The sequence below is a fragment of the Triticum urartu genome, chromosome 2A (assembly GCF_056163025.1).
Source record: "Triticum urartu cultivar PI428250 chromosome 2A, HENAU_Tu73, whole genome shotgun sequence".
In the NCBI taxonomy this organism is placed as follows: Eukaryota; Viridiplantae; Streptophyta; class Magnoliopsida; order Poales; family Poaceae; genus Triticum; species Triticum urartu.
The window spans coordinates 6,012,910-6,084,000 of NC_141874.1; the positions used below are offsets into that span (position 1 = coordinate 6,012,910).

The window sequence follows — 71,091 nt, forward strand, 5'->3', positions numbered from 1 at the left end:
AGCTGCAATTTAGACACCCGAAAGTAAGTACTATAGTAGCATGTTCCGCGCATCTACTAGTCATTCAAGCACTAGTTTCATCAATACCATTTGGCATTCTTGCTTATCAGTTTGATTGACCTCTATGTCTTGTAAACTGGTTGTAGCAGGAATAAGGGAATGATTTCTGTGGATACTACGTTTGCGAGTCCATCCGCCACACGACCTGTGAGCGGGGCTACACTGACGAACAATATGAAGTACGTAAATAACAACATTCACAATTTTATTTTATTACCATCATTTGTGTTGAGTTTCATTCATTCATATATATATGTATTGACCCCCTTTTTTAAATTAGATGTTTCGGAAGCGGGATGAACTCCTAGCACCAGCTCGCATGCGAGCAATTCAAGAGGAATTGGCGGCATTCTTTCTTGACCACGTGATCCCTGAAGACGGAGAATTCTATGTGGACCCTGAGTCCGTATGATTATATTTGTAAGAGATAATTATTGTATATATGTAGCCGGTAGTGTCGGATAGATATACGAGAACTTGTTGTTCGACCAATCTCTCGGAGAAGGAGAGGTGGTCGATATCACTTCTCTCTGTATGCATATATGTTCATGACGATCTTCTGTTTCCTTCGTTTGCTTACTAGCTAGCTAGCGTGTCTAGTCCTCTCTATACGTATGTATAGTACGTAGCGTCGACCAAGCACGGACATAAGAGAGGACACTTCTCTCTATTAATTATAGCTAGCTAACACAATATATGAAATATCTAAATTAACCCCCCAAAACCCCCAACCCCCCCCCCCCTTTCAAAAAAAAACAAAAACCCCAGCCACAGAAATGCTGACGCGTGGATGCCTATTGGTCCCGGTTGGTGCCACCAACCGGGACCAAAGGGTCTCCTGCCTGGGCTCCGCGCACTGCCCACGTGGAGGCCCATCTGTCCCGGTTCTGGATTGAACCGGGACTAAAGGGACAGGGCATTAGTACCGACCCTTTAGTCCCGCTTCCAGAACCGGAACAAAAGGCCCTTACGAACCGGGACTACATGCCCTTTTTCTACCAGTGATATCACGAGCTAAGCGAGCTGGGCAACTCGTTAACACCACCCCCCCCCCCCCCCCCAATCGTCACTGAGTTGTTCATGGCTGAACTTATTTTAGGGCCAATTGCATTTGTATCCCTAACTTGAACCCGACCACTACTCACATTTACCCCTAATATTTTGTTGTGCTCAAATTGACCCCTAAAAGCATTTTAGGTCACCTGGATGCCCTTTCGTCTGGTCAAAGTCGTTTGACAGTTAATTTGAAAATTTATAACAAATTCATATGAACTCGGAGACATACAATTAAGATATCAAAATGTTCAGAAAACATCACCTGGACGTGCATGCCATTTACAATCACCACCTATATGTGCATTCATTTGCATTCACCCTAAATAGATCATTAATCTTATTAACTGTAAAAAAAGTTTAGACAAGACTTTTGTCATGAATGCGAATGACACGCACATATACAAGATGTTTTACTGAACATTTTAATATCTTATTTACATTTTTCTGAGTGCATACGAATTTGTTATGAATCTTCAGAGTAATGATCAAACGTCTTTGACCAGACGAAAGGGTATTCGGGTGACCTAAAATGCTTTTTAGGGGCAAATTTGAGCAGAACAAAAAATTAGGTGCAAATATCAGTAGTGTGTTCGAGTCAGGGGTAAAAATGTAAATGTTCCGTTATTTTATTGAAGTTCAAGACTTATCTGTGCTGCTACAGAAAAGATGAAGTACCTGGCAGGTGTCAAGCATGCATGAGAAAATGCCTAAATTTCACTTTAAAAGGGCACATGTTGGGGTAGAAAATGGGGATTGACATGAATTTTCGAAATGCCCGGTTCGTCTGGTACGAGGCGAGACCTAGCTCGGCTTTCCTTGGTTCTTCCAGCTTGAGGCTAGTTTCAGGCAGTTTCCAGGTTGTCATAGTCTATGGCCACATTTGGGTTGTTTTGCCACACCGAACTACTCTGAACCTCTCATGTGTACACCAACCGGGCAATGTACTGTGGGGTCAGAATATTTATGCACACACAAAACGCAAGCTTCTACTCCCTCCGTCCCATAATAGTGTCAAAAACGCTTTTATATTATGGGGTGGAGAGAGTAGGTATTAATATGTCCTTCAGGCAGTTTCCAGGTTGTCATTGCTAGCTTGCCAATCACCTGACGGCAGCGCACCAGATTTTGTGATGTCTAAGTGCACTTAGTCATAATTGACCAATTTTATCATTTCAGTTCTTATGTGTTGGCCTTGGTCGACCGCTTTATATCCACATAATTAACTTTGTAATAATCTCACCGCTATGGGCAATGTTATGATGCCGTGGCCAGACGACACGTACTTTATGGTCACTTGTAGATCAACTCTCGTTTATATCTAAAAGGATATAAAAGGAAGCAAACAAACTGGACTCAAGGTGCTTGGTTGAGCCCCCGCAAAAAAAAAAAAAGTGCTTGGTTGAGGATTTTCCCTGGAAATTTCACCGAGGGCCCTATGGTTGTCTAGGTGCGCAATCTGCTTTGCTTCCCTTTCTCAGTCTGGGGCTACCTATGTGCTGCTCCTCCACGCGGAATCGACTGACGCGAGCAGAATTCTTGGGCAACTGAGAAATAGCAAGTCCAGAGGAGTAAAGAAATTTCGGGGAGCTTTCTGGCTTGCAATGCCTGATGCATGTGACCCCACCTGTTGCAACTACCAGCATGCATGCATGCATCCAGATCCAGGTTGGTCAAAGCACGACTTGAGGCATCGCTGACACATGATGTTAGGTTAAGTTGTGTACTGCTTAGCTTAGCTAGCAGCAGTAGTACTACTTAGAAGAGGGTGACGCGGCACACGGCACGACTTGGACTGCGCACACAATCTTCTTGCTGTTTCCGTGTTTCCTGAGAACTATATATGGGTAATTTGTTACTGCAAGGAAGAAGGAATTTTAGTCTGCATGACCAACTATTGTGAATGCTTCAGTTGTTGGTTTTCTTTCAAATGGAAACATATGCTATGCAACGTAGCATGATGGACGCTCTTGGTCGTCAGTTTCCCTGCAAATAAAAACATATTTGAAGTTGAAATTTAAAGGGTAACGGAGAAGTCTCTGTGGGGAGGGAAAATCAAACGCCCCCGCGTCGAGCGACCCGGGTGGCAATCTAGGTCGCGGCGTCAAGCGCTCCCTCTTCCGTGCTTCCCCCTCACCACCGTTGAGCAAAGTTTGTGTTGTTGCGGCGAACTCCCTCGAACGGTAGGCATGCCCTGCAGGTTGACGACATGCGTCGATGTTCATGGCGGCTTTTCGCGCACTCCTTGGCGGGAGGTGTGGCGGCAGGAGCGCTACCACGTAGATCCAGCTTGGCAGGTGGCGCACAATGGCATACCGGGAGTTCGACGGCTGTGCGTTTGTGATGGTGTGTCGCGTTCCCGGCTTGTGTGATGTTTATGGTCGATTAGTTCGGATTGGAGCAGGGTGGATGGCACGAGCATGGCCACAAATTAGTCGTAGGTGTTTATTTCATCCTGGCATGCTCCCGCCATTGTTTTCCAACTCGTTTACTCTACTTATTGGTGATTTTGGCCCCCTTTTGCCTTGCATTAACTATAATAATATTGTTTTGATTCCTTGGCAAAAAAGTGAAATCACCATACTTCATGGATAATCAAATACCCTTTTGATCCCTTCTAGGGGGAGGGGGGTGAGGGACGGTAAATTGGAGCCCATAACAGAAGTTGAAATATAGCGGCACCACAAAGGGAGATTGTGCACCGTTTATTTTCTGTTTATTTAGACATGCATTAGTGTGTGTTTTCTTACAAAGTATTCTACAAATTCAAAAGATAAGTATTCGATGACCATATAAAGTAGAATATATATTATTATTTTAGTATCATTCTGTGAGATAAAAAATAGTTAGTTGCACAAGAAAGATATATCATTTTAGTATCATTTTCTAAGATACATAAAATTAGTTAGTTGCACAACAAATATATGCATCACTCCTATTTCTTGAACTGGCTATTTGAGATGGAAATAACATCAAAGTATTTTTCTTCTAGAAAATTGTGATGTGTCATGAATGCAACTGATAAATTTTTCATTATTGGTAAATACTCACTACAACATGGCACTTGGTTAGGGGCAGAAAATCTGTCAGAAAAGTTGCTCATTGGGGCAATTTTGCGGTTTGAAGCCATATCATAATGCTTAGGAGACATAGTGCCTAGCTGTGGTTCTCGCCACATTTCTTTTACCATAAAATATAATTAATATGTTAGCTGGCAGACAAATTTCCCATTTTATATATATTTCCCACTTGATGTGTTAACATGCAAATTTTTTCCTAGCATTTACAGTATTCCTGATAGAAAGAATTACCCCTATAATCATATTTCGATAATAGTTAAATGCTCCTAGTTTTGTGTTGTTTTGAAGTAACTATTCAACGTCCGTAGGAACACAAAAGATGCTGGCTGAGAAGGTGACCCCCGCATTTGCAGGGCTAGATTTCAATTTTATGATGCAAACAATCTGTTTTTATTTTTACTTTTAAATCTCATCAATTATAATTATGATCCGCCATATAATTAGTTGTGCAGATTATTCAGTCTGCGTCGAAGAAAGTGGTGCCTCGTTTGGCTCTTGTTTTAGTAATCCTACATAACTAAGTAGGTGACCCGATCCCCACTAAGCTGTTTATCTCAACAGGCACACATGTCACATCAATATGCAAACATGCATGGCAAAAAGCCTGCCTAAACGTGCAAACATGCATGAAAAAATGTCACCTCAATAAGTAAATAGTAAAGCATATGTATTTTCAATTTTAGTTCACATATTATTGATCAAAATATCTATAATCCATCCAATCAAATATAATTGGAATATATTGCGACGAAATCCTGAAGGGTAGCATCTAGTTTAATATAGTAGATAGTGCCTTGCCTTGTCAGTCAAGCATGGTGTTGCTCTAACCTAGCTGCTCCCTCCAATCAACTTTAATTGTACTAAACCATCGACAAGTACTATGGATTGGGGGAGTATTAAAGTTCAAATGAACCAAGCTTATTCTCCAATTTAATTATCAAGCTAGGGCAACTAGTTGCTACATAAATATTAAGAGTGATTGTTATGTTCTGTATACAAAAAAAAAAATCATGCTTCCAAAAGTTAGAACATGACTTTTTTTATCAGATGCGTGATTAAGCTAACTAATCAAGCTGGCCCCACAGTGAAAAATCCTAGAAATTAGAGCACATCACGCAACGCACGTGGTTCAATACTATTTTGGAGCTTCTAGGCCCTTTGATTTTTCAGCTGCCCCCACACGCACTGCAGGGCGCCTATATTTTCTAGCTTTATTCCTTTTCACGAGTTGGTGGAATACATTTCAACACACAATGACCTGAGCTTGACGACCAATCTGCAACGCTAGCTCTTAATAATTCCTACACACGCACATAATAAACAAAAAAAAAGGAAGGTTCGTCTCTGGTCCGGCGCTTGAACCATATCACGGGAATGGTCAAATCGAGGATGGCACTCGTGCGCATTCGCTATCGAGCCCACCATGCAAACAGTCTTTTTACCGTTCCGGCCTTGTCCATCTGCGTGTTGTCTACGACAACCCCCAGCTCCAGGAATCCTCTCTCTCTCTCTCTCTCTCTCTCTCTCTCTCTCTCTCTCTCTCTCTCTCTCTCTCTCTCTCTCTCTCTCTCTCTCTCTCTCTCTCTCTCTCTCTATGACGCATGCATGTGATCCGTGGTATATGTAAGGCGGAGGAAGCCGCCTTCAGCAGACTACGGGTCAAAGTGAGGCACGATTATCCTACCCTAGTATATAATCCTGGGTGTAACTTGTAAAACTCTTTTCAGCTACTTCCCCCCCCCCCCCCCCCCCTCTCTCTCTCTCTCTCTCCCTCTAGCTCGAGCTCAACGTAACGCAGCCATGGAGAATTATCCCATTCTGTTTGGGACGCAGCCCTCTTCTTCCACGTCCAATTCATACCACTTCATGGCAGGAGCGAGCAGCCATGACCATCTACATCACCATGGTCAAGCAGCTGGCAATAACACCGGCGGCGGCGGCGGCTTGGGCCAAGGCCTCTTCTCGGGGTCCAAGCAGGAGGATCCCTCCGAATCAAAGGATGGTGGCGATGATCGTGCAGGAAGTAGCTCACAGGGCGGTGGCGAGGCGGACGTGGTCGTCGGGAAGAAGAAAGGCGAGAAGAGGGAGCGGCGGCCGCGGTTCGCGTTCCAGACGCGCAGCCAGGTCGACATCCTCGACGACGGCTACCGGTGGAGGAAGTACGGGCAGAAGGCCGTCAAGAACAACAACTTCCCCAGGTCTGTAAATCCGTGCCCTAATTTCTCATATGACACCTTGACTTGCTGATCCTGACTGATCGATGATCAAATTGTTTTGATGTTTGGTTTACTTCTAGATGTTGTTTGGGACTTCTAACCATTGATTGTTTCTCCTTTTTGTGTTCTTTTTTTCCATTTGTTTGGCGTGCAATTTCATGTTTTTGATGGGCTCAAAGAAAGTAGGTGAGATGGAGTCCCAGTGAATCTTCCAAGCTCTGGTAGTGGTTGCCTACATGGGATAACGACATGTCTCTCATCCTCATCATCTAGTCTAGGCGAAAAAGCTAGCTAAGTTCCACGTGATTTTGATGGGCATCGCCAATAAATAGAGAGCTGATGGCGATCGAATTTGACTAGGAATAATTTGAGCCACCAGTTAGAGGTGGATTGAACGCTCCACATTATCTACTCCTTGTGTCTATAGATTATCCTAACTAAGTCACCATATTAGCATGCCACCTGGAGCACAAAAGACACTCTCTTCGGGATTACCGACTACAGACGCTGTCTGGCCTTTTCCCCTCTAGGGGCCTGGGTTATGCTTATATTATTACTAGCCAGGCAACTAGCAGACTGGCCTGTGCATTTACGCGGCTAGCTAGATTTCGTACATACTAGCTAGATTTCATACATGAAACTGTAAATGATGGTGATATGGAAAAAAAATTGTGAAGAATAAACTACTGAATAATCTCGGCTCCAATTGCCATGAACTTTGAAAGTGGCTGACAATTCAAGGATTACCAAGCTTGACTCCTTTATACTAGAGTAAAATGGCGTTTCCGTATAATAGAATCCACTAAGGTTTATACATTTAACAAATCCAAGAATGTCGATACATCGGATATGTGCTGCTTGGTGTGTAACTGCTTGATGTTAATCCTCGGTCACTACATACTCCATGGTATTGAATGGAAATCAATTGGTTTGAGTATAATTAGCAGTTGTATTTTTGTGGAAACTTTCCATAACATATTGCTACCCTTTGCTTCGTAGTATGTGACTAATGTTTTTCAACATAATCGAGAAAACTTTACTACATAATTGACTTCCAAACTTTATTGTTGCAGAACAAAAATATTTAGCTTCCAGGTCTAGTACAAGCTTATATCCTATTTAATTCTCAAAATGTACTATTTTATTGTCGGTTACAACTGTCGTGAACTTTGCACATGCAATTCAAGCATATATACCTTAGTTAAATCCATGCATGTTGATCCTTCTAACTAATCCATACATATTGACACATCTAAAACATGATGAGTTTGTTGTTGGTCCTCTGTCACTGCAAACTACATGATACCAAATGTAAATCAAATAGTTTATTCTAGGTTTGTTCTACATTTTTAATTTAGTTTGATTGTACATATAAATCCATTTGTTCATGGTAACAAATTATTGGTTTACCCATTTGTGACCATAATAATGGAGTATGAAAATCAATTGGCTATATTTTATTTCTGACCAAACTAATCCATGCATATTGAGATATCTAAGACATGTTGTATTTCGTGTTGGTCCTCTATCATTGCAAACTATATGATACCAAAAAGAAATCAAATAGTTTTTAAAAAATGGGTTCTCCATTTTCAGTTTTAGATTAATTGTACATATATACCCAATCACTCCGTGTAAACAATTAAATGTGTTAAGCTATATGTCACCATAATAATGGAGTACGAATATCAAATTTGGCTATGTTTTATTTCTGATCAAACTATGTATGTGAAAAGAGTTCTATATCTTTACCTACTGTTTTATATATACTACTCTTCTATCAAGAAGTTCATTCTTAAATTTAGATATTTGTAACCCTAATACTAATAGTCCTATATCTTTACCTATTGCTTTGCATGAACTGGGAGAATAGCACAATAAATATCTATCAATGATTAACCTGTATACTTGCTAAAATAAATTGTAGTATGGTAGAAAAGGTCATAGGATTCGTATGTAAGCCATTGTCCAATTAATGCCTAAGTCATTGTCAATTCAAATTCTTGCAGATGTTAGAGGTGACACTATCCATGTTCTACCGTTGTCATACACAATGTGCTGATTTGTGATTGTTTTGATATAACAACCTTTATATAAGATATGGATATGTATGTTCCATTATTAATTGACTTTAAATCAAAGCCATTACCACATATGATGGAAGGAATAATTTAGCCTATTTGGATGAACATGGTGACTTATTTGTGTATTGCTTTAATTATAACATAATAGATAGATAGATAGATAGATAGATAGATAGATAGATAGATAGATAGATAGATAGATAGATAGATAGTCTCCTCTAACATCGGCGCAAGAAATAGCCGACTTATGTGTATGTTGATGCATGTCTTAATTAATTTTATACACTTGCAAAAATAATATAATACTTAAAGTAGCAAATATTTATGGCAGGCCAAAAATGAGATAAAATGGCAGATACCAAATATTTATTAGACTTCAATCCTTAAGAACAATGATTTACCATTGTGATATAGGCTTTTTCCAGAACAATCAGATCTTAAAAAATAGTGATATGGCACATCACGCCAATCTCATGAACAATTATGAACCATCCTAACATAGAAAGTATATTAATGTCAATTGAATTGCAAGAGACTAAAGCAACAAATGATGAAATCATTTTGTTATTACTAGTTTAAATCATTTACTAGTCATATATCTAAGAACATATACCAATTGATAATGCTTGGATAACTTCCGTGAGCCTCCTTGGATTTTAAAAATGGGTAACATTGGAAGAAAAAGAGAACAAGAGTTTGAGAGGAATACAAGTGTGGAACAGATATTGCAAATATATGCAATTGTAGGAAAAACTGGTAAGATAAAATACAACAAGCACCCATGAAAATGCCTCGATCCTACATAGATACGTATAAGAAATTGGTTGGATTCCTACGTCAATGATGTACGCAAGAGCTTTCCATAGAACACCATTCTTGTGCTCCCTACTCTAAGTCTAGTCTACCCCCCCCCCCCCCCCCACCACCACCACCACCACCTTATTGCTAAAAGGCTTTGTTGTTGTTCTTATGATCCCTGTAGCACAATAGCCTTTAAATAAGTACTAACTTGTTTGTTACATGCAGGAGCTACTACCGATGCACGCACCAAGGATGCAACGTGAAGAAGCAGGTGCAGCGGCTATCGCGGGACGAAGGTGTGGTGGTAACGACATATGAAGGCACCCACACGCACCCAATTGAGAAGTCTAATGACAACTTTGAGCACATACTCACCCAGATGCAGGTCTACTCAGGCATCAACAACGTCTCCCAAACCTTTGGCAACCAACACATGTTTCAATGAACATCACATGCATGGCTAAACAATGCCTATGCGCACTCGCAGAGATTATTTTGATTTGTACATTAACCCTAGACATGTGAAAACGTAAAAGAGTAATAAAGCATGATGCCATAGCTAGATAGATGCAGGTTACTCATGCGAGTTTTTTTGCATTCCTTTGTTGATGTTTTCTTTCAATTGTAGATGGACTATTATGGACTAATCGATCAATACAAACACATAAACTATTAGCACCTCAGGGGTATGTGTGCACTAGTGTTGTACAGCTCCTTGTCATCCATTTCAGATCTAGTAAAAAAATCATCCATATCATATCCACGATGCGTATATGCATGTGTTTGTTTTCAATTTTTCACAATAGTATGACTTGTTTAAGTTGTACTTGTTTTCTTGTATTCCTATTTAGCATTGATCCATATATTCCAATCAAAAATGATGGAGTACATATGTGAAACAATCTCTATCAGAATTAGTCTGTGCACATATGACCACATGAGGACCCCTTTTTGTGACCAAAACATACAAAACTGCATTAATTTTACTTGGTGTATAATGTGAGTATAGAGCAAAGTTGGGCTTAGTATTATCGGAAGGTTTGATATTGATGTTGAACACCTGTAACAGAGGCTTAATATAGCGTGGTAGCGGAAATAGACTATACGAAGTTGGTAGTCAAATACACGGGGTCAAGGGAGGGGTGTCTAGATCTGGTGTGGTGGTTGGCCAGGGATGTTTTCAAAGCTAGCCTCAGCCGTCTTTGTCACCGGATGTATTGTATTGACTAGTACATGGGGAGAAGCAAGTAAGGGTTCCAGGAAATGCAGCACTCGTGGAATTCTATAATCAAACCACGTCTCATTGTCTACTTTTCTACAGTGACCAGATCACTAAATTCCTAGCATAAATCCACATCATATGCTGGGTTGAAGCCATGACTAGGTATCAGCACCTCCACGGGATGGAGATAGTGGACCGAGGAGAGCCTGCGTCGACAAGCAACAGCACATGAAACTAGCAGAGAGTCGATGCGGAAAGTGATGGGAGCGATAAAATGTGTGTTGAGAGCATGGAAACTTGCAAGTGGGTTGAGAGGGGCGGCATGTCTCAAGATGGAATGACGAGCGGCTCGGTGCGGGTGGAAATAGAAAGGGAAAGAAGAGCAAGTGGAGGGATTTTAGTAGAATTATTAATGCGCCGGTTATGGCGATCGAGTGGGCTTTTGTGCCTACTACAAAATTACTTATGGTTATGAGAAAACACAAGGTCATAGGTGATGATGGGTGCATCTATAACTCATGTTGCTCGCCTAGAAAGCAGCGGCACATGGGCCAGGCCGATAGTCATTCACTTCTCATTTTTTTTCTGTTTTACTTTCTTTTAATTTTTTCATTTCTTTTTATCTATTCTTTGAGTCTAAAATACATCAATTCATATTAGAGATAGATGAGTACTTTTTTTAAAGAATTATATACAAAAAATGTGTCAGTTTATTTTATTTTTCGATTTTTTTCTTTTTTTTCTAGCTTCCCACATATTTATAAAAAATATTCATGAAATTTTAAAAAATCTTCATTGTGCATATTATGAGTGTTTAGCATGTATTATACGATATTCAACATGTTAAAAAATAGTTTTATCATGTATTTTAAAATATTCATCGCATATTTTAAAAATATACATTGTGCTGAAAATGGTAATTATGTATTGAAGAGTTTTCTTAGTAAATTTGAATAAAAATCATTCTGAATCGAGAAATACTTCAACTTCTTAAAAAATGTTCATGGTGCATTTCGAAAATGTTAATCACCTTTCTTAAAATGTTTGTCGTGTTTTCAAAAAGAGTGTCTGCCAGGAAAAGCGAGAACTCCAAAAAAACATAGGAAAGAGTGAAAAACACAAGAAAAAGGCAAAAACTAGAAAAGAAAATAAATAGGGGGAAATAAATTTGAAATTAAATAACTAAATATTTTAAATACACTATAATCATCTTTGTAATGCCCAGTAAAAAAAATTGTTTTATGCTTAACATTTTCTAAATATATGATGAACCAGTTTGTAATACATAGCAAAAAAACTAAACAGTGATGAACAATTTTTAATATAGGATGAATATCTTCTAAGTACCACATGACCATTTTTAAATTAAAGGACCTTTTTTAAATACGTTAACATTTTTAATCATGTGAACATTTTTAGAGTAATATACATGAATTTTTTAATTACATAATCATTTAGATAAAAGATACATGTATATTTTTATTTGATATATGAACACATTTTAAAATTATATAAAAATGTATTTTTGAAACACATGCTGAACATTTTTTAAATACACGACGGACAATTTTGAAAAACGCCATGAACATTTTTGCACGAGAACACAAAATGGGAGCTAAAATAAAGGAAAAAGGATGAGAACATAAAGAGTAAAAAGGAAATACGGAAAAGAAACGAACATAAGTAAATAAATCGAAAATTAAAAAATGGTTTTGAAAAGCAGCATACCAGGCCAGTCGCGAGTCTCTGACAAAACGGAACCCAACCTACTGAACTCGAACCAAGCGCACACGCTAAAAATGGAAGGAAAACCGCTATGAAAGGAAAACCGCTTGATAGTCGTGGCCCACGAACTGGCTGCTGTAGGCGAGCGCTAACTCAAACTCGCCATGAGCGAGAAATTGGCTTAGTTATGGCATATCTATACCTCAGGCTTATGATGTGAGGCCTTGAGATAAAACTTATCCATGTGATATATTCTAGCCAAACATAATATGTGCAAGTGTAACTGGAGAAGTGGCAGAAATAACTGTTTTCCGATAACTGTGGAAAAAACATTTGGTGTAAGACTATATTGATGCAGAATTTGACAAGGATGAGTGTTCTTCACAACTGTCTAAAAAGATGCATGTATTCGTGGTACATAGTACATAGATTGATTGAGATGCATCCACGAAACCAGAAGATGATAAGTGACTGATCAACGCGACAAACCACGGAGCACAACTACTGAGCTACCGATGATCGATCGGGTGCATATAAGTAGACGAACGACCTGAACCCTAATGAATGTCCAATCCTCTACCAGATGAAATACAGTCAGGCGCCATTCTGCGGCAGTCTTAAAACTCGCAGTGACTTCTCATCCCAGGAACTGGTGTTCAGAGGTTAATCAGGTCATCTTTCTTCATGTCCTGCTTTTGGGCCCCATCCGCATCCTCCTGGGAGGAGCTGCTGTCCCCTCCCTTCTTGCCGAATATCATCTCGTCGAGGTCATCGAGCATACCGTCGTCTCCATCCGGCTTTGCTCGAGCACCGGCCGGTTTTCTGACCAGGGCCTCTTCGCTGCAGACGGCGGTGGCATCCTCGTGTTCCGCTTCTGCGGCGATCGGTATGGCCAACGGCTCTTGCTCCGCGTGCGCTGGTGCCACGGGTTTCTTCATCTCTTCGTATCTGGATAGCACCTTCTGGATCTCGTCGTTCACGGTCAGGGCCTCGAAGAGCATGGCCTCGTTGTCCCCGGCCGTCTCGACGAATCTCTGGATGGTGTGTTGGGATTGGTAGCATTGTTGCACAAGGGTGTTCGTCAAGTCATCCTGTGCAAGTAACAGAACTAGTCAAAACATAATACTAGCTCTTAGCCAATGTCAATGTATGACCAACAAAAATCTACCTCAAACCAGTAAAATAACATGTAAATGATAGTCTGATTACTGAAGTAAGTAGTCTATGTTGCACTGATATTTTTAAACGCACACCTTGCTTTCAAAAAAAATATATACCTTGCAGTGAATGCAATCGGTAACAGGGAACTATCATATTATGCTCAATTAAGCATTTAGTGCCTTCTCATTTCTGACTTATAGCTAAATGACTGGCAAAACAAGTTTATGTAATGTATGTGAAACTAGGACTTGTGATAGCTCAGAGAATTGGAGTAAAGTTGTCATGGAATTGTAAATGATATTGATTTAGAAACAAAATTTGAATGCTAGAATAACACATGTTCAGGAATAGAGGGGAACTTCATAGTATCTCATAAACAGAGTGCTACGCTCATGCAATAGAATAAAATAACCAGGGCACTGGCATAATAATAATAATAATAATAATAATAATAATAATAATAATAATAATAATAATAATAATAATAATAATAATAATAATAATAACATGTATTTAAAAAAATGTTAACCGGAAAAAATCCACAGAGAACTAGTCCAGCTATTGTGTGAAGTGAATTAGTGTACTTCAGTCAAAAGGTATTTATGCGAACTTGGAGGTTGCTACACAAAGTCCAGTTACCTGCAAAGCATCCTGCTGAGGGGAAGAAGAAAGAACAGTTGAAAGAAGCTCTATGCTGTTACGCGCAACATCAAAAGCTTCCTTTGTTTCTTCGGCAGTATATATATGCATATGCACATCTTCAAAGGTCTGTTGGGTAAAGTTTGCACCAGCTTCAGCTTCAGCAACTGAGCGTGGTGGAGTAAATATGGGGGCCAAGCTCTCATTGTCGCGTCCAGGAAACCGCACTCCTCTTGATTTCAGGCTCTACAGAAAATATATTAGCTAGTTTGTCATTTATAGGCACTGCCTTGGTTACTAAAGCATGATATATTTTTCACTGCAAGATAAATCATATGGATTTACATCAAACTGGCCACTGAAACAACAAATTATTTGACTCAAAAATTTCTTGAGTAGATGTCAATGCTGCTGCCAAAATTTGTTCACTACAATTTCTTCAACCATGAAGCCATGAATTTAAGCGCTGACGGCATAAAAAATATGACCACCACAAATTATCACTCTTCACTTCTAAACACAAAAGTATGAAACATATTAAAGCACAAAAGTGAGAAGCGTAAACTAATAAAGCACTGAGCTTATTGCATACTACTGTATTTTCTTACTTACAGGTATTAAGGGGGTGGTATAGTATAGGGAATGACCAAATGATAATAGTACAATGATTCATGGTGCCAAGATCATCACTCTTCCTTCAGACTGACGGAAGCTTCTTTTTTTATGGTGGAGAATGACGGAAGCTAAACAAATAGTATGTTACTGGAGCTAAATGTGCAATTTTAAATATTCACTGTGATGCACCCGGTTCTATCTTCTGTAATTCAAACAACAATTTCATTCTGAAGTTGTTTCATCTCATGATAACTCGAGATAAAACCGGGTGCTTCCCTCTATCTTCGATCTTTGAAAAGCACCAACCAATTGATGGCATGTGCTTCTACTTAACTGTTGCTTCCACATTATTACTCCCATCAATATTTAAGATTAAGTTCAGTTTTTTCTGAATTTAGTGCCTCCTATTTGTTCCTGCTGACTACAGCATGCCAGTTTCAGAAATGACTACTTCAGTACCCCCTAGGTTACACACCTAGTCACCTATACATTCAGTAATGTTTCTTTGCCAAAACTGACTCCAAATGTCAAACGGCCCCTTCCTTTATAACAGTAGTTATGGACTTAAATTACTTCCATAACATGTTGATGTTTTGGTAGAATATAATTTAGTTATTCTCTATATGGTTTGCGTCTTTTTTCTGAAATAATCACGACATCTATTTTTCAGGTGACAACTACTGCTTCATCTATATGTGAATATAATGCATCAAATTAACCATGCATTCCCTCAACTACTGCTTCATCTATATGTGAATATAAAGGTTAATTTAGTAGGTCAATATACCCATAAAACTGCTCAAATTGTGTGTATTTCTAGCATTATGTTGAGTTCTGAAGGAAAGTACTGAACATTTTTATTTGACTAGCAGCCAGATTTCAGAGATGTACTATGTAATCCCCATTCTACAAATCTACAGTATTTCTTCTAACTGGTAATTTGTATCTGTTCTGTTCATCATCTTGAGCTAAGACTCTTACATATATTGATCTACTTTTCACCCTACGTCTCAACCATAACCTGTCGATATTCTACCAAAAATCACATGCTGGCTACCCATTCATGCAGGTATCTTCAGTTACTTCAACCTTTTGGTCCTAAATTATTGTTTTCTGTACTTACATTGCAAAGCACATCACGCTATTTGGGCCAACTTTTCATTGACCAAGAAATGAAAATATAGACTCTCGACCAAGAAATGAAAATATAGACTCTCACTGCTATGAGACAGAATCAGGCAACTAGAATGTGATACAACAATTCTTCAGGTACCTTGTATGTCTCCTCATAGACCGGCAGGTAGCGGAGCTCCTCGCCGGACTCTCCCCAAGCCTCAATCAGCATAAGTGCCTTGTTCCTGTTATTCACCACGGTCAGTGGATCATCCACCAGCCTGACCATCTCATCAAGAACCCTCTCGGCGGCGACCTCGGAGAACACCTTCTCGCAGTTCTTGGTGACGGTCTCGAGAAGGGACAGGGTGAGGAACTGAACCCTCGCATCCTTGAGCACGAGCCGCTTCTTGACCCCGCGGACCAGATCCACGCTGTTCACCTTCCCGGCGTTGATGAGGTCGCAGATCTCCAGGTTCATGGCCCAGTCGGGCCCCTCCAGGCTCTCGGAGGTGGCGTCCTCGACGACCTTGTCGGCCGGAGTCTGCCCCAGGAAGAGCTCCCTCATCTTGAAGCTCATGGAGCTCATGCCGGCCGTCATCTTCTTGCCGACCTCCGTCCCGGTGATCTTCAGCTGCTCGCTCAGCGCCGTCACCTTCTCCATCAGGTTATGGTCGCCCATCTTCTTCCACCGCTGCTAATTAAACCAACCACCTGAATGTTCATCATCAATCAAAACAAGAAAAGATAATTCAGCAAGGGCCATGGTATATATATAACCAATGTCAAACTTGTGCAAACCCATGGCCTTTGGCCTGTCTGTCAATTATTTACAGACAGCATTGTTCCTACAATTGAATTCAGTGAAAACAATTGCACTACCAGGCACCGTTCAGATAGATTCAGTATCAAATTTGAACAGGCCAGACATCTCCTAGCAGTAGGCAGTAGTAAAATCAAGATATCAATTTCAGGGGCAGTAGTACAATGAGGGTACCAATTTCAAGGGCGGGGCGTAAAGACCAATCCTTTTCATCATCAACACAAGAAAAGAAAATTCAGCAAGGGCCATGGTATATATATATAACCAATGTCAAACTTGTGCAAACCCATGACCTGTGTCTGTCAATTATGTGCTGCAGCTCGGCCGTGTTGCTTTATATATAAAGCGGGGCGGAAGACTTTTGGGGTAATTATGTGCTGCAGCATATATAGCTCCTGCAATTGAATTCAGCGAAAACAATCGCGCTACCAGGCACAGTGCAGCTAGATTCACAGTGTCAAATTTGAACACTCAACACATCTCCTAGCAGTAGTAGAATCAAGACACCAGTTTCAGGGGTGGGCCTGAAGACAAACCGAGGAGGAGTCATAGACTCTGTGGTGCTACAGTACATGTCAAATTTGAATGAAGAAGAGAAAAAGGGCCCAAGACAAGAAGGAACAAATCCAGTCAAATTTGAACAGAGTGCAGCAGCTAGCTAGATTCAGTGTCACTCAAATCTGAAGAGCCGAAACATGTCTCCTCTACCAGGGGCGGGTCGAGTCCATACTCCAGAGGCAAGTGGTCTGCTTCTACTGGCAGCTAGCAAATCTGCATCGAACGCCTACGACTAGGAAGGAGGGCGTTGACTGACGGGGGAAGCTCCAGAACGGCGCGCGCGGGGGGCAGCCGGAGGAAACCAAGACGGAGGTGGGAGGGGGGAGAACTCACCGCGGCCGGGGTCCGGGGAAGGGGGTAGCAGACCAGATCAGATCTGGCGGGCGGCGGCGGCGGCGGAAGAGAAGCAAGTCAGCGGCGGGGCGGCGGCTCGGCTGGCGCTCCTCTTCTCTTCTGCTCCTGGCGAGTTCCCTTCCCACACACGTGCGACCGCAGACTCACTCCAGTGAGCACTCCGTTTTGGACCCGCGTGAACAGTAATACTCCCTCCGGTGTAAGGTAGTAGTATAATTTTGATCACGGTGATCAATACACATAGTTATAGACATGTCAAGACCAAAAGGTAAACGTTTGGCTGCAGCGCACCGGCCAAACGCTCGGCCGGTCGCGAGCCACCACGTCCGTGCCACGCGGTCACAGGGCCCGCACACATTCGTCCTTTTAGAGCAATTTCAACGGGCTGATCTAAACGGACAGTGTTTTTGTCCGTTTGGGTCGGCCGCCCGCCCGCCGTCCGTCCTCTTTTAGTTTTAGGTCGGTAGTGCGCTCAACGGGCCGACCCATTTTTATGACCGCGCGCGTTTAACATCGTGTCGTCGCCCTGATTTTGACGCTCCAGCATGCAGGAAAGGTTCGCGCGCGCTGGTTTTGGTGTTCCAGCGCGCGGGAAAGGTTCGCGCGCGCGCCGCGGCCGACGCTCTCTCCACACTCTGTCGGCCGCCCACTCTCGCCGCCTCTGCACCACCATGTCGATCCGCCGCCTACGCGCTTCGGATTTTCGCGAAGTCCGCGAGCAACGCTCCGGCGCCTTCTCCGCCGAGATCTGGTTTCGCGAGAAACGTCTCGCTGTCGGCACCTTCGACACCGCAGAGGAGGCGGCCCGCGCGCACGACGCGGCGGCATGGCGCCTCCTGAGGCCTCGTCGGGATATGAATTTTCCCAACGTGTCGAGTCAGCGGGCGCAGGATCTGGCGCCTCTCCCGCGGCTTTTCACCGACGAGGATCATCGTGTCCACCGGAGGCGGCAGCGTCGCCTCGCCATCGCAGAGAAGGACGTGGAAGCCTTGGTGCTGTGGCGTGGAGGCTACCCGCAGGACATCGTCGACGAGCGCCAGTTCTACAAGCAATTTAGATCGGAGAGGGACGCGAGGAGGAGGGAGCGAGCCGCCTATCGGGAGGACAAGCGTTCGCGGAAGCAGGCAGCTCAACTGAAATTGAAGCTACGAGAAACGGTGGGTTGGGACTTTGAAGACGAGGCGTATGCTGACGCCTACATTCAGACATCGGAGGAGGACATTACCGAGTCGGATTCAGAAATCGACGAGTAGTGGTCTTTTCTTTTTATCTGTGTACGCTAGAATTATCTATGTATCCCTTTTTATCTGAAAAAATGGCCGGCGGCGTCGGCGACGTAGCAGGCGGGCGAGGGTGTGAATCCAATGTGCCACCGACCAGCGGGCCCGGTGAGGAAAGAGGGCGAGCGCGCGCGTCCGTCTCGTGTCCGCGCCGACGCAAATCCGGCTCAAAAATGGGCCTGGAATGGGTCGCCCGCGGACGAAAAACGGACGCGTGTCCGTTTGGGTCGGCACGTTGGGCCGACACTTTTGTCCGCGCCGACCCAAACGGACGCGGACGGACGAAATGGGTCGCCCCATTGGAGTTTCTCTTATATCTCAACCATCTGTGTCTTATGCTTTCATCCCTTGCTCGCCTTTCTCCTCAGCATCTCTCGCACATATCCATTCCCCACTTGCCTCTCTCCATGAGCCTGCCTCCGGCCAGTGCCGCGGTTTCTCCGGTGAGGCCCCCACCGGCGAGGCATCCCCTGCTCCTCTCTTCACCTCTGCTCGTCGGCCCTCCCCTTCCTACTCCCCGACGCCCCCGTGTGATGGACCATGGGTTGGCGCTTGGCGGAGGGGGAAGCATGCCGTGGATCTGCACCTGGTGGACGGGAACAGCTGCAACCGACCTGGTCGGGAGCTGCAACTGGTCTCGCCGGGAGCTGCGACGGGTGGGTGACCACGACCACGGGCAGGCAACGGGATGGATGACCGTGCCCAGACAAGTGCTACAACCACGGCGATCAGATGTTCGAACCAGCTCCTAATTGTGCTACTACAGGCGTTTTGATTTGATAGAACCATCGTCCAATTTTCAGTTTTTTTGCTATCACCGTAATATGTATTTGCTGGAACTATCAACATTTTTTGCTACCATCGTTTTTTTTGTTTTGCTGGAATCATGCCCAATTTTACTTTTTTTGCTATCATCATAATATTTTTTTGCTGGAACCATCAAGATTTTTTGCTACCATCGTTTTTTAGTTTTGCTGGAATCATGCCCAATTTTACTCTTTTTGCTACCACCATAATATTTTTTTGCTGGAACCATCAACATTTTTTGCTACCATCATTTTTTTGGTTTTGCTGGAAGCATGCCCAATTTTACTTTTTTTGCTACCACCATAATATTTTTTTGCTGGAACCATCAACATTTTTTGCTACCATCGTTTTATTTGGTTTTGTTGGTACAACGCCAAATTTTTGCATTTTTGCTACCACAGGCCTTTTGATTTGCTGGAGCGAGATTCATTTTTTGCTACCACCGGCATCTTTGATTTTTTGCTTCAACAACGTTCATTTTTCCAATTTTTGATACCAGCGTTTTCAAGTTTGTTGGAAGCAGCGCATTTTTTTGCTACAATCATTGTTTTGGATGCGAACCACGGCGTCATCACCATTGTTTCCTGGAGGGGGGTGAGGGAGAGGGGGTGAGGGGATGGGCAGCACCAGCAAGGGGCGAGCGTCGGCGGTGATTGTCGACGGCGGACGCGCGCTGCACGACGTGGAGGGGCTGCTGGGGGGAGGGAGCGACGGTGTCCCATTGGAGCCGGGCGACAACCGGCGACGAGGGAAAGGCGCCTAACTGCGCTGCGGGGGAGGGGTAGCGCGAGGCGCGACCTACTTTGAGGTATACAGCCGGCGGGGCGGGAGACTACTCGCAGAGAGGGATCGCGGTGTTGGAAGACGAAGTCATTGAAGGATGTGGGCCAGCTGGCAAAACAGACGGCTGATGACACGCTAATCGTGCGGCTGCGATGCGACCGGCCCAAACTTGGGCTGGCGCACCGGCGCCTATCAGTGCTCTAAGAAGAAATTACCTTTGGCAAATTTGTTGGTTAGTGGCAAGTAAATCAAGTAGCACGGGAAAGTAAGAAATACATACAATCGATAGGGAGGTATTTTTTCTAGAAGGAAAGACACAGACAGTCAGAAGGGAGGTACTTACCTTTTTATCTTAAGGTCAACAACGAAATTATGAGTTAAAAAAATGCACCTTATATTCTGAAATTTTATCAAAAAACAAATACACCTTACATAAAAGAAAAGAGAAAGTATTTTTTTAACTATTGATAAGTGCATCTCCAACGGCGACCCATAAATTTTTCTCCCACATCCGCCGCAGACAGGGGGACCAGTCCGTTGTGAACACTGCGGCAGGCTCTCACAGATTCTCTCCGGCATCTGCCGCAGACAGGGGGACCAGTCCATCATGAACACCGCGGCGGGCTCCCACAGATTCTCTCCCGCATCCGCCGCAGACAGGGGAACCAGTCCGTCGTGAACACCGCGATGGGCTCCAGGGAAGGGGGTAGCAGAGCAGAGCAAACCAGACCTGGCAGGCGGCGGCGGAGACAAAGATAAGCACGTCAGCGGGCGGTGCTCGACAAATTTTCGTGTTTTGACTCTTTTCTGAAACCTATTTGAGATTTGACCCTAGTTTGAAAAAAATCGAGATCTGACCTTTTTGCTACCGCCAGAGTCCATGGCGGTAGGAAACATGCTACCGCCAACCAGGCTGGCGGTAGCCTGCACACCCCTACCGCCAAGGTGCTTGGCGGTAGGCACGAGCACGCACTGTGTTCAATACTTAGGAGGTTTTTGGCGGTAGGGCATGCAACCCTACCGCCAGGGACCTTGGCGGTAGGGTATAGGCTGTTATACCCTACCGCCATGGTCCCTGACGGTAGTTCAATACTTAAGGATCAGATCTCAAAATTTTATCAAACTAGGGTCAAATCTCGAATAGATTTCAGAAAAAAATCAAAACACGAAATTTAGCCGCGGTGCTCATGTTCTGCTCTTCACAGTTCCCTTTTCACAACATTTGTTGTGCAGCCGGAGACTCACTTAAGAGAAGAGCCGTTCCGGACCCGCGTGAACAACAATGATTATTTTATAAGAACACTATTAACAAATTCAAACAGGGGCCTCTTCGGAGCCCCTCGCTCCCAGAGCTGCAGTTGAAAATTGCGTAGCAAGAAAACAAGTGGTCCACGGATTCTATGATTTTGCAAAGCTGGTGGATTGTCGAACAGCTCCCAAATCTGAAGAAAAAAGATTGATGACAAACATAAACGTGAGTTATTGAGATGACCTTTTCTATTGAGATTGATGAAGTCTCCACGTCTCCCTCACTAAACATATATCACCTAAAGTCATAAAATAAATTCAGGAAAATACAAACCATGAATCCTCTTAAGAGCATCTCCAACAACGGCGTCAAAAGACGCGTGCGGGGTAAACTGGCACCATAGCGCGTGCGGGACGTTTCCACGCGCTCCAGTAAAGGTGGAAAGTAGCGCGCGCGGAAAACGATTGCGCGCGCGGGAGAGAAAGCGGGCGGTCGCACGCTAGATTCGATGCACCACTTCTGGCGCGCCTATAAATTGCGACGCTCGTCACGCGGCCTCCCATCCCTATCCGCACTGCCACGCGCGCTCTCGACGCTTCCTCTGCCGCTTCCCCGCCCCGCCACCACCGCGCCACCATGCCGCCGCGCCGTCGAGGATCTTCGGGCTACCGCGACGTCCACGAGCGCCCCTCCGGCGCCTACTGCGCTGAGATCCGGTCCGGCGACGTCCGGCTCGGCCTCGACACGTTCGATACCACGCACGAGGCCGGCCACGCGTACGACGCGGCGGCGTGGCGCCTAGAGAGGCCTCGCACGCAGATGAACTTCCACGACGTCTACACGCGCGAGTAGGTGCAGGCCGTCGCCCCTCCTCCTCGTCTTATCACGGACCTGGACCACGAGGAGCACCGTCGGCGGCAGCGCCGCCTCCTCATTGCCGAGGAGGGCGAGCGAGCCATGGCGGAGTACCGCCGGTGCCACCCGGTGGACGTCGCCAACGAGCGCGCCTTCTGGACGGAGAGGACGGCAAAGCGCCGCGCGGAGCGGGCGAACAGGCGTCGGCGGAAGGCACTGGCCATATCGCAGTGCGATCTCGTTAACTCCGGTGGGAAGTCGTTCTTCTCGTCGGACAATGATCGTTGGGATGACGTGTGGCTCTCTACCTCGGACAACGCCAGCAAGGGTGATGATGAGGACGACTCGGAGTAGTTCTAGTTGCACCGTAGTTTTTATCTAGTTGCACCGTAATTTTTATTATGTAGTTGCACCGTTGTTCTTTTTATCTATCTATGCTATGAACTATGTAAAATATCTATGTATCGTTTTATCTATGCTATGAACTATGTATCAGTTTTTATCAATGAACAAAATATCTATGCACCGTAGTCTGAAGTGTTTATGCGGAAGCGCACCCGCTACATTTTAGCGCGCCTGCTGGAGCTACGTGCGCGCGCTACATTTTACCGTGGCTGCTGGAGCCAGCGCTTCCCGCCGCGCCAAACCAGACGATCGGCGCGCTGCAAATTGGTTTTTAGCGCGTCGCGCATTAGGCGGTCTAATCTATAGCCGCTGGCGGTGATCAATGGAAAGATAACAGTATCCAGTTTTGGTATACAAAACACCAGCGACCCACGAGACCACGACCATAACAGAAACAGGAAACAAGATGCTCGACTCAAAACACCTACGGGCCAAAAGCCTGATAACACCTTTGTCATCACCCACAGCCAAAAGGGCACCAAGTTCGCAGAATACACCATTAGACAGCAACAAGAGAAAAAACACCCAGCAAAACAAGACCGTCGCACGTGAGAGAGAACTATATATGCTGGATATTCACCACCTCGAATCATCAGGCTCCACTGAAACATCCAGGAACTTCAAGCCGCCAAGCCCAGAGACACGGCCCGATCACATCACACAAGGATCGACGTTCGCTCGCAGCTGATTCGACAGAGATTTACGTTGCTTCACTCAGCACTGCCTTCACAGCAATACCTTCTTCATTCTTCAGCAAACCTGTCCAGTAAGATAAGAACGAGCAAGCGGTAAAGATGCATGGTTTCAATCCGAGTGCGCATCACATGGTTCTCAAAGATGACTTTATTCTGAGTACACCAAATCCCCCAACAAATAGCAGCCACGCATGCAGGGTATGTAAAAACATTCCCCTCCAGGTAAGAAGGCATACAGCCAGCCAAGAAATACTCTGCCATAAACTATTGAGACGTCCCTTACATAGCAAGCAATTCCCAGGGCATCTAGTTTACCACTCACTACTCGTACAAGAAAGGAACAGAATCCATGCATACATTGTCTAAATATAAGAGAAAGGAATAAAGGCCCTAGCTTGCAGCCCCTGCTAGGCATCTCATCTTATCTCCTCTCCTCTCATATATTGCACATATGTATATATGGTGACTTGGAGGAAACCGTTATGGTCTGGATATGATCAGATATGATGATATAGGCACACATAAAACCCCTCCCAAAAAAAAAAGTCCACGAACGCATGCGAGGTACTACTCGGAGTCAGCAGGTATCCCTTGATGTGCCAGTTCCAGTGATTTTTTCGAGCAACCAGTTCCAGTAATTTTCACATACTAGTACATTATATTTTGCTAGGTTTGTGCTGAGCATCAAGTAATTCAAGACCCAAATTGCATCAACAAGGTCATAATCATACGAATAAGAGTGAATTTTGGTTTTTACCCCTATACTTTTAGGCCCTCTTCGATTCAAAGGATTTCTAAAGGAATTTTGGAGGATCCTAATCTTTAGGAATTTTTCCGACATGGGTTGTTTGATTCATAGGATTACAATCCATAGGGATTTTCCCATAGGATTCAACTAGTTTTCATAGGAAAATTTCCATCCACTCCAACCTCATGTGAAGAATCCAATGTTTTTCCGGTGCACAATCAAACACTCATACTAATCCTGTAGGATCGAAGATGACATGCCACTCTATTCCTCTGTTTTTCCTATTCCTGCGTTTTACAAATCCTGCGAATCAAAGAGGCCCAAATTAAGGTGCCACCTTGGATTTAGGGGTAGATAGTCAGTGGAAATATGTGATCCCAATCCAGTTGCTGCATTTAATCCATTCTCAACTGCACATTTGTATGTCCAAACAGCTCCTAAACGGATTGCAAGAATTTTTCGAAAAAAACGATACCTGGTGTATAATTTGACAAAAGTACTTTAGTCGTCATGAATTAATTCTCTGCTATCCAGCGTACGTTATTTTCTTGGTTATAAATAGGCTACCTAAGCTAGCTAGCTGATTGCACCTAATTTGCAGATACCGCTGATGTGCGTGCAGTTGCAAATCTAGATCGAGAGAGCTAGCTAACCAGCATTGGTCCGATCAAGCTAGAGTACTTGTGTCCATGGCAGAAGCTTCAATGCACACTACTGTTATGCAAGTATTCAGCAGTTTGGAAATCCATGCATTGATTCTCTTGAGCTTTGCCCTGCAACTATTCCTCTTCTTCTCGGGCGGCCTTCGGCGCCGCCACTGCCATATGCTGCTTACGACCTCAATATGGCTGTCTTACCTGTCAGCTGATTTCATCGCGGCATATGCGCTGGGCTACCTTTCACGCCAGTTGTCTTGCGGGCACCTTTCCTTCTTATCCACCTCGGAGGGCAGGACACCGTGACAGCCTTTTCATTGGAGGACAATGAGTTGTGGTTGAGGCACCTGCTGAACCTGCTAGGCCAAGCATGCCTGGTCATGTATGTGTTGTGGAAGTCGGTGGCATTGGCACACTACCACTTGTTATCCCGGCTGCATTTCTATTTGTTGCCGGGATCATCAAGTACGGAGAGAGGATTTGGGCACTCAAGTTGGGGAGCCAGAAAGGCCTGAGGACCTCCACTAGCGGAGAAGCAAAGAAGGCATCCCTGGAAGTAGAGGGCAGTGAACAATATGTGCAGACATATCAAGCAATTATCAAGTATGCTGCTCTTCACACCAAGGGAGCCGTGCGGGGTATATTCGCTGGACAGGATCTCTATGACATGGACCTGCAAAGTCGTAGTAAATTTCGAGATTTACATAGGTATGATATGGAGTATGTACAAGACAAGTTCAAGATAGCAGAGATTGAGCTTAGTATAATGTACGACAGCCTCTTCACGAAATCCCGGGTGATTCAAACAACGGCCGGCGCCATCCTTCGGTGTGTCTCCCTCGCCTCCACAGTGGTTGCCTTTGTGCTTTACGTCAAGATGATGATGAGTGGTAGTGTCGATGCTGAGCAAACGGCGGTTGCATACAAGGACGACTACAGAAGAAGTGGAATTGATGCTGCCATCACCCATGCATTATTTGTTGGAACATTTTTCCTCGAAGCTTGCTCGATCTTCATCGTGATGATGTCGCCGTGGGAGTGGCCATTCTTGGAAGCTCGAGCTGGATGGTATAGTCGTGTGCTGCTCAACCGAGTGGCATGGCCAATCTTCATGAAGATCCAACCAGAGACCAAGCCATGGTGGTCAAACTCAATGGGGCAGTACAACTTGTTTAGCTCCAGCAGGAGCATGTCAGCTGAAGGCCACAGGTGGTGGAATAGAACCATCAGAATGGCAAAGAAGATGGCAGGCGTGTTTGGAGCTACTGATGTGTGGAACAAGGTAAACAACACCAAGCACACCCAAGTCACGAGGGAGATCAAGGATCTCATCCACGACTCATTAGGCCTTGTAGACCTTGTGTTTGGGCAACCTCAATCCATCCGTGTTCCAAGGAATTATAAAGTACTACTGTCTCTCTCCTTCGAGCATGCCTTGTTGACGCTACACCTTTGGACAGACGAGGTGCTACAGAAGGCGGCCAAGTCGACAATGGTGATGAATAGCATTCGCACCACCCAAGACCAAGAGGCAGCACGGCAGCAATGTCTTATGGATACCTGCAAGAGGCTATCTGACTACATGGTGTACCTGATGGTGACGCACCCTGCCATGCTAGCTACCCATCAGCACCAACGTGCAGGATCTACTGGCGAAGGCCTCACAGTGGGCCAATGATGCATCCAGCATCGAGGATATTTTATGTAAATTTGGTATAGTATTTTCTTCTAGTTTCTGGCACTCGCAAATGGGGTGCCGGAAAGCCAAAGGGGTATCCACGCGGAGCTTGAGAAACTGGAGCAGTTGTGGGTGAGGATGCTGGTGTACGCAGCCGGAAAATGCCGGCCGGAAGAGCATGCCCGAAGGCTGAGTGCTGGGGGAGAGCTCATCACCTTCGCCTGGATGCTCTTGGCGCATCGGGGAATGGGAGACGTGCAGCACAGAGTCAGTCTTTTCTCAGGACAAACCGTCCCAGGAGCAAATCTTTTGGAATTTGAGACATCTGCAAATTAAGATGGATCGATCAGGAGTTAGCTCACTACTTACTCGGCTCAATTACTTGCCTACTAGCCTCTGTTGTATCGTCGTCTATACATTTATGAGTACTACAGTTAGTGCCGCTGTATTTCCTTAAACAGCTAATACCGTCCCTCTTTATTTGATACCTAGCACTACCGGACTCGCGGTCTATGCCTACGGCCAAGGGCCGTCGGTATAGATCTATGCCTACGGCTGCCGTCGGCATTGACCCGTCAGCGTAGATATCGTCAGCGTAGTCTTGTCAGACCGTCGGCGTAGTATAGCCGTCGGCATAGGGACCTATGCCGACGGCTGGGGTTAGCCGTCGGCATAGTTTAGCCGTCGGCAGTGTTTTTCCGTCTGACGGCAACGGACGGCGCCGTCAAAAGCGCTGACGAGTCATGGGACACCATGTGGCAGAGGTACGCCGACGGCTTGGCCGTCGGCATAGGTAGAAATCTATGCCGACGGCCTAGCCGTCGGCGTACCTCTGCCACGTGGCGTCCCGTGGTGCTCCTGGTGGCAGTGCTTTGCCGTAGGCATAGATGGAATCTATGCCGACGGCTTTGCCGTAGGCATAGTCCTGCCACGTGTCTTTCCCTGGTTTCTCCTGGCGGCAGGGCTATGCCTACGGCAATGCCGTCGGCATAGATTTTCATTTATGCCGACGGCTTTGCCGTAGGCATAGATCTGCCACGTGGCAAGCCCTGGTAACTCCTGGGCTTATATATGCCGACGGCTTTGCCGTAGGCATAGTTTTTTTTATTTTTTTTATTTTCTCTGTTTTCTCTTTTTCAATTCATTTGACAGCATTTTAAAGCAGAATAATATGGAATTATGCAGAAATATGACAGTTCATCATCTAAACATACTCAAGTTCATCATCATCATCTAAACATACTCAAGTTCATCATCATCATCTAAAGATCATCACCGGCGGAAGTTCATGAACATAAAAGTAGTGCAAGACATGGAACATCATAAAAGTAGCAACATGAAAGGCATGGCACGACGGCCACATGCACGGAATCATCATCGACATCAAGCAAGACCACCTCCGCCAAAACCACCACCAAGACCACCTCCGCCAAAACCACCACCACCACCAAGACCACCTCCGCCAAAACCGCCACCGCGACCACCATCACTCTGCCAGATCGGAGTGACTGGGGTCGACGGAGCAGTAGTCGAGCCACCGGTCCCCTACATGTTTCAGAAAAGATTCTAACAGTAAATATGATATGATAGTATTGAATGAACGAGAACTAGTTTGCCAGTAGTTAGGCAAATGTACTAACCGGACCATCACTGCCTAGTGCCACCCATTCATCGAACGTGGGCACGTGTGGGGGTTCTCCCGCAGGTGGTGGTGGGGGTCCCATTTGTGGTGGATCCGTGTGGTTACTCCAAGACGCCAACATAGCCTGGATGTTAGTTAAACAAGCAAACTAGAAGGTCAGAAGGAATGAAAGTGCAAAAATTTAGCTTGGTTTTAAGAGGGCAAAACTAACCGCCATCATCTGACGGTTGTAATCATCATTTACCTTCACTCGTTGCAAGTACTCTCGCACCTCGAGATTCCTATGCTCGACAAAGGCCTTATATGCCTACATAATTTAGGTTGTTTCTAAGTGAGCAATGCTGAAAATGAACTGAGAATGCTAGAGAGAAAAAGATAAAGGGGAAGTACTTACAGCATGCTGGCGGGCTAAGGGAGTTTGTGAACGCCCCGTACTCTCTAACTGGCTCGGGTTGGTAGACCGAAGCCGTGTGTACGAGATCGAAGGAGTTATCAAGCCATCGAAACACGGATACCGGCCATGTGACTTCCCCTGGATGGCCACCACCGCCGTGTCGTCGATCTGAGACTGGGCGACCTCAGGAACAGGAACATCCGGATGCAACTTCTGATAGTGCTGAGTGTAAGACTCCAGGTGCTCCTCGGTCTTGCCGTAGTACTGGCTCTCGCCCTCCTTGGGATGACTCCGCTCGTGGGCCAGCTTCCACGACTCAATGTCTGAGAGCGGCCTCTTCAACTTGTCCTCCTGCAACGTCAAACAGAAGTTAGCCATACATAAGAACATGACGGTAAAGAAGAACAAAAATGCATCATGAATATAGATATACCTTCATGGCCTTGAAGCCCCAGTGGTTCCTGTTTCCTTGGCCATGTGTCCCGTCTTTTCCACGGTTAGCCCGGGCCTTGATGCTCTTGGCAACAAACTCTGCATCGTCGCCGAACCACCTATCCACCAAACTCTCCCATCTGTCATGCCTTCCATAGCACCAACGAGGAACAACCTATGCAAATTTTGGAAGCATGACATGTGAGCACGAAACATATAGTTGAATGCTTGAAACAATGATAAGTTAGTAATAGTTACCATCATGAACTGCTCCCTGTTCAAGGTAAGTCGTTGCCTCTGCGCTTGAGTTTTGGTCATCTTTTGTTGCGGGTAGATGTGGTAGTACTGCGAGACGGCAACCCAGCGCACCTCGTACTGCAACTGATGAGCTTTCTTCTTCGCAGTCGCAAGCAAGACCACGTCGGCTCTGGCCTTGTGCTCGTCAAGAACTCTATAGAGTTGCTGCAATCATGCATAAACCAGAAGCAAACAAGGCATGAGTTGAGTGATTCAATGATAAACTATGAACGAAAATGAAGACAAGTGATTCAGAAGAGAACTTACCCAAAATTTGGTGATCACGGCCTTAGCGGCCGTCCCGTACTCCGCGTTGCTGCAAGCCTCATAGTGGGCCCAGCTCGTGGCCAAAACCCGCAGCTGCGGGTCCCTGTCTGGCCGCGGGCAGAATAGGCCAGGCCAAAACTCCTTCAACAGGACAGTGATAAGGCCATTCGGTTTACGGCCCTTTCCGCGAAGGATCCAGTTTCTGCAGAAGAATCAAATGATTGCCATGTGTACAATAAGAAAATGTTGTCATGTGTTGAAAATATGATTGAGAGGCACTTACTCTGTCCCCACAGGTTCAATGAGCCACTTGTGCTCCTCGATAGAAGGTGGTGTAGGTAGTCCGGCATTACCACGCAGCCACCCCTGCGGAGCACCCGGTGGCAAGTCACCCCACAACTCGGGATCAACATCCCCTCCACCCTCCTCGCCCTCCTCCTCACCCTCCTCCTCGGCCTCCTCCTCCTTGCCCTCCTCCTCCTCACCATCAGGAACATACTCCTCCTCCTCAGACTCAGAAGGTGCCTCTGTATAGGAGGGCATCGAAGAAGACCCTCCTATTTCGGACACGGCCCGGAGTTTTTTGCCCTGGCTGCCTCTCCCCCCACCTCCTCCTCCTCTAGGGGCTCTCCCCCCACCACCTCCTCCTCTAGGGTCTCCTCCCCCGACCCCTCCACCTCCCTGTGAGGTGTCATCCTCGCGTAGTCGGGAGGGAACCTTGTGGGCTCGTCCACTCCGAGTAGTCCTTTGAATTTAGTGAGGAAACTGGCGCCGCTGGACTTGCCCATGATTAGCAAACCTGCATTGAGAAGAGAATAAACAATTAGTAAGGATATCAATTAAACAAGCATACAGGAAAAACATTAATACCAGAAGAGCACATTAAGCATACTATTGTAATGATCATTAAAAGAACTTACATTTTCTAGAACCCATATGAATCATCACTATTGTAATCTATTTGTGGACCGGTCTCATCATCACTATCACGCATATCTTCTTCGTTGTCTGACGGACGTGGAGGCTCTTCCTCATCGTCAGCGTCTTCATTTAACTTTTCAAGCATAATTATGTCTCTTTGATTCACAACTGCCTCACCATCAATCCGTGCATCGTCGTCGTTTGGGTCCAGGTCAACATAACCCAAGTCACCATCCTCGTTGTTTCGGACCACGTCATCATGTTCCTCTTGATAGAACACTCCCTCGTATGTCATGGGGTTTATGTTGTAGTAATCATCATCGTTCGGGTCCGGTAGCTTACCATGCGGCGACACCTTGAACACAACTTCCCAACCCTTTAGGTACTCTTTCTGGCATGGGTAAGGCAGATAATATACTTGTGTGGCCTGGGTAGCGGCGATAAAGAGATCAGCTCCGACATAGACGGTTGATGGTTTAACTTCGACTAAACCAACAGAAGGCGTATGTCTCAGACCCTTTTTGGGGTCGAACCATCGGCATTTGAACACAGTGAGACTTAGGTGTTCGCGGCCACGTTTGAATGTAAGCTCGTATATTTTTCCTACCCTTCCGTAGTAATCTACTTTATTATCTCCTTCAGTGAAGACTCCGGTATTTATGGTTTTGGGATCAGGCCGACTGTTCTGGTGCTCCTCTGTATGGAAGCGATACCCATTCACATCATACTTTTGGCATGTCATGACGACAGGGTCAAAACCCATGGAAACCCATCTCAATTATTCATCCATTGATTCGGTCAGATCATTTCCCTACAAGTTTAATTGAAATTATAGGGTGCATGAGTTTAATTGAAATAGGTAATAGGGAAGTGTGAAAAATTACTTTCTCCATGAACCACGCAACGAAATTTTTCCTTCCATCAGCACCCTTTCGGAGAAGAGCAAGTGCCTCCGCTTCAGTAGGAGGCAGCATTCCCGTCCATTCTTCTTCGATGAATCGACTACAATAAGAAAAGCGGTATAAGAACTAGGCAAAGTGAACATAACGAATTGACTAAAAGAATGGTGCAAAGGTATTACCTCATCCACTCATCCTCAACTTCCTTGATGTTGTGCAAGATATAAAACATGACATCCTCCCACTCATCTCGTGGCATGAGATAAGGTTTCGAGCATCCAGCCCTACCACCTTGCCCGATGAATAGAGGCAACTTGGGTTTATACTTGGGTTCTTCTGTATTGTATCGAGACACCTTATTGTGCAACGTGGGAACATGGTCCGGATAGTAGGCTGTCCTGAGGTCTGCCACCTCCTCTAGGATAACTGCCTCAGCTATGGAAGCTTCAATCTTAGCTTTGTTTCCACATTTCTGTCTCAGATGCTTGTTCTGTCTCTCAGGGCCGTACTGCCAACGATTCTGCACAGGGCCCCCCAACAATACCTCGTTCGGGAGGTGCAAAATGAGATGTCTCGTCGGAGTAAAGAAGCCTGGCGGGAAGATCTTCTCTAGCTTGCATATCAACTCCGGCGCCTTCTTATGCATTTCTTTTATCTTCTCAGGACATACTTCTTTAGCACAAAGCGTGCAGAAGAAATGGCTTAACTCCGCAAGCACACGCCAGACATGCTCGGGAACATAGCCCCGAACCATCACCGGCATAATCCGCTCAATCCATACATGATAGTCATGACTCTTGAGCCCGGTCACTTTGCCCGTTGAAAGATTGACCCCCTTACTTATATTCGACGCATAACCATCAGTGAACTTCACGATGTGTTTCAGCCACTTGAATGCCTCCATCTTATGATCCTTTTTAAGTATGAAGTCAGCATCTGGCTTGAACCAAGATTTTCGACTGCCTGTGGGAGGCTGCATGTGTAGACGTGGTCTATCACAAATATTCTGTTGATCAACTCTAGCATTAACATTATCCTTTGTCTTATCAGGAATGTTGAGGATCATGTGAAAAAGGGACTCTGTGACATTCTTTTCGGTGTGCATCACGTCTATGTTGTATGGAAGTTTGAGGTCCTTAAAATAGGGAAGTTGCATGAAGGGGGTAATGTGAGTCCAGTTGTGTGTCTCACCATATCCTTCAATTTTTTCCCTTTACCTTTTCCTTTGCCCTCGCCCTCGTCTTCACCTGTGGCTTTGCCTTTGCCTTTTCCTTTGCCTTTCCCTTCACCGGCAGGCTTAAGAGCTTTTAGTTGAGCAAGCACATCCGCACCAGAAAACATTGGAATCTCGTTTACTTCATGGACAACTTTGCCTTTTGTGAAGTTCTTCTTGTCTTCCCTATCAGGATGATCTGGAGGGAGGAACTGTCGATGCAGGTCAAATGCAACATACTTGCCATCCTTCTTCAGCCAAATGAAAATCAAGGCCTGCATGCACACTGGGCAAGGCATCTTTCCACTTGTACACCATCCGCAGAACAGGGCATAACCGGGAAAGTCATGCATGCAATATTGTAGCCAAACTTTCATCAAGAAATTTTTCTGCAGATGTTGGTCGTATGTCAACCTCGGAAAGTACCAAGAATGGTGCAAATCATCCACCAACGGCTGCATAAACACACTCAAATTCTTCCCCGGATATTCAGGCCCCGGAATTATAAGCGACAGGAACATGGTCTTGCGTTGCATTATGGCGCCGGGAGGGAGATTGAGCGGAATAACAAATACGGGCCAACAGCTGTATGGATTAGACGACATACCATATGGATTGAACCCATCACCTGTTATAGCAATTCTGACATTCCCAGCCTCGGCTGCTTCCTCCAGGTACTCTATATCGAATGACTTCCATGCTTCACCTCCTGATGGATGTACAATTTCTTTGGATTGTACCTTTTCCCTTCCTTGTGCCACTTCATCATTTTGGCAGACTCCTCGGTGATGAAAAGGCGCTGCAGTCTTTTTATAAAATCAAGATACCGAAGAACCTTCACAGGGATTTTTAGCTGCTGCTTCTGACCATGCTTATCAACCACCTCAATATACCGAGAGGAACCGCACTTCCTACAGTACTTGTCATCCGCATACTCATGCCTAAACAAAAGGCAATTCTTTGGACAAACATGTATTTTCTCATAGTCCATGGAGAGCGCCTTCATGATTTTCTTCGTAGCGTACATGGTTTTCGGCAGTTCATGGCCCTCAGGCAGACTGTTAGCCCATACTCCCAGAAATGCTTCGAAGCAACCTCGGCTACAGCCGTACTCAGCCTTGACTGCCATCAGTTGCGAGATGGCATCCAGCACAGACAGCTTGGCACCCTCATAGAGAGGTTTCTTTGACGAGGCCAAGATTTCCAGGAAGGCCTTTGTGGTTTCCTCCAGCTCCTCCGGTTCATTCGCTGAATGTGACGGAGGTGTCGGCTGTGCAGCAAAGACATCATCTAGCATGTCTCTAACCCCATCGTCCTCATAACCAGCAACGCGTTGTCGTATCACATCCTCTCTACCACGGTCCCGCTGGTCAAAGTTATCGGCATATTAAAGTTGGGCATAAATCCATGCATGCAAAGGTGCTTAGTCATCTCACTCTTATCTCTGCGGATACGTCTCTTACATCTGGCACACGGGCATTCTGGCACCATCCTCATTGGACTACGGAATATCTCTTTCAAAAACACATCAGTTTTCTCGACCCACTCTGTTGTTACTTGATTCCGACGGAAAAACCCACTATACATCCACTGATTATCTGCCATCTCTGCTTTATTGGAAGCCACACAACAAAATTAAGGATTCATTTAAATTACTCACATCAATATTTTATTTTTTACAAGGTTGATGAGAAATGACATTTAATCCACCTACATCTCTAATAGGTAAAGATGGGTCCTAATCCCACCCGAGAATGTGTAGATTGAGTACGTTGTCCATGCTCTACCCCATTCTGAGACAAAATTTCGGTAGCACCTCCCCGCTGTTCTCCAAATACACGTCTCAGCAAAATGCCGAGAGAATGTGCATCCGGAGAACAACAGGGAAGCGCCGCCGAAATCCTGTCTCGGAACGGGGTAGAGCATGAACAACGTACCCAATCTACACATCCTCGGGCTGTCCGTGGAAAGCGCTGGACAATCCAAAAGAGATGCGGTGATAAATATGCAATTGAATGCATATTTATCGATGCAACCCTTTCGGACGGGAGACCTAGGTTACTCGACTTGATGTGAAAATTTAATCTAGTGACATGGAAAAAAAGTGGACGAGGTCATGGATTGCTGCTCACCCTCCGATGTAGAGGATGCAGTCGATCAAAGGAGGGACGATCGTGGACCAACACCTCCAACGCCGACGGTCACTCCATGAAGATGGAACACCACAAATCCTGTTAATTCGACCAAGTGAAAAAAATTAGGTCTTCACCTCACATTAACCATTTGGCACAACATTATGAATCGACATGAAACAACATGTCAAATTGCAAAAAAAAAATCTTTATTAAGTATTTTAGAAACCAAGTGCCTCGATTTGCTTCTTATATATGAATCAACATGACCAAAACACTAACTTGACCAATATTCATCCATCTATCACAAACTTGCCCAACATCTAATTCATCTATATTCACAAACTTAGTAAAAACTATCTAGTATGTATCTAAATACCTAATAAAACTACACAAAACTATCTAGTATGTATCTAAATATCCATCCATCTATCTATTCATCTAGCATCCATCCATCTATCTAGCATCTATCTAAGCCAGCATGAACACGAGCAACGGCAACAACGGTTTGTGGGAGGGGGTGCTCACTGGGGCTGGGGGAGAAAGGCGGCGTCCGGCGGTGGAGGGAGGTGCTCACTGGGGCTCGAGGGCACGGCGGTGGACGAGCAGGGCCGGCTGAAGCCGTGCCCACGCGTGCTCGTCGGGGCGGCCTGCGGGCTCCGAGAGGCCGAGCCAGGGGCGGGGAGCCCTGCGATCGGCGGCGGCGCGAGACGGGGTCGGCGCAAGGCTGGTGGACGACGGCGGTGTGGGGTCGGGTGGGGTTGGGGGAGGCCGGGGCGGGGTCGGCGCGGGACGGGTGGACGGCGGCGGCCCAAGGGGGCGGAGAGGGTTGGGGTGGAGGCAGGGAGAGGCGCGGGCGGCTGCGGCGGGCGGCGGGGAGCGGCGCGGGTGGAGCGGGCGGCGGGGAGCGGCGCGGGTGGAGCAGCGGCGAGTGGCGGTCGGCGGACGATGCGGGTCGAGGCAGCGGGGTGCAGCTAGCGAGAGGAGGCTGCGGGTGTGGGAGAGAATGAGTGGAGGAGGGTGGCCGCAAGTGGATAAGGCACCCTATGCCGATGGCTTAGCCGTTGGCATACATAAAACATGCCACGTGGCATATATGCCGACGGCTAAGCTATAGGCATAGGTATATTTCTTTTTTTATGCAACAACACTATTGTTTTTCTAAAAAAAGTTGTGTTTCCACTATGTTAATTACACACTAGCCTTCCTATACCCTCCGTGAAGGGGGTGTCCGTGACGGCGCCGTCCGTGTGAGGGCCGGGGGTGCCGGAGGGCGCGGGGTCAGGGCGGCACTGAGGCTGAGCAGGAGAGGCCGGAGGGCGCGTGTTCGGGGCAGCGTGGACCGGCCTGGAGAGGTGGCAGGGCGGACGGGGGGTGGTGGTGGGGTGAGTGTATGAATAGGGTGGTGGCGGCGGCGGGGCGCGGGTAGGGGGGAGGGTGGGCAAGATGTGGAATGAGTGTGGAGGAGGCCGGCGGAACGTCTACTACCGTGTCATCGCCGTCCGTGAGGGGGGGGCACGCCCCGGAGACGCGTGCCGCCTCTTCAGACATGCCACCACACCACCCCGCATGTATGAGGGCCCGGTGCGACGCTCCGGTGGCATTGCTACCCCCCAGGGCCCCCGTCCCGCCTAACCCTGTAGCGTTTGACCACGGGATCTAGCCCTTTGACTTTGCATGGACGGGCTTTGACCAGCGGACCTCCCCGGCCGGTTGTGTTAGGTCAGCCCATAGGAACACTTTGGAGCAACAACCGGGCCAAACCCACAGCAAGATCCCCTCCGTGTAGACCCGACGCGTCCGTTTCCCCCCTCCAGGTGTCGTCGGCGGCGCCGTCCATGGGGGGGGCACACCTCGGACACGTGTGCCGGGCGTTTGCAACCGCCACAACACTTCCAGACTTGTGAGAGGCCGCCTACGCAAGATTTGGCGGCATGCTAGCCCACGGAGGCCGCCGGCCACAGCCGTAGACGCGCGAAGGGCAATCCGCGTAGAGGGAATTTTTCGGATACTTCTCCATCACCAAAAATTATGAAAAAATACCATCGTTCCTATAGCACATGTGCCCACGTCATGCAAAAAAACTCATGATTTTATCGCGCTCCGAGTATTTAATAATATTCACGCCGCATCGTTGCCGCAGAACGTCTACTACCGTGTCATCACCGTCCGTGAGGGGGGGCACGCCCCGGAGACGCGTGCCGCCTCTTCGGACATGCCACCACACCACCCCGCATGTATGAGGGCACGGTGCGACGCTCCGGTGGCATTGCTACCCCCCCCCAGGGCCCCCGTCCCGCCTAACCCTGTAGCATTTGACCATGAGATCTAGCCCTTTGACTTTGCACGGACGGGCTTTGACCAGCGGACCTCCCCACCCGGTTGTGTTAGGTTAGTCCATAGGAACACTTTGGAGCAACAACCGGGGCTCGGCGGTGGAGGGAGGTGCTCACTGGGGCTCGAGGGCACGGCAGTGGACGAGCAGGGCCGGCCGAAGCCGCGCCCACGCGTGCTCGTCGGGGCGGCCTGCGGGCTCCGGGAGGCCAAGCTAGGGGCGGGGAGCCCTACGACCGGCGGCGGCGCGAGAAGGGGTCGGCGCAAGGCTGGTGGACGACGGCGGTGTGGGGTCGGGTGGGGTTGGGGGAGGCCGGGGCGGGGTCGGCGCGGGACGGGTGGACGGCGGCGGCCCAAGGGGGCGGAGAGGGTTGGGGTGGAGGCGGGGAGAGGCGCGGGCGGCTGCCGCGGGCGGCGGGGAGCGGCGCGGGTGGAGCGGGCGGCGGGGAGTGGCGCGGGTGGAGCAGCGGCGAGTGGCGGTCGGCGGACGATGCGGGTCGAGGCGGCGGGGTGCAGCTAGCGAGAGGAGGCTGTGGGTGTGGGAGAGAACGAGTGGAGGAGGGTGGCCACAAGTGGATAAGGCACCCTATGCCGATGGCTTAGCCGTCGGCATACATAAAACATGCCATGTGGCATATATGCCGACGGCTAAGCTATAGGCATAGGTATATTTCTTTTTTTATGCAACAACACTATTCTTTTTCTAACAAAAGTTGTGTTTCCACTATGTTAATTACACACTAGCCTTCCTATACCCTCCGTGAAGGGGGTGTCCGTGACGGCGCCGTCCGTGTGAGGGCCGGGGGTGCCGGAGGGCGCGGGGTCAGGGCGGCACTGAGGCCGAGCAGGAGAGGCCGGAGGGCGCGTGTTCGGGGCAGCGTGGACCGGCCTGGAGAGGTGGCAGGGCGGACGGGGGTTGGTGGTGGGGTGAGTGTATGAATAGGGTGGTGGCGGCGGCGGGGCGCGGGTAGGGGGGAGGGTGGGCGAGATGGGGAATGAGTGTGGAGGAGGCCGGCGGAATGTCTACTACCGTGTCATCGCCGTCCGTGAGGGGGGGGCACGCCCCGGAGACGCGTGCCGCCTCTTCGGACATGCCACCACACCACCCCGCATGTATGAGGGCCCGGTGCGACGCTCCGGTGGCATTGCTACCCCCAGGGCCCCCGTCCCGCCTAACCCTGTAGCGTTTGACCACGGGATCTAGCCCTTTGACTTTGCACGGACGGGCTTTGACCAGCGGACCTCCCCGCCCGGTTGTGTTAGGTCAGCCCATAGGAACACTTTGGAGCAACAACCGGGCCAGACCCACAGCAAGATCCCCTCCGTGTAGACCCGACGCGTCCGTTTCCCCCCTCCAGGTGCCGGCGGCGGCGCCGTCCATGGGGGGGGGCACAACTCGGACACGTGTGCCGGGCGTTTGCAACCGCCACAACACTTCCAGACTTGTGAGAGGCCGCCTACGCAAGATTTGGCGGCATGCTAGCCCCCGGAGGCCGCCGGCCACAGCCGTAGACGCGCGAAGGGCAATCCGCGTAGAGGGAATTTTTCGGATACTTCTCCATCACCAAAAATTATGAAAAAATACCATCGTTCCTATAGCACATGTGCCCACGTCGTGCAAAAAAACTCATGATTTTATCGCGCTCCGAGTATTTAATAATATTCACGCCGCATCGTTGCCACAGAACGTCTACTACCGTGTCATCGCCGTCCGTGAGGGGGGGCCACGCCCCGGAGACGCGAGCCGCCTCTTCGGACATGCCACCACACCACCCCGCATGTATGACGGCACGGTTCCCAATTCACAATTGCGGATACCTTCTCGGGATTCACGGAAATGCCCTTGGCAGAGATGATATGACCAAGATAAAGAACCTCATCGAGCCAAAATTCACACTTGGAGAACTTGGCATAGAACTGATGTTCCCTGAGCTTATCAAGCACCAAACGCAAATGCTTGGCATGATCTTCCTTGTTCTTCGAGAAAACCAGAATGTCATCGAGATAGACCAAAACGAAGTCATTGGTGTAGGCGTTGAAGATGAAATTCATCATGCGAGAGAACGTCGGAGGAGCGTTGGCGAGGCCAAAAGACATGACAGTGTATTCATATGAACCAAAGCTTGTTCTGAATGCTGTCTTGGGAATATCTTCTTCACGAATGCGAATCTGGTGATAACCCATACGGAGATCAAGCTTGGAGAATACTTGGGCACCTTTGAGTTGTTCGAACAGCTCATTGATGTTGGGAAGTGGGTATTTGTTCTTGATGGTCTTCTTGTTCACTGGACGGTAATCAACACAAAGTCGGTCCGTTCCATCCTTCTTCTTCACAAAAAGAACACCACAACCCCACGGAGAAGTACTAGGCCGGATGAGACCCAATCTTTCTTGCTCATCGAGTTGCTTCTTCAGCTCCTTCAACTCTTCAGGTCCGAGCTTGTAAGGACGTTTGCACACAGGTTCCGTGCCAGGCTCAAGTTCAATAACGAATTCAACTGGCCGGTGCGGAGGCATTCCTGGGAGCTCTTCTGGAAAGACGTCTTGATAATCGCAAACGACTGGAATTTGAGAGATGGCATCCAATTCACCCTTCTCATTGAGAGAAAACAGACGGATAGTATTATCCCGAGCGGCAAAGACAATTACATCCTCAGACGATTGAGTCAATTGAATCTGCCTGGCAGCACAATCAAGCTGAGCCTTGTGCTTAGAAAGCCAATCCATCCCAAGAATAAGATCAATATCGGAGTTACCGAGAACAATTGGGGAAGAAAGGAACTTGTAGTCACCCAATGTGATAGTAACCTCAGGGACGCAGGTGTTAGCTGTCATCTGCTTGCCCGGTGACACAATTTGCAAGGAACTTTGCAGATACTGATAATCACACTCATACTTTGATGCAAAAGGTTTGGAAATGAAGCAATGCGATGCAACCGTGTCAAAAAGAACTTTTGCAGGAATATCATTAACACATCTGACGAGTCCTCTGCCTGAGCTGCATTCACCATATTGACTTTGGCGAACTTGGGGTTATGCTTGACCACAGCTGTACTTGCCGATCTGACAGGAGGAGGAGGAGGAAGACGCCTCTGGTTGAAACACTTGTTGGCATAGTGACCCTTCTGTTGGCACTTGTTGCACGTGACCTCTGAAAGCGGACGGTGATACGGAGCACTCGATCTTGGAGCTTGAGACGAAATCTTGTTCTGAAAGCCAGGGTTGGGTGGGTGGGAAGAACCACTGCCACCTTTGCTCTTCTGCTGATACGGCTGACGGAACGGAGGAGGAGGAAGCCAAAACTTCTGCTGCTTGGCCACTTGAGTAGAGGAAGAAGGAGTAACATCTCTGACTCGCTTCCTGGAAGCATCACACCACAACTGAGCAGCCTCTTGCTTCAGTGCCATGTTGTAGAACTCATTGTATCTCAAGGGCTCGAAGAGGACAAGAGCGAGCTGAATATCTTCTCTGAGACCACCCCTGAACTGGTATATCATGCTCTTCTCATCAGGCACGTCCTGCTTGGCAAAGCGGGCAAGCTTCTGGAACAATTTGTTGTAGTCATAGACAGACAAAGAACCTTGCTTCAGATTGCGGAATTCCTCACGCTTGCTTTCAACCACGCTCTACGGAATGTGATGAGCTCGGAAATCTCGATGGAAATCATCCCAAGTGATAACACGTCCACCTCTGGAATCCTTGTACTGCTGGAACCATTCTGCAGCTTGATCTTTGAGTTGGAAGGAAGCGAACTTCACAAAGTCCTCAGGCCTGACGTTACTGCACTCGAAATGCTTACACAGATCCACAAGCCAATCGTCAGCATCGGTTGCCTCAACACAATTACTGAAAGTCTTTGGCCCGTTAGCAAGGAACTGGTTGAGTGTAGCAAAGTGACTCTGATTGCTGCCTTGATTCCCTTGACTGCCTTGATTGCGCTCTTGGAGAATTTGCATGATCAGCTGAGTGTTTGCATTGGTTGCGGCCATCACAGCTTGCCATGCCTCTGGAGGAGGTGGAGGCGGTGGCGGATCTTGATTCTGGTTCTGACTGGTGCTTTTAGCGGGAGCCATCCTGAAGAGGTTGACCACCGTTAGCACATAGACAGATAAATATTGAAGCTAAATCCAACGGAATGGAAAATTGCAACATATAGTCTTCACATCCGAACAAAATGAACGAATGCATTCCTCTTCAAATGGTCACATATCCATAAATTAAGAAGCCACGTAGAATTAAGGTAGAGAAATAAATCAACAAGGTACGGATCAAGAACGAATAATCGGTAAGAAATCCCAATCTCAAACCAATATCCGTGGAAGAAGAACTAGAGCTACTAGAATTCCCACCTATGAAACTCCCGAACCTTTCCGGTTATGCAATCAGGTGTTGGGGATACAGGGGAAGCATAATATCTCACCCAAACTAGCAATACCTACATCCAGCTGTATCCATCCTTCAACACATAACCAAGAAAACTTCGGAAACCATCTACCTCAACCTTCGAAAAGCATCCGTTATACAAGTTATGGCGATACTCCCGAACTCCTGCCCCAGTACTGGGTGGCGTCGAGGTTATCTCACCAACGAACTGCATAAAAGAGATTTTCGATGTCGGCGAACATATCTCAAGTATTCCAGAATTGCAACGATAAAATTATGATGACAACACCTCAGAGCTCAACTCCCCGGGACACTTCCACTAAACCCCTGACAGGAGGCACCAAGACAGTATTCTCATCATAAGCCATCGGAACAAATCCAAGATACTCGCGTGATCCTAAAAAAAATTAGTGAAATTTGAGAAGAGAAGAGTCAAAACTCTACGTCAGGATGCCTTACCAGAGCGATGAGGAGACTGGGAAGTAAAAAGAATTCCTAATCTCTCCGATATATAATTCCTAAAGACTCAAAACATTTTTCTAGACAAAACTCGGCTGCTAAAAACGATCAAGCAATGGGGCTCCTAAGGTCGGGGAAGGCTCTGATTACCAACTTGTAATGCCCTCGATGCGGCTATAGCTCCCACGTGTCGAGGCACGACTTAGAGACATAACCGCATTGAAAGCAATGTCGCAAGTCAGGCAATCATTACAACATCCCATGTAATATGTAATAAAAGGGGGAGATACATAGTCGGCTTACACTCGCCACGTCACATCAGAGTACATAAATAACATCCATCAAACAAACACTCATGGCCCGACTACGGCGCCAAAATAGAAAAGAACCCAACATGCGACAAGGCCCTGAATCAAACCCCAACTAGGCACCACTACTGATCATCGGGAAAGGAAACATAATAACGCTGAGAGTCCTCGTCGAACTCCCACTTGAGCTCGTAATCGTCACCTGGAGCATAATCACCTGGACCTGCATCTGGAATTATAGTATCTGTGAGCCACGGGGACTCAGCAATCTCGCACCCTCGCGATCAAGACTATTTAAGCTTATAGGAATGGATAAGGCAAATATATGTGGAGCTGCAGCAAGCGACTAGCATATATGGTGGCTAACTTATACGCAAAAGAGAGCGAGAAGAGGAGGCAAAGCGCGAGCGAGAATCTAGAGGAACAACCTGCGCAAGCATAACTCCAACACCGTGTCCACTTCCCGGACTCCGCCGAGAAGAGGCCATCACGGTAACACACTCGGTTGATTCATTTTAATTAATTAAGGTTCAAGTTATCTACAACCGGACATTAACAAATTCCCATCTGCCCATAACCGCGGGCACGGCTTTCGAAAGTTCAATCCCTGCAGGGGGGTCCCAACTTAGCCCATGACAAGCTCTCACGGTCAACGAAGGAATAGACCTCCACCCGAGACACACCGATCAGACTCGGTAACCCGGTACAACAAGACAATTCGACAGGTTAAAACAAGACCAGCAACACCGCCCGAATGTGCCGACAAATCCCGATAGGAGCTGCACATATCTCTTTCTCAGGGCACACTCAGATGAGCGCTCCATACAACTAAAACCAAACCTCGAGTTTCCCCGAGGGGGCGCTGCACAGGACTCTAGTTTGGACCAACACTCAGAGGAGCACTGGCCCGGGGGGGTAAAATAAGATGACCCTTGAGTCTGCAGAACCCAAGGGAAAGAAAAGGCTAGGTGAAAAATGGTAAAAACCAATGTTGGGCATTGCTGGAAAAGCTTTAATCAAGGCGAACTATCAAGGGGTTCCCATTATAACCCAACCGCGTAAGGAACGCAAAATCCGGGAACATAACACCGATATGACGGAAACTAGGGCGGCAAGAGTGGAACAAAACACCAGGCGAGAGGCCGAGCCTTCCACCCTTTACCAAGTATATAGATGCATTAAGATAACATGGCAATATAATGATATCCCAATAAGTAATAAATGATGTTCCAACAAGGAACGGCCTCCAGTCTTCACCTGCAACTAGCAACGCTATAAGAGGGGCCGAGCAAAGCGGTAACATAGCCAATCAACGGTTTGCTAGGACATGGTGGGTTAGAGGTTGACATGGCAATTGGGAGGCTGACAAGCAAATGGTAGGCATCGTAGCATTGGCATAGCAAGAGCGAGCAAACTAGCATAGCAAAGATAGTAGTGATTTCGAGGGTATGATCATCTTGCCTGCACAGTTGTCAGAGTTGACTGGATCCTCACAAGCAAACTCAACGGGCTCCTCGGTAGCGAACTCGTCTCTCGGCTCTACCCAACAAGACAAACAAGAAACAAGGATACAATCAACCACGTGCAAGACCAAGCAATATGATGAAATGAAGATATGTTATGCGGGATGCGATGCGGGATGCAAAATGCAAGATATGACAGGGAATGCATGAACCTGGCCTCAACTTGGAATTCCAAGGGTGCCAATGGATAGAGGGGATGAAATCGCTTGAAAACGATATAAAGATCATTGGAATCGGAGTTACGGTTTGGAAATGGCAAGCGTTTTAAGATATGACACGGGTCTGCGATTTACAGCAAGTAGGCATCTAAATGCAACGAAATGAACATGCTACAGCCACCAAACATGACAACAAAATACATGGCAGGGATTCACACAAGATGCTTAACAAAAGACTAGCACTGAGCCACGGCCAATTCATCCATTAAGAGGTTCAAACAAGCATGGCAAAAACGCAAATGCAAAACAGATTCCAGACTTAGTGAAATAAACACTAGTCTGAAATTTCAGATCACGATGTTCTCTTCGGAGCAGCAAAACAATATGATACATGATCTGAACATGACAAGTAATAACATGGCATGGAGCTACTCAACAAGCTTAACAAAAGACCCAAAGTGACCTGGGGCCAAAAAGGTTCACAAAATATATTAACGGGCACACGAACATAGCATAAAACACAATCAGTTTTCAGACTTAGTGAAAACTGAGACATGCTGAAATATAACTCACGAAGGCATGTAAACGAGCTCGATGCACTCACCATGGTGCAAGTCACAGCAAGGCAAGCATACATCCATTAATAAGGCACAAAATACAAGCTAGACATGGCAAGAACAATGGCATAGCATGCACGGATCAACTACAATAACAACGGCAAAATCGCAAGCGAGTTGACGATCTGCCTAGATTCACCACGAAGCAAAAGTAGAGCTCGATTGACTCAATCTAGAGTACTCCATAATTGCAGACAAAGACATGGATGGATAGAGCATAACATGATTAACAAAACTCCTTTACTGATCATCCTCAAAATAGGCACGGATCACTAGGAAACAAGCTGAACATATGGCATCATGAACTAAAAGATCCCAGACTTAGTGAAACAACTAAGTCTCTGAAAACAGATTTACCGGGTGCCTCTCTTTGCAAGCTTGCACAAGTCACCACACACATCCTAAAACTGTATGGGTTGCACCTCTGGAAAGAAGACAAAATGCTTAACAAAACATATGAAGGACTCACAGGCATAGCATGCACACAATAATCATGGCAAAAATGACAAAAGTCTAAGATGAACTAGCAGATCTGACAATTAACTCATGAAGCCTCCTTCTAACAGCATTTTGGGCATCAAGATGAGCTCAAATGAAAATGATGCAATGAAATGAAATGATTTAGTCGTCGAGAAGAACATTTTGATATGCTATATGCATGAATCGGAGCTACGGATGCAAAGTTACGGGGCCTCGAACAGGAGCATATGGAGTAAAAATCTAGGGACTTAGTGAAAAAAAAGAACTACCCCAGGATCCAGATCTAGGGTTCGGGGCACGCGGCCTGAGACGGCGGCGGTCCTGTTCACCGGCGACGACGGGGGAGGAGGCGGCGGCTTGCCGGAGTGCGAGGGAGGCCGGAGGACGGGGCGGCGGCGCCGGCCGGTTGAGGGGGGCGGCGGAGCCGGCCGGTGGCGGCGTGACGGCGGCGGCGGCGAGGCCCGGCCGTGGCGGGGCGCGGTGGCGCGGTTGCCGGAGCAGCAAGGTGGCGCGGCTCGCCGGCGGAGGCGGCGGCCGGCGAGAGGAGAGGAGGCGGCGCTCGGGCGGCCCGCGGGAGACGGCAGGCGCGGCCCGGATCGGCGGTGCGGGGGCCGGCTCTGGGCCTTCGGGCCCGGCGGCGGCCGGCTGGTGGCGGCGCCACGTGTTAACGCGTGGGAGGCTGGAGGTGGCGGGGCGGACACGTCCGGCCCGAATCGGACGTGTCCGTCGGCCGGAGGAGCGGCGGATCTGGAGATTAGGGTTTCGGAGAGGGAGAGAGATCCGAATTCGGGGGGGTGTAGTTATAGGCATAAGTGGAGCTAGGAGAGTCCAAATGAGGTGCGGTTTTCGGTCACGCGATCGTGATCGAATGCTCTAGGACATGGAGCAGAGTTTGGTGGGTTTTGGGCCAAATTTGAGGGGTGTTGGGCTGCAACACACACGAGGCCTTTTCGGTCCCTCGGTTAACCGTTGGAGTATCAAACGAAGTCCAAATGATACGAAACTTGACAGGCGGTCTACCGGTAGTAAACCAAGGCCGCATGGCAAGTCTCGGTCCAATCCGGAAATGTTTAATCCCCACACACGAAAGAAAGATAGAAATAACCACCGAAGGAGAACGAAGCGCCGGAATGCAAAACGGACAACGGGGAAAATGCTCGGATGCATGAGATGAACACGTATGCAAATGCAATGCACATGATGACATGATATGAGATGCATGAAGAACGAAAACAACACACACGAGACAAAACCCGAACCCGAGAAATAAATATAACTTAACGCCGGAAACGGCAAGAGTTGGAGTACAAATAGGGAAAGTTACATCTGGGGTGTTACACCTCCCCACCCGGTTGTGTTCGGTTAGTCCATAGGAACACTTTGGAGCAACAACCGGGCCAGACCGACAGCAAGATCCCCTCCGTGTAGACCTGACGCGTCCGTTTCCCCCCTCCAGGTGCCGGCGGCGGCGCCGTCCGTGAGGGGGGGCACATCCCGGACACGCGTGCTGGGCGTTTGCAACCACCACAACACTTCCAGACTTGTGAGAGGCCGCCTACGCAAGATTTGGCGGCATGCTAGCCCCCGGAGGCCGCCGGCCACAGCCGTAGACGCGCGAAGGGCAATCCGCGTAGAGGGAATTTTTCGGATACTTCTACATCACCAAAAATTATGAAAAAATACCATCGTTCCTATAGCACATGTGCCCACGTCGTGCAAAAAAACTCATGATTTTATCGTGCTCCGAGTATTTAATAATATTCACGCCGCATCGTTACCGCAGAACGTCTACTACCATGTCATAGCCGTCCGTGAGGGGGGGGCCACGCCCAGGAGACGCGTGCCACCTCTTCGGACATGCCACCACACCACCCCGCATGTATGAGGGCCCGGTGCGACGCTCCGGTGGCATTGCTACCCTCCCCCCCCCCAGGGCCCCCGTCCCCCCTAACCCTGTAGCGTTTGACCACGGGATCTAGCCCTTTGACTTTGCACGGACGGGCTTTGACCAGCGGACCTCCCCGCCCGGTTGTGTTAGGTCAGCCCATAGGAACACTTTGGAGCAACAACCGGGCCAGACCCACAGCAAGATCCCCTCCGTGTAGTCCGACGCGTCCGTTTCCCCCCTCCAGGTGCCGGCGGCGGCACCGTCCGTGAGGGGGGGCACACCCCGGACACGCGTGCCGGGCGTTTGCAACTGCCACAACACTTCCAGACTTGTGAGAGGCCGCCTACGCAAGATTTAGCGGCATGCTAGCCCCCGGAGGCCGCCGGCCACAGCCGTAGACGCGCGTAGGGCAATCCGCGTAGTGGGAATTTTTCGGATACTTCTCCATCACAAAAAATTATGAAAAAATACCATCGTTCCTATAGCACATGTGCCCACGTCGTGCAAAAAAACTCATGATTTTATCGCGCTCCGAGTATTTAATAATATTCACGCCGCATCGTTACCGCAGAACATCTACTACCGTGTCATCGCCGTCCGTGAGGGGGGCCACACCTCGGAGACGCGTGCTGCCTCTTTGGACATGCCATCAGACCACCCCGCATGTATGAGGGCCCGGTGCGATGCTCCGGTGGCATTGCTACCCCCCCCCAGGGCCCGCGTCCCGCCTAACCCTGTAGCGTTTGACCACGGGATCTAGCCCTTTGACTTTGCACGGACGGGCTTTGACCAGCGGACCTCTCCACCCGGTTGTGTTAGGTCAGCCCATAGGAACATTTTGGAGCAACATCCGGGCCAGACCCACAGCAAGATCCCCTCCGTGTAGACCCGACGCGTCCGTTTCCCCACTCCAGGTGCCGGCGGCGGCGCCGTCCGTGAGGGGGGCCAAACCCCGGACACGCGTGTCGGGCGTTTCCAACCGCCACAACACTTCCAGACTTGTGGGAGGCCGCCTACGCAAGATTTGGCAGCATGCTAGCCCCCGGAGGCCGTCGGCCACAGCCGTAGACGCGCAAAGGGCAATCCGCGTAGAGGGAATTTTTCGGATACTTCTCCATCACCAAAAATTATGAAAAAATACCATCGTTCCTATAGCACATGTGCCCACGTAGTGCAAAAAAACTCATGATTTTATCGCGCTCCGAGTATTTAATAATATTCACGTCGCATAGTTACCGTAGAACGTCTACTACCGTGTCATCGCCATCCGTGAGGGGGGGCCATGCCTCGGAGACGCGTGCTGCATCTTCGGACATGCCACCACACCACCCTGCATGTATGAGGGCCCGGTGCGATGCTCCGGTGGCATTGCTACCCCCCAGGGGCCCCGTCCCGCCTAACCCTGTAGCGTTTGACCACGGGATCTAGCCCTTTGACTTTGCACAGACGGGCTTTGACCAGCGGACCTCCCCACCCGGTTGTGTTAGGTCAGCCCATAGGAACACTTTGGAGCAACAACCGGGCCAGACCCACAGCAAGATCCCCTCCGTGTAGACCCGACGCGTCCGTTTCCCCCCTCCAGGGCCGACGGCGGCACCGTCCGTGAGGGGGGGCACACCCCGGACACGCGTGCCGAGCGTTTGCAACTGCCACAACACTTCCAGACTTGTGAGAGGCTGCCTACGCAAGATTTGGCGGCATGCTAGCCCCCGGAGGCCGCCGGCCACAGCCGTAGACGCGCGAAGGGCAATCCGCGTAGAGGGAATTTTTCGGATACTTCTCCATCACCAAAAATTATGAAAAAATACCATCGTTCCTATAGCACATGTGCCCACATCGTGCAAAAAAACTCATGATTTTATCACGCTCCGAGTATTTAATAATATTCACGCCGCATCGTACCGCAGAACGTCTACTACCGTGTCATCGCCGTCCGTGAGGGGGGCCACACCCCGGAGACGCGTGCCGCCTCTTCGGACATGCCATCAGACCACCCCGCATGTATGAGGGCCCGGTGCGACGCTCCGGTGGCATTGCTACCCCCCCCCCCCCAGGGCCCGCGTCCAGCCTAACCCTGTAGCGTTTGACCACGGGATCTAGCCCTTTGACTTTGCACGGACGGGCTTTCACCAGTGGACCTCTCCACCCGGTTGTGTTAGGTCAGCCCATAGGAACATTTTGGAGCAACATCCGGGCTAGACCCACAGCAAGATCCCCTCCGTGTAGACCCGACACGTCCGTTTCCCCACTCCAGGTGCCGGAAGTGGCGCCGTCCGTGAGGGGGGCTGTCGGTGTCAAAACCGGCGGATCTCGGGTAGGGGGTCCCGAACTGTGCATCAAGGCCGGATGGTAACAGGAGGCAAGGGACAAGATGTTTTTTACCCAGGTTCGGGCCCTCTCGATGGAGGTAATACCCTACTCCTGCTTGATTAATATTGATGATATGGGTAGTACAAGAGTAGATCTACCACGAGATCAAGGAGGCTAAACCCTAGAAGCTAGCCTATGGTATGATTGTTGTGTATGGAGTTGATTGCCTACGGACTACAACCCTCCGGTTTATATAGACACCAGATAGGGTTAGGGTTACATAAAGTCGGTTACAATGGTAGGAGATCTTGAATATCCGCATCGCCAAGCTTGCCTTCCACGCCAAGGAAAGTCCCATCCGGACACGGGACGAAGTCTTCAATCTTGTATCTTCATAGTCCAGGAGTCCGGCTGAAGGTATAGTCCGGCTACCCGAACACCCCCTAATCCAGGACTCCCTCAGTAGCCCCTGAACCAGGCTTCAATGACGACGAGTCCGGTGCGCAAATTGTCTTCGGCATTGCAAGGCGGGTTCCTCCTCCAGGTCCTTCATAGAAGATTGTAAACACCAAGAGTAGTGTCCGGCTCTGCAAAATAAGTTTCCACATATTGCCATAGAGAGAATAATATTGACACAAATCAAATCTGCCGACGTATTCCACAGTGCATCATCACACTACGGCCAAGTCCTTTACTCGAATCGTTTTTACTTTTCCCCCTCAGCATGTTTTGCGAGGCGGTTTCCTTGGCACGTCTTGTCAAAGCAGAGATCGTGTACCCCCTTTACGGGACTCTCATCAATACGGACGTGGGTAACCCAACCGCGCCATTTATCACGGCGCTTGGGAGGCAAGCAAGTTTTACTAGGCTGGTGGGGACGCACAACCGCATCCGCCCATATAAGGGGATAAGGATCCACCCTTTTACCTACGCCTTCTTCCTCTTTTGCCTATCCATCTCTTGCGCACTCAAGCTCCAGCGCCCAAGCCCGCACTTCCCACCTCAATCTTCTCCAGCAATGTCCGGAGCGGGAGGCAAGTGGATGGTCTCCTCCGTCACGGAGGGCCATGTCAAAAAGCTAAGGGAGGCCGAATACTTGTCCAAAGACATCGCGCACCGGCTTCCCGAGGAGGGGCAGCTTCTCCCCACCCCAAGGCCCCATGAGAGGGTAGTATTCCTTCCCCACTTCCTCCGCGGACTGGGTTTTCCACTCCACCCATTTGTCCGGGGGCTCATGTTTTACTATGGCCTGGATTTCCACGATCTGGCCCCGAACTTCGTCCTCAACATCTCGGCGTTCATCGTCGTGTGCGAGGCCTTCCTCCGCATCCGCCCCCATTTCGGCCTCTGGCTCAAGACCTTCAACGTCAAGCCCAAGGTGGTGCGCGGCAGCCAGGCGGAATGCGGAGGCGCCATGGCGGGCAAGATGGCCAACGTCCTATGGCTCGAGGGCTCCTTCGTGGAGACCCTGAAGGGGTGGCAATCGTGGTGGTTTTACATCACCGAGCCGCGCGATCCGAAATGGATCGCAACCCCCGAGTTCCGATCCGGACCCCCCACGTGGCTTATGTCCTGGAAAGAGACGGGCCTGTCGTGGGGCGACGAAAAAGAGGTGACCGGACTGCAGACATGCATCCAGTCCCTGGTGAGCAAGCCGATCAAGCTCATCAATGTAGTCCAGGTTATGCTCGTCCGCCGGATCCTCCCGTGTCAACAATGGGGCTTTAATCTGTGGGATTTCAACCCGGCGCAGCACCAAACCCTTAGCAGGCTCTTCGACACGACGTATGAAGATGTCTGGAAGGTGCTAACCAAAGGCGCCGATTCTCCCACATCCGCTTCCGAGGACCGCGGATACAGCTCACAGCGTCACGCTAGCGAGGTAAGCTATTTTGACTCTATGCGGGATCTAAGCTCCCTTACCTTTGACAGGCTTGGCGGGCGAAGTCCGGATCAATTAACTGTCTGGCTCCCTTGCCCGAAGACTCAGCCCCCGCTCTACTAGCGAAGCTGCTGGTTCTGGCACCTTATGTGGTGCCGGAGAAGAAGGCCAAGAAGAAGAAGGCCACTGGGACTCGAAAGAGTTCCCGGCATATGGTGGTGTCGGACTCGTCGTCCGACGAGTCCGAGACGCACTCCCCCCGTGAAGACGAGGAGGAGGAAGAAGAAACCTCTCCCCCCCAACGGGGGAAGGAGAGAAGAGGAAGGCCGCCCCAACGGGGGAGGCCGAGGGGTCTAGGAAAAGGAAGACCCCTCCGCCGGACTACGCCCCCAACGCCGAAGAGGGCAAAGAGGAGTGGCCAAACAGGGCCAAGCGTCCGGTGAAATCGTAAGTTTGGATATCAGAATAACTCATGATGTTCCTTTGTTGCACAGCTTTCCCTAATGTCGAACATAATTATGCAGCCCGCCCCAGGCCGAACTCAATGAGTCGTCGAGCGGCTCCCTGGATTCATCGGACGTGAACTCAGTTCCGCCCGCTGTCTCCCCCCGCACTGCGGACGACACCGAAGTGGCGTCGCAACGAGCTCCGGGGCAGGAGGAGATGGTCCTGGAGGAGCCGCAGGGCGACCTCCCGGACCCCAGGAGTAAAGGGGACAAGACCCCCCAGGGCTCCAAGTCCGGCTTTGTGCCGGACACCGCGCCGGAATCTTCAACAGTTCCAGACCGCGGTAGGCGAACTCCTTCCAAGAGGAGCAAGCCTTCTGAGCCGGCGGCCTCCGTCCAACTGGAGGTGCTGGACAATCTGCTCGAGGTGCTTGACGGCGCCTCCATCGACGAGGAGCACCGTACTATTATGAGTACGGTGATCCAGAAGGTTCAGTCCGCCAAGAGCGGACTGAGTGAAGCTTGCGCTAGCCTCCTAACGGGCTTCGAGGTAAGTAAAAATATGTAAAAATATAACCGCATAGACAGTAGCCCCTGATGCTCTGTTTGGCGTTCGGAAAGAAAAGCCGAATAGAGGATCTAGTAAATTTCGCAGAAGTCTAACAATAAAGAGTCAATATGTGTGTGCAGGCTTCGCTGCTATCCACCGCCGCACTGACTGCGGAGGTGGGTGTCCTGAAACAGGACCTCAAGCGGACCGAGCAAGAGCTCGGCCTTGCCAAGCGGCAGCTCAAGGAAAAAGAAGGTAGGAAATACCTTACAGAAAAAGTGCCTGTAGAGAGGCGTGATTGCAAAAAATAACAGGATTGCACTGCTTATTATAGGGGTCACGACTGAGGTGGCGACCCTCAAGCAGGCGTTGTCCGAGGCCGAAAAGAAAATGGCCGCGGAGCGCACCGAGCGAGAGAAACTTGGGGCTTAGGTCGGCGAGGTGCAGCAAGAGCTTCAGGCTCTCATGAAAAAACATGTGAGTTTGGAGCTTGAGTCAAAGACCCAAGCGTCCGAGCTCGCGGCGGCCCTTGATGTTGGGGAACGTAGTAATTTCAAAATTTTCCTACACACACGCAAGATCATGGTGATGCATAGCAACGAGAGGGGAGAGTGTGATCTACGTATCCTTGTAGACCGACGGCGGAAGCGTTAGCACAACGCGGTTGATGTAGTCATACGTCTTCACGGCCCGACCGATCAAGCACCGAAACTACAGCACCTCCGAGTTTGAGCACACGTTCAGCTCGATGACGATCCCCGGACTCCGATCCAGCAAAGTGTCGGGGAAGAGTTCCGTCAGCACGACGGCATGGTGACGATCTTGATGTTCTACCGTCGCAGGGCTTCGCCTAAGCACTGCTACAATATTATCGAGGATTATGGTGGAAGGGGGCACCGCACACGGCTAAGAAAACGATCACGTGGATCAACTTGTGTGTCTATGGGGTGCCCCCTGCCCCCGTATATAAAGGAGTGGAGGAGGGGAGGGTCGGCCCTCTCTATGGCGCGTCCTAGGGGAGTCCTACTCCCACCGGGAGTAGGATTCCCCCTTTCCTAGTCCAACTAGGAGTCCTTCCATGTAGTAGGAGTAGGAGACAAGGAAGGGGAAGAGGGAAGAGAAGGAAGGAGGGGGCGCAGCCCCTCCCCCTAGTCCAATTCGGACTAGGCCTTGGGGGGCGCGGCCTGCCTCTCCCTCTCCCCTAAAGCTCAATAAGGCCCATATACTTCTTCTCCCGTATTCCTGTAACTCCCGGGTACTCCAAAAAATACCCGAACCACTCGGAACCTTTCCGATGTCCGAATATAGTCGTCCAATATATTGATCTTTACGTCTCGACCATTTCGAGACTCCTCATCATGTCCCCGATCTCATCCGGGACTCCGAACTCCTTCGGTACATCAAAACTCATAAACTCATAATATAACTGTCATCGAAACCTTAAGCGTGCGGACCCTACGGGTTCGAGAACAATGTAGACATGACCGAGACACGTCTCCGGTCAATAACCAATAGCGGAACCTGGATGCTCATATTGGCTCCCACATATTCTACGAAGATCTTTATCGGTCAGACCGCATAGCAACATACGTTGTTCCCTTTGTCATCGGTATGTTACTTGCCCAAGATTCGATCGTCGGTATCTCAATACCTAGTCCAATCTCCTTACCGGCAAGTCTCTTTACTCGTTTCGTAATACATCATCTCGCAACTAACTCATTAGTTGCAATGCTTGCAAGGCTTATGTGATGTGCATTACCAAGAGGGCCTAGAGATACCTCTCTGACAATCGGAGTGACAAATCCTAATCTCGAAATACGCCAACCCAACATGTACCTTTGGAGACACCTGTAGAGCTCCTTTATAATCACCCAGTTACGTTGTGACGTTTGGTAGCACACAAAGTGTTCCTCCGGTAAACGGGAGTTGCATAATCTCATAGTCATAGGAACATGTATAAGTCATGAAGAAAGCAATAGCAACATACTAAACGATCGAGTGCTAAGCTAACGGAATGGGTCAAGTCAATCACATCATTCTCCTAATGATGTGATCCCGTTAATCAAATAACAACTCTTTGTCTATGGTTAGGAAACATAACCATCTTTGATTAACGAGCTAGTCAAGTAGAGGCATACTAGTGACACTTTGTTTGTCTATGTATTCACACATGTATTATGTTTCCGGTTAATACAATTCTAGCATGAATAATAAACATTTATCATGAAATAAGGAAATAAATAATAACTTTATTATTGCCTCTAGGGCATATTTCCTTCACTTGAGACTGCCAAGTCTGCCAAGGCCGAAGCCCAAAAGGCCCTCCAAGAGTTGGAGGAGATTAAGAAGATAGCAGCGGGTAAGGCATTCTTTATGCAAAGCAGAAATATAAAAGTAAACTACTTGTTACTTACCCGAATCCGGAGTTCTCCAGGGGCATTCGCAGATCTTCCCCGCAGCGTATCCGACGCCGCCGCATTCTACCGAGCTGAAGAGGGCAGCTCGACGGAGAAGGTGTTCTGGTCTCAGTATGCTGAGGCCGGACACCCTGTGCCCTTGAGCGACCAGCTGAAACAGCTGGTCGAGCTCCACAAGGCGGCCGAACAGGCCATGAAGGGCTTCATAGTTCGGCTATGGCCCGGAGAGGCCCTGCCTGGGAGCTACTTCGGGCTGGTGCGGCGGCTGGTGGAGGCCTGTCCAAGGCTCGAGGTCATCAAGCGCTCCGTCTGCATCGAAGGTGCCCGTCGGGCCCTTGCTCGTGCAAAGGTGCACTAGGGTAAGCTGGACGGTGAGAAGCTTGTGAAGGACGGGCCGCCACCGGGGAAGGAGCATCGCAAGCCCGAGAACTATTACAAGGATGTTCTTGCGGGTGCCCGCCTTGTGGCGGATGAATGTACCAAGGATGTAATTTTTGAATAAACTCGCTCGTTTTTATCCTGTGCGCTGAAAACTTGTTCATAGGCGCTTAAGCAATGCTTGTTGAATTTAAAATATTATTTTCTGTGCGGCCGTTTATCAAAAAATTGAGAGATGGCCAGTCGTCGGCTTCTGCCCCCATGCCACTAGTGCTGGGGTGTTCGGGATAAACCTGAGCGCTCTTTTTCCCATAGTTGGGTCCTTCGAGGGAGGCGCTCAGCACAACGAACCAGGCAATCGGACTATAATGCTTGAACACTCTCACTTAGCCATAGAACTTTATAATTTTAAATTTTGGCGAAGCCCCTAGTTCGGAAGACCGAGTTCGGGGCGCTATCCACGCCTTGGCCGGACAAATCTGGCTCCTCGCTCGAAGCGGCATAAGTCTTTAGGGACTCGAAAAAACCTCTCGAACAGCGACCGGTCTCTCGCCTCATCATGACAGTCAGTTTTAGCTTTCTCCACCGAGGTGCTTAACCCAGCTCAACCGGGGCACAATCGCAGTGGTTCTCTTAGTGCTACCTTAGCCGATATAGCGGAACGTAAGGCACCAAAACATAGGAGCCGGGCAAACCCAACTATTGACCCAAATCATGATTCGGAGCCGATGCATATAGTGCTATAAGTTCGGGGTGCCGCACTTGTGAAAGTGTACGGACTTCTCACACCATATTAAAGGGTACTGAAGCCCCTGGCGTACTTGCCGTACCACAGTGTACGGGTGCAACATGTCGTTAATGAACATATATAAAAGAGAGTAATGCAGAAAATAGACAAAAGCTATGCATTGTTTATATAAAGGCTATTTATCAAAACCGAACGATACAAATAGTGCGGTAAGCAAAAGATATTGGACTATTCAGTATGTCCTGACCGGGGGTAGGCCGTGGAATTATATTTAAAACAGGTATACCGCTCGTAACAGAGACCACCTGGGAGTTCCATAGTGCGGCATGGCTTGTCTGCCTCCCTGGATCTTGCATCGTTTGTGTGGCAGTCGAATTGCCGAACAGGTCGTCCGAAGTATGGAGTCCTGAAGGTAAGAAAAAATTAAAAAGAGAATCCGGCAGCCCCTAGTACGTTTTAAGCCGTATTCTGGGCATGCCGTTATTGTGCCCCTTCCCCTATGCCCATGGTATTTCAAGGGCGTAGTTATGTACGCGAGGTACTGGTTTCGCTATGTCGCGATAGCTGGGGTTGGGGTCGCATTGCTACGCTTGCTCAGAGTGTGCCAGGCGGTCCTGCTGTGGGTTACTCCGGGCGCGCTTGGCAGTGTCTGGCTTTTTAATGGCCGGACTGGAGAATTGCCTGAGAAGGCTACTTCGTACCTCCGCTGCGAGAGCCGCCGTATGCTCTTCCGTACGAAGGGAGCATTCGGTGTTTCCGTTGACCGTAATTACTCCTCGAGGGCCTGGCATCTTGAGCTTGAGATATGCGTAGTGCGGCACCGCATTGAACTTTGCAAATGCGGTTCGTCCGAGCAGGGCGTGATAGCCACTACGAAACGGGACTATATCGAAGATTAACTCTTCGCTTCGGAAATTTTCCGGGGATCCGAAGACCACGTCAAGTGTTACTGAGCCTGTACAGTTGGCTTCTACACCTGGTATAACGCCTTTAAAGGTCATTCTTGTGGGCTTAATCCTTGAGGGATCTATGCCCATTTTCCGCACTGTATCCTGATAAAGCAGGTTCAGGCTACTGCCGCCGTCCATGAGGACTCTTGTGAGATGAAATCCGTCGATGATTGGGTCGAGAACCAATGCGGCAAAGCCGCCATGACGGATGCTAGTGGGATGGTCCCTTCGATCAAAAGTGATCGGGCAGGAGGACCATGGGTTGAACTTTGGGGCGACTGGCTCTATCGCGTATACGTCCCGTAGCGCACGCTTCCGCTCCCGCTTGGGAATGTGGGTTGCGTATATCATGTTCACCGTCCGCACTTGTGGGGGAAAGCCCTTCTGTCCATTGTTGTTCGGCGGCTTGGGCTCCTCGTCGTCGCTGTGCAGCCCCTTGTCTCTGTTTTCGGCCCTTAACTTGCCTGCCTGCTTGAACACCCAACAATCCCTGTTAGTGTGATTGGCTGGCCTTTCGGGGGTGCCATGTATCTGGCACAAGCGATCGAGTATTCGGTCCAAACTGGACGGGCCCTGAGTATTCTTTTTGAATGGCTTTTTCCGCTGACCGGATTTATAGCCTTTGAATCCGGCATTGACTGCCGTGTCTTCATTGCTGTCGCTGTTAACGCGGTGTTTTTTCTTATTCCGACGTGTCCTGCCACTTTTGTCCTTGGTATCCGAATTACCAGGGTTCTTTGATAAGTTGTTACTGCGAGCTAGCTAGCTGTCTTCTCCCGCGCAAAAGTGGGTCATGAGTGTCGTGAGGGCTGCCATGGATTTCGGCTTTTCCTGTCCCAGGTGCCGGGCAAGCCACTCGTCGCGGATGTTATGCTTGAAGGCTGCTAGGGCCTCTGCGTCCGGACAGTCGACTATTTGGTTTTTCTTTGTTAGGAACCATGTCCAGAATTGTCTAGCCGATTCCTCTGGCTGCTGAATTATGTGGCTTAAGTCGTCGGCATCCGGCGGTCGCACGTAAGTGCCCTAGAAGTTGTCGAGGAATGTGGCTTCCAGGTCCTCCCAAGAACCGATTGAGTCTACTGGCAAGCTGTTAAGCCAATGCCGGGCCGGTCCTTTAAGTTTGAGCGGGAGGTATTTGATGGCGTGTAGATCATCGCCGCGTGCCATGTGGATGTGAAGGAGATAATCCTCGATCCATACCGTCGGGTCTGTTGTGCCATCGTATGATTCGATGTTTACGGGTTTGAAACCCTCTGGGATTTTATGATCCATTACTTCATTCGTGAAGCATAGCGGGTGTGCAGCGCCTCTGTACTGGGCTATATCACGACGTAGCTCGGAAGCGCTATGTCTGTTGTGTTCGACCCGGCCGGATTTGTTGTATCCGGAGTGAAGATCATTGTCACATGCCGTAGGGCGCCTGCGCGATCCGTAGATCGATCTTGTTTGTCTTGCCTTATCCTCCAGTATGTCTCGCAGGTCGGGAGCATTTTCCCGTGCCTTAGTTGAGTGGCGTCGGGGCATGGCTTGGGTGGAGGGCCGAGGGGCCTCTCTGACGCGGCCGCGAGGTGGCCGGTCTGCCATGTCATGCGCTGGTGATGTAGGTGCTTCCTCCTCTAATCGGGGTAGCGGCCTGCGCTTCGGGTAACTCTTGGAGGGGCGTTCGAGTTCATACTCTTCGTCCGTAAGAACTTCAGTCCATCTGTGAGCTAGCAAATCTTGGGCAGCTTTAAGCTGTTGCTGCTTTTTCTTGAGGCTGCTTGCCATGGCTAAAAGCCTGCGTTTAAAATGCTCTTGTTCGGCGGGGTCTGATGGTATGACGAATTCGTCGTCATCGAGGCTTGCCTCGTCTTCGGAGGGAGGCGTATAGTTATCATCCTCAACCTCTCGGTCTGCCGCTCTCTCAAGAGGGCTGGCTTCTCCATCTTCCTATGCCGAATCTTGCTGAGGTGGGTGTTCTTCGGCGTTATCCGGGGTAGTATTATCTCCCGTGCCGGAATCACCGTTTTTTCTTTGGCGGGATTTAGAGCGGCGCCGTTGACGCCGACGCTTTGGCTGTTTCTTGGGGGCGTCATCCCCCACTGTTCCATCGCCATCTCCATCTTTTGGAGTATCCACCATATATATGTCATATGACGAGGTGGCCTTCCAGCGCCCTACAGGTGCTGGTTCCTGTTCGTCTCCTACATCATCGTCCATGCCGTCGATATCTTCGGAGCTGAAGTCAAGCATGTCGGTTAGATCATCGACAGTGGCTACAAAGTGGGTGGTGGGTGGGCTTTGAATTTCCTTATCATCCGTATCCCACCCTCGCTGACCATAGTCCGGCCAGGGCTCTCCTGATAAAGAGAGAGACTTAAGAGAGTTCAGGATGTCGCCAAAAGGTGAATGCTGAAAGATGTCTACGGCGGTGAACTCCATTATCGGCGCCCAATCGGATTCGATTGGCAGGGGCGCGGGGGGTTCGGAGTCCGGGGAGGAGTCCGGATCCTCGGAGTCATGGGCCATGCGGAGTGCGGGGCTGGAGTTCGGCTCGATCGCCTCTGAGATCGCAGCCCCTGAGGCAGCGTCTAACCGCTGATCCTCGATCGGCGCAGTATACTCCGAATCAATGGTCGAAACCGATGCGTATGCGGCCTCCAAGGCGCTGTTCGGCGGCAGAGCTATATCATGCCCATCGAGACAGTGCGGCGCGCTTGGCTGTGGCTCGAATCCGTCGAAGATCAAGTCCCCGTGGATGTCAGCCGTGTAGTTTAGGCTTCCAAACCTGACCTGATGGCCAGGGGCGTAGCTTTCGATCTGCTCCAGGTGGCCGAGTGAATTAGCCCGCAGAGCGAAGCCGCCGAAGACGAAGATCTGTCCGGGGAGAAAAGTTTCACCCTGGACTGTATCGTCGTTGATGATCAAAGGAGCCATCGGGCCTAAAGGCGACGACACAGAGGAACTCTCAATGAAAGCACCAATGTCGGTGTCAAAACCGGCGGATCTCGGGTAGGGGGTCCCGAACTGTGCGTCAAGGCCGGATGGTAACAGGAGACAAGGGACAAGATGTTTTTTACCCAGGTTCGGGCCCTCTCGATGGAGGTAATACCCTACTCCTGCTTGATTAATATTGATGATATGGGTAGTACAAGAGTAGATCTACCACGAGATCAAGGAGGCTAAACCCTAGAAGCTAGCTTATGGTATGATTGTTGTGTATGGAGTTGATTGCCTACGGACTACAACCCTCCGGTTTATATAGACACCGGATAGGGTTAGGGTTACATAAAGTCGGTTACAATGGTAGGAGATCTTGAATATCCGCATCGCCAAGCTTGCCTTCCACGCCAAGGAAAGTCCCATCCGGACGGGACGAAGTCTTCAATCTTGTATCTTCATAGTCCAGGAGTCCGGCTGAAGGTATAGTCCGGCTACCCGAACACCCCCTAATCCAGGACTCCCTCAGGGGCCAAACCTCGGAGACGCGTGCCGCCTCTTCGGACATGCCACCACACCACCCCGCATGTATGAGGGGCCAGTGCGACGCTCCGGTGGCATTGCTACCCCCTCAGGGCCCCCGTCCCGCCTAACCCTGGAGCGGTTGACCACGAGATCTAGCCCTTTGACTTTTCATGGACGGGCTTTGAACAGTGGACCTCTCCACCCGGTTGTGTCAAGTCAGCTCAGAGGGACACCTGGGAGCAACATCCGGGCCAAACCGACAGCTACATCCCCTCCGTGTAGACCCGATGCGTCTGTTTTCCCCCTCCAGGTGCCGGCGGCGCCGTCCGTTAGGGGGGCCATGCCCCGGAGATGCGTGCCGCCTCTTCGAACATGCCACAACACCACCCGGTTGTGGTAGGTCATCCCATAGAAACACTTGAGAGTAACGACCCCTCCGTATAGACCCGATGCGGCTGTTTCCGCCCTCCAGATGTTGGCGGCGGCGCCATCCGTGAGGGGGGCACACCGCGGATGTGAGGGGGTCACACTCCGAAGACGGGTGCCGGGCGTTTGCAACCGCCACTCAACTTCTATCGCATAGGTGTTTTTGATTTTAATAAAATTTAAGGACCTATATTCAAAAGAACATGACATCATATTATTAATGTGCTCGAAAAAAATACAAACTATATATATATATGTTCATAATCTATGGAAAAAAATTACAAACTACATATATATTCATATAATACATAAAAAAGCATGAACACATATTTTTTAAAAAGCATAAAAACATATGAAAAAAAACGTATGTAAAAAAAGCATTAAAACATATGCAAAAAAAGTATGTAAAAAAATAGCTATGCCGACGGCAAAGCCGTCGGCATAGATACGGCAGAGTTCTGGTGGGCGCCGTGCCGCGGATCGGTGACGTGGCAGATATGCCGTCGGCATACCTACGCCGCGGATCGGTGACGTGGCATGCGGAGATATACCGACGGCCGCCCGTCCCGACCGTCGGCACAGGTTTGACGGCGTTAGCCGCTAGTCACGGGCGGGGTCGCCGGGCCCATAGTTATACCGACGGCTGATTTATGCCGACGGCTGCTGTCGGCATGTCAGCGGCTAGGTCGACGGCCGTTCTGTGCCGACGGCGGCCGTCGGCATAGATCCACGTAACCCGACGGCCAGTGTAAGCCGACGGCCAGGACTGGGCTGTCGGCATATCTCAAACTAGGCCGACGGCAGCCGTAAGCATAGGTTTGGCCGTCGGCGTATGCCCGTTTTCCGGTAGTGTTAGTATTTGTTGGTGAATTTGGTGTTGCCACCCCCATTGTAAACCGACTAGTACTACTTCCATTATTCCTTGTTTAATTAACTCATTTGTACATGCTACCCAAAAAAAAACAGAGATGACCACTGAATTCATTTGAAAGAAGTTTCTAGTGATGTACTCTTTTTGTCACATATAACTCGCATTTTGTTGGTCAAACTGACGATCTAGAGATACACGCGGGCCTTCTATTTTAAACCCAAGCTTGAGATACGCTACATTTCATCGGCTCCATCCAAGCTCCAAAGCAACTAAATCCACCAAAAGAAACATCAAATAAAGTGACAAAACCAAACACCTGCTCTGAATTGGAAGTGTACGTTCCATTTTTGTATTGAAGGCAATGAGGTTGCTGGGACCAGAGAATATGTATTGATCATTTAACTATCTGAATTATCCACAACCCTGTCGCCGGGGGTACCCACGCTGCTAGGATGCGGAAGCCAAAGCTGGGTGGCCATTCCAAAGGCCGCCAGCGTGCCGCGCCATCGTCCGCCATTCCTCTGCAGCTGCCCACGTGTCCTACTCCAACACTGCTCCGGGGGTAACCACGTTTCCTTAAACTATTGTCCCTTTTTATTGTATATATTTTGTTGTTGGGTCTGGTATTGCTACTCCAACTCTGGTATTTTGTGAATTGACTAGTATTTTATTACTCCTTGTTTAATCAACTCATTTTATGATTCATTTGCTACGATCCCCGGAAAAAAAAGGTTCAGTCAGTCATAGAAATTGCCACGCAAAGGGTGGTCATGCCATTAGTTGCTGATTGTAAATGTATCTCCACAAAATTTGAATGCTCGAGTGGCACCTTCAGGAACAGATGGTGAAAAAAAATAAACTTGATAGCATCTCCTAAACGCATGCAATAGAATAAAGTAACCCAAGCACTGGCAGCAGACCTAAATAAATAATGATGCGCTACAGGTAGTTAAAGAAAATGACAAAATGTTCACTGAAAAAGCTCCATGAAGAAACATACCAGCTATAGTGTGAAGTGAATTAGTGTACTGCAGTCAAAAGGTATCTATACGAACCAGGGAGGAGGTTACACAAAGTCCAGTTACCTGCAAAGCATCCTGCTGAGGGGAAGAAGAAAGAACAGTTGAAAGAAGCTCTATGCTGTTACGCGCAACATCAAAATCTTCCTTTGTTTCTTCGGCAGTATATATATGCATATGCACATCTTCAAAGGTCTGTTGGGTAAAGTTTGCACCAGCTTCAGCTTCAGCAACTGAGCGTGGTGGAGTAAATATGGGGGCCAAGCTCTCATTGTCGCGTCCAGGAAACCGCACTCCTCTTGATTTCAGACTCTATAGTACATTGGTAAATAACAAAATGGAAACTTGTTTCTGCATACTTTCTCGGTTTTTCCTCGCAGACCAGCAGGTAGCGGAGCTCCTCACCGGACGCTCCCCACACCTCAATCAGCATAAGCACCCCTTGTTCCTGTTATTCACCACAGTTTGCGGATCATCAACCAACCTGACCATCTCATCAAGAACCCTCTCCGCAGCAACCTCGGAAAAAACCTTCTCAAAGTTCTTGGCAACGATCTCGAGAAGGAACACGGAGAGAAACTGGACTCTTGCATCCTTCAGCACAAGCCGCTTCTTGTCCAGCTCCATGCTGTCCACCTTCCCAGCATTGATCAGGTCACAGATTGTCAGCCCAAACTACTGGCTAGCTAGCTCTCGATCTCTCCCTTGATCGAGGGAGCAGAGCAGAGCAGCTCATGTTTGCTCGTGAGAGAGAACAGAGTAAGACCAAACAATATGCTGCTACAATGCAAGCTACGATCACACGCACACACACTTGAAATGGAGTAGTAATAGCTCATATAGTAATACTTTGATGTTGATAGCTTGATTTACAGTGAAGGAGTCCAGCTCCTTATGTAGCAGTACAAACCGACTATGATCCTAGCTGACATCACTGCTTACATCATAGGTCCTTGGCTGACCTCACTACTAGCTACATCACACTAAAAAATAATATCTACTAGCTACCTTAGCTAGTAAGTCACGTAAGTGCAGCCGACCTGCACTCCTTTGACAGGGTCTAATTCCACACTCTCCCCCCACCTCAACCTTGTCAAAGGGGCTTGACGTCGATGATCCCCACCTGCAGGCCTCGTCCGCCGGCCCACGCGGAGCAGGATCTCGGCCAGGAGGTCGTCGTCCTCCAGCACCCTCGGCACGGAGCCCCCTGCCGCCGGTGCCGCCTCGCCGTCCATTGCTCCGCCGGTCTCCACGCCGGCGCAGGCAGACAGAAAGGGGATCCTTTTCGTTGACTGCTACTCTGTTTTTTTTCTTGTTGAGTCGCCTACACATATTCCAGCCTGCTTACTTTTTTTTTGCGGATGAGGTGCTTACATTTGCACTGTTTAAAAAAACGAATTCAAATCCATGGTAGCTAAAAGTAGGTTGCCCAAAAACGAATTCGGGTCAGTCGACCGGAGACGACACAGCTTGCTGCATCGTGGCGGTGGCTTGAGGCGCGTGGTAGGGGACATGTTCGCGTTAGATTCCCTTTCGGATTGGACAAGCGCCCTCACGGGAAGCGAGCGGCCGAAGGAGAAGGAAGAAGAACGGTTCTCGTTGGACCTTAATTCAACGGTCGAAATCGACTGCCGTATTTTCCCCCAATTTTGTCATTTGACGATTTTATTTGCGGGCCGCATTAGCTTCTGAATTGAAATGCCGGCTTGCTTGTTTTTTTTTCTTCATCGGAAAACAGTAGGAAAGAAACCTACAATTATTTTCTATTCAAATTGTGAATGAGATCTTCTTAATGGAAACCTTGCTAGATTTAGATCGGGAAAATTGTAGGAGTACATATTATTGATTTTTTGAACATTTATCAAAATGTGAAAATTTGTCAAAAAATTTGGGAACTATGAACTTTTTCTTTCAACACAAGAGAACAATTTTCTAAATTGAGAGCATTTTAAATTTTTTTCAAATGTTTTGGAAAAAATAAACGTAAAGATATTTTGAATTTCTTGAGTTTTTTAAATATATTTTTTAGTTTTCATTCTTTTTAAATCGTGAACATTTATTAAAGTTCTAAAAGAATATCAAAACTATGAACCTTTTTTAAATTCCGTTTTCAAATCCAAACCAATCTTAATGCTTTTGAACATTTCATGAACTTTTTGTACAATTTTGAAAATTTTCAAAAATTATGAAACATGAAAAATAAAATACCAAAAAACAACCGAAAACATTGCCCACAGTTTGACGCAGAGAGCGTCAAATACAAAAAGGCACTACTTCTCGCCCGTTGTGAGTTCTTTTTTTTCTTTTGACAAAGTCTCTTGCAAGCTGAAGGTGGCGCTCGCCTAGAGAACATGGTGTTTCTTTATTGGAACGTTTTTTTTACACGTGTTTGCTCTCGACCCTTCTAGTCGGTTCCGCGTGCGTTTTTTGTGATCAATGAAACACGTGGTTACCCTAAAAAAACATGGCCCAGTTATGCATTCAAGCGACAGTTTTTCCGGAAGTACCTTTCTACACCTGAGCTCATATGCTCCTGCTATGAACAGTAAAATAAATAAAATAGAAAACATTTCAAAAAATTCTGAAATTTTTTTGTGGCATACCTTAAGAAATGTTTGTTGTGCATGCAAAATTTCATCACGAAATCACATTGGTGGAGGTCATCGCAAAAAAAACAAAATCAAAGCTCCAAAATGCGTTTGAAAGTAACATTTTCAAAGTATCGATTTTGTTTTTTTTACCATGCCTTCCACCAATGTCATTTCATGACGAAATTTTGCATGCACAACAAACATTTCTTATAGTATGCCACACAAAAAATTCAGAATTTTTTGAAATATTTTTCTATTTCATTTATTTTACTATTCATAGCAGGAGCATATGAGCTCACGTGTAGAAACTCCACGTCCCAGCTTTCCTTCCTTTTTCCACTTTGCTCGTTTTATTTTTCTCCATTCTCCGGGATAAAAAAACAAGAATATATATTAGAGACACGTGGACATGTGTGTTAAAAACGTATCAAATTATTATTTTAAAGGGTTTCACACATTCATACAAAAATATTTCTACACTTGAAAATTGTTCATTGTGTATTAACAAATATCGTAAATAGTTTTAAAAACCATTATGCATTTTAAATTCAAAATTATAGATATTATACAATATTTTCCTTGTATTTACAAATTTTTAATAGTTTAGGCTGTCGCTGCTTTCTATTTTGAGCCTTGTTCTTGCTCTTGGATCACTACGGATCAACAAGCTATTGAACTACTCCTAGAAGGCACTGTGGGACTTTCCCAATCTATTTTAACCTGTGCTTGTGCTACAAATAGTGCACCCGCACAATTGGGATTTGATTTGATGAAATAGCTAGTCAAAAAATAATCATCCCATATTAAAAAGAGTTTTCATGCATTAATAATTGTGCATGATGCACTGAAAAGATTCACTGTACATTTAAAAAAGTTTATCATGCATTTTCAAAAGGTTTTCATCATGCATTAAGTTTTTTACGACAATAAAAAAACCATACTATTCAAAAAAATACGTTCATCACATTTAAAAATGTTCACATGTTAAAACTTGTTCATGAAAAAATTACAGAATGTTATTGAAATTTTAAAAGACTGTTCTTAACTTTTTGAAAACAATGTTCATGAAATATAAAAAATAATTACCATGTATTTAAAAATATTAAAACATGTATTTAAAAAGTATTTAACATGAATTGAAAAAACATTCAATGTGCTTTCAAAAAATGTTCAACGTGTATTTAAAAAAAGAAAATAAAACGGAAATGGTAAAAGGAGAAAATAAATAAATAAGAAAAGGAAAATAAAAGATAAAATGAAAAGCCGAAAGAAAACTAAAATACAAAAAACAACAAAAACACAAAAATGATTAAAAATGGAGGGAACCTTCCAAAACTATAACACCACATCCACATGGTCGGGTGACGGTTGTGTCGAATCGCGGGAGGCAAGAGCTACGTCTGTCTTGCAAGAGGCGACATATAGCATTTTTGGTTGCTATAGGTTCCCTGAGTCACATCCATGATCATAAACAAGGGTTTCACATGGCTTTAGATCCATTACGACCACGAAAGACAGTAGTCAATAGGCGGCACGCCCAAGTGGCAACTCCCCATGGCAGTTGCACTATTTCACGGCACAACACCAGACTACAATGTCGAGCGGAAGCTATCGTCCTATGTGAGTTCTTTCTCTTTGTGCAACACTCTACTTTTTTTAATAGTGCGGCTTTGATTTACTAATTTAGGCTATGTTTTATTTGCACGTTTTTATTGATGAGTGTACATAGAAATGAATAATTATATTTTTCTGATTGGTTCTTCATACCATATGAAAGAATTATATTAATTATGTATTGAAGAAGATTTATTACAAAGATATAGCTGAATAATCCATTTAAGATAATACTAGACAAATGATGTTTTTGGTATAACATGAGCGGATTTATTGCTTTACAATTCACTTTCAATGCAAATATTGACATAGTCACACCGGGGGGAAAAAGTGCTTGCCTCGCTCTCCGCGCGAGGGGGGTGGGTGGGGGTGAACTCACGTCGCCGCCCCTCTTTCCTTCCTACTATCCCGCTCTGGAATAGTCGGATTAGGCTAGCGGGTGAAGCCCGTCTTGGTGGACAACATCGGCTAGGGCGAGGTCCTCCTAGTGTGGCGTGTCGCCTTGGCCGACATGGCAAACTCGCGGAGCGACGGATTCGGTGGCGTCCTTGCTCGGTGGCTCATCAGGGAGATCGAGTGCGCGGGTTTGGGTAGGTCAGGACTCAGGATTTGAATTGAGGGAGGGACTCACAAGCACTTTCATGTGGTGGCTGTGGGTGCCCCCCGCTATCATAGTGGTTGTCACCATCGCCTTATAGCCATTCCCGTACCTCCTGCCAGTTGGTCGATGGCCTCACCTCCTTAGTTTCTTACTATCTCAGTTGATTGTGTCGTCTCGTCGCATCTGGGCCTCTTTTAAGGATCTAGGTTGAGGATGTGTTCCGGTTAGAAGAGGAGACACACTCTGTACCGCACGACCGAGTGGTGTCGGGTGGTGTTCGACGCAATGATGGTTTCAATTGGTGGAGTTGGATCGTTTCCTATTTTTGGCCGAAGTATGATGGCGGTCAAAATTGTCAGTTTCCTCCCCCACTGAATCGTAAAATTACAGATTCATTCCTCGTTCTTTTTTCCCTTTCCTATAAACCCACGTCAACGGAAGAGGTGGACAACGTCGTCGTACTAGTCCTTACCATTGCCTTATAGCCATCCCCTCACCTCCTGCCCGTTGGTCGATGGCCTCGCCTCCTTACTCCCTCGTCGTCCATGTTAATTGTGTCGGCTCGTTGCATCTGGGCCTCTTTCAGCGTCTAGGCTGAGACTGCGTTCCGGTTAGAAGAGGAGACACACTCTGCACCACACGATTGAGTGGTGTTGGACGCAACAACGGTTTCAATCAGTGGAGTTGGATCGTTTCCTATTTTTGGCCGAAGTCTGTCAGTATGGTCAAAATTGACGGTTTCCTCCCCACTGAATTGCAAAATTACAGATACACCCCTCGTTCTTTTTTCCTTTCCTATAAACCCACGTCAACGAAAGAGGCAGACAACACCGTCGTAGTAGTTGTCACCGTCGCCTTATAGCAATCCCCCACCTCCTGTCCGCTGGTCGATGGCCTCACTTCCTTAGTCCCTCGCCGTCCATGTTGATTGTGTTGTCTCGTCGCATCTGGGCCTCTTTCAACGTCTAGGTCGAGGTTGCATTCCGACTAGAAGATGAGACAAGCTCTGCACTGCACGATCGAGTGGTGTCGGATGGTGTTGGACACAACGACGGTTCCAATCGATGGAGTTGGATCGTTTCCTATTTTTGGTCGAAGTCTGTCACCAGGGTCAAATTGCCGGTTTCCTCCCCACCGAATCACAAAATTACAGATTCATCCCTCATTCTTTTTTCTCTTTCCTATAAACCCATGTCAACGGAAGAGGCAGACAACACCACCGTAGTAGTCGTCACCGCCACCTTATAGCCATCCCCTACCTCCCACCCGCTGGTCGATGGCCTCACCTCCTTAGTCCCTCGTCGTCCACATTGATTGTGTCGGCCCGTCGCATCTGGGCCTCTTCCATCATCTAGGTCGAGGCTACGTTTCAGTCAGAAGAGGAGACGCGCTCCGCACCGCACCACACGATCGAGGGAGGTCGGACGGTGTCTGATGCATCAACGGTCTCAATCGGCGGAGTCGGATCGTTTCCTATTCTTGGCCGAAGTTTGCGGGTCAAAATTGCCAATTTCCTCCCGTCGAATCGCAAAACCATCCCTCGTTATTTTCCCCTTTTCCATAAACCCACATCAACTACAGAGGTGCACAGCACATATACAAACTTGTACGCATTCACGAGGGCCTTTTTTTCAATGCAATCCATCCACATCCATCCATCCATCCACCCAAACAGAGATGACATACAAAGTTGGAACTTTTCGAAGGGTTCAAAGATAAAAATCGTAGCTTTTCGCATAGAACAAAAACCGCCGTCTCCGGAGCAAAGGAAAGACGGGGCCTTTCACTCCTCTTCCTCTCCCCCTCACCAGAGTCGTCCTGAGTCCTGACCTACCCAAGCCTCCAATCCAATCCAATCCGGCCGCCGCGGCGTGGCCTAGCCTCGCCGCCGGCCCCTCACCCGCGTCGCCGGCCCCGTCCTAGCCCCCACCGCCGTCTCCGCCCGCAGCCACGGGCGGTTACTATTTGAGGTATGGCCCCTTGGCTGTCCGGCGGTTGCTTAATCCCAAACTAAACCGGCGCAAATCGACGCACGGCGTCCAGATCTGCCCATGGATCTGGGCGATTCCGCGGCCTCCATGGCCTTGGAATCGCCGCCTCGTTCTCCTCGGGATAAGGTTGGGGATTTTTGGGTAGCATGGGGCGGGGGTTATTGAGGTGTTAGGGTTCCATGGAGATAGATCGGGGCTGCTCTTGTTGTTGTTGGATCATCTCCATGTGCTTGCTAAAAGTGGTAAACGAAGCAACCTGATGTGCAGTCACATGCTGCAAGTTGAAGAAAATAAATCTGACACTTTAGAAGGGGGGCATTAACTCAAAGAAAATGCGTGCCGATTAGTCGGGAAGCCATGCGAGATTTGGGTTTTTTCGAGCGTCTGTAACCATGGATGACAAACCTTTTTCATTGTGCGATGCGAATGCAGGACCGGCGCCGAAGTCTGAGTTGAGCGCTTTCCGCGAAGGTTTCGGAGAGCCGGATTGCCTGTCTGGGTGTTCTTCAAGGTTGAGCTCAGGTGAGAACTTTGAAATGAATGAATTGTATGCAGTTGTTGTGCTTGTCCAACTGCACCTGGGTGAATTCGGTAATGCTATGAGCACAGCTTCGATCATGATTACTGCTATTTTGAAGTGAGAATGCATCATAGGTCTCAACTAGCTTGTTCCAGTGGATGCAAAGGATCACGTCGTGCTGCATAATGTGATTGGATATCACTAGGGATAGTTTTGCAATGATGATACACATTTATCGTATGTCTTGAATCATTTTACCAGCACTTCAGCCCCTTGATCTGTTCCACTGCGTCAAATGTTTTAAGCAGGTGACGGTACATCATAGAGGCTGTGCTTGATGTGAATATAGGAGATAGTACTCCCTCCGTAAACTAATATAAGAGCGTTTAGAACACTATTTTAGTGATCTAAACGCTCTTATATTAGTTTACAGAGGGAGTACTTACTAGTCTTAGTACGAATGATATGAGTCTGTTGAGAAAGCTAGCATTGGTGTGTGGGTGATTAGGGAAACATGTTTGTTGAGAATTCTGACATTGTTGTGTGAACTGTGGCATGGGTCTCAGCCGTTATCATTTCAATCAATTTCTGTATGCCGCTGGTGAAAGATGTAATGTTCCATTCACTATTGCAATGTAATATAAAGAATATTGTTATGTTACTTCGGCAAAGGAAAACTGTTGTTTATGTTTTTTAAGGTAAACATGCTGTATATAGTTAAAATTATCTACATTGTTTGTCCTAGTATTGGACATGGATAACTTTTATAACTTTCTGATGATATATTTTATAATTTACTAATTACTACTACTCCCTCCGTCCCGAATTAGTTGTCTCAGATTTGTCTAGATACGGATGTATCTAGACACTTTTTAGATGCATCCGTATCTAGACAAATCTGAGACAACTAATTCGGGACGGAGGTAATAGTATTTTAAGGTGAACGGAATCTTATCAACCGTTTCCTTTACTTATTTGATTGAAGATCATACGATGAGTTACTAAAACGAGGATAAATAAGTTCAAATAACATGATTGCAATTACACCTTTCAGTGCTTTTGCACATGTAGTTTGTGCTGCCACTTCATCAGACTAGGACATATATTGAACCGGAGCACCTAATTATACAGGTCTTGGACATAACAGGGGGCTAGGATATATCAAATCATCTAGTCTCTTGTATTAATCTCATCAGTTCTTGTTAAGAGTTGATTTTACCGCTCTGGTTAGTGTAATATGATCGCTGTTGGTTGAACATATGAATCAATTGGATAGTTAGATTCAATATCTGCAAGGTGCAAATTAATTATCTTAATTGATTGAAA

The 71,091-nt window shown here is 47.9% G+C and overlaps 4 protein-coding genes and 2 pseudogenes across 6 annotated transcripts in view; 4 read left to right on the forward strand and 2 right to left on the reverse strand.

Moving 5' to 3' along the window:
- The first annotated feature begins 5,931 nt into the window (after nt 1–5,931).
- Nucleotides 5,932–9,977, forward strand: WRKY75 (WRKY DNA-binding protein 75). Its single transcript, XM_048698047.2, has 2 exons — nt 5,932–6,391; nt 9,520–9,977. Exons 1-2 carry the CDS (start codon nt 5,994–5,996, stop codon nt 9,737–9,739), a joined length of 618 nt encoding a protein of 205 aa, XP_048554004.2. The 5' UTR covers nt 5,932–5,993; the 3' UTR covers nt 9,740–9,977.
- A 2,583-nt stretch (nt 9,978–12,560) lies between these two features.
- On the reverse strand, nt 12,561–17,689 carry LOC125534985 (TOM1-like protein 1). The gene is made up of 4 exons (XM_087542669.1): nt 17,484–17,689; nt 15,930–16,483; nt 14,042–14,287; nt 12,561–13,332 (listed from the first exon to the last, which is right to left on the reverse strand). The coding sequence occupies exons 2-4, from the start codon at nt 16,449–16,451 to the stop codon at nt 12,898–12,900; spliced, it is 1,203 nt and encodes a 400-aa protein (XP_087398795.1). The 5' UTR covers nt 16,452–16,483; nt 17,484–17,689; the 3' UTR covers nt 12,561–12,897.
- A 4,570-nt stretch (nt 17,690–22,259) lies between these two features.
- On the forward strand, nt 22,260–22,832 carry LOC147982743 (uncharacterized; annotated as a pseudogene).
- A 1,215-nt stretch (nt 22,833–24,047) lies between these two features.
- Nucleotides 24,048–27,050, forward strand: LOC147982744 (uncharacterized; annotated as a pseudogene). The gene is made up of 2 exons (XR_015614894.1): nt 24,048–24,162; nt 24,928–27,050. The product of XR_015614894.1 is annotated as an uncharacterized LOC147982744 (transcript).
- Nucleotides 27,051–27,915: 865 nt separating this feature from the next.
- On the reverse strand, nt 27,916–29,086 carry LOC147982745 (uncharacterized). Its single transcript, XM_087539338.1, has 4 exons — nt 28,697–29,086; nt 28,514–28,609; nt 28,301–28,426; nt 27,916–28,205 (listed from the first exon to the last, which is right to left on the reverse strand). The coding sequence occupies exons 1-4, from the start codon at nt 29,084–29,086 to the stop codon at nt 28,044–28,046; spliced, it is 774 nt and encodes a 257-aa protein (XP_087395464.1). The 3' UTR covers nt 27,916–28,043.
- A 39,911-nt stretch (nt 29,087–68,997) lies between these two features.
- LOC125534984 (cellulose synthase, putative (DUF1644)) overlaps nt 68,998–71,091 on the forward strand; it is a 3,962-nt gene continuing 1,868 nt past the window's right edge. For both annotated transcript variants that reach the window (XM_048698045.2, XM_048698044.2), the window contains exons 1-2: nt 68,998–69,224; nt 69,678–69,767. The gene's annotated coding sequence lies outside the window, so the exon portion shown is untranslated. The remainder of the gene's footprint in view (nt 69,225–69,677; nt 69,768–71,091) is intronic.

What these genes read in the sequence shown, in the direction of transcription:
- WRKY75 (XM_048698047.2), top strand. Translation starts at nt 5,994, where the DNA reads ATGGAGAATTATCCCATTCTGTTTGGGACGCAGCCCTCTTCTTCCACG. An exon ending in AAGAACAACAACTTCCCCAG is followed by an intron (nt 6,392 to 9,519) that starts GTCTGTAAATCC and finishes TGTTACATGCAG; the next exon opens with GAGCTACTACCGATGCACGC.
- LOC125534985 (XM_087542669.1), bottom strand. Translation starts at nt 16,451, where the DNA reads ATGGGCGACCATAACCTGATGGAGAAGGTGACGGCGCTGAGCGAGCAG. An exon ending in TCTATGAGGAGACATACAAG is followed by an intron (nt 14,288 to 15,929) that starts GTACCTGAAGAA and finishes TATTTTCTGTAG; the next exon opens with AGCCTGAAATCAAGAGGAGT. An exon ending in CTCAGCAGGATGCTTTGCAG is followed by an intron (nt 13,333 to 14,041) that starts GTAACTGGACTT and finishes TTACTTGCACAG; the next exon opens with GATGACTTGACGAACACCCT.
- LOC147982745 (XM_087539338.1), bottom strand. Translation starts at nt 29,086, where the DNA reads ATGTTCTTATGTATGGCTAACTTCTGTTTGACGTTGCAGGAGGACAAG. An exon ending in CCTTAGCCCGCCAGCATGCT is followed by an intron (nt 28,610 to 28,696) that starts GTAAGTACTTCC and finishes TAAATTATGTAG; the next exon opens with GCATATAAGGCCTTTGTCGA. An exon ending in CACTAGGCAGTGATGGTCCG is followed by an intron (nt 28,206 to 28,300) that starts GTTAGTACATTT and finishes TGAAACATGTAG; the next exon opens with GGGACCGGTGGCTCGACTAC.